Consider the following 72,089-nt stretch of genomic DNA (forward strand, 5'->3'; position numbering starts at 1 on the left):
TTTTGTAAGTTCGTTTACTAGGTTCTGTTAGTTACGAAACATTTCATGACTTTTCGATGAAATAAATGTCGTGAGAGAACCGGACATATCCCAATATTCCCAATAAGGCCTACTTATGCTGTTTTTATATCCCAGATACTAAAATTACAGTTCGTTTGCCCAATTTCTACCAGATCTACCCGGTTTTGTATTATAATAATTGTTGAACTGGACAGATTAGGTATTAAATCAGACTCTATTTAGCTTGGTACTAAAATTAGTTGAATACAACTAATTTTAGTACCAAGCTAAATAGGGCAGATTCTTAACTTGTTTTAGTAGTGTTGTCAATCGAACTGTCACTTTAGTATCTGAGGCATAAAAACGAGTTTGTTTTAAACTTTGGGTAGAAGAAAACTAGTGCCTGCGCTAATCCAGAGGATTGGGTTGCCGAGCCGACACCAGGTTCCTTTTAGTAAGCCATGGCGAAAATCCGGATCAAAGAAAGGGATTCAAGTATCATGAATTTTAGCATCGTACTATAGTTACGTGACAGTGTTGTCAGCATAGCAAAAAACATGAAATAGCACTGGCACGCCCTCAAATCCTACGACTCTTCTCTTTCCACACAGACTACCGAATGCAATAATTTACATAATTATACGCTGGTAAATACAATCAATGTGCTCATGCAGTGTCTATGTAGACACTTATTAAATAATTTCGTACTATGACGATGACATATCCACTCTGTGATCAATCCTCAATCTATCTATCAAAAATCGGTGCTTGAGACTTACCTAAGGAAAGCAATGTGAGTATGGATGGTATAGAAAGGATCGCAATCTCTTATGGCAGAATTGTTGTAAAAGTGACCGCTTTCAGCTTTAAATAATAGTTCCTAATCTCTCCGGTGGCGCTAGTTAGGCTCTGGGACATGAGTATAACATGAACCATATAAGGCAACAAATAACCCGACCAAATTACGTAGGTTGTTTTTGGTAGTATTTCGGTGTATGGTGGCGCCGCCTAATTACTGTTTTTTGATGGACACTTTTCATACATAGAGATTTGGCTCCTTTATACAGTCTCCATGAATGTGAGCTTTCCGTAAGCTACAAATGTACGAGTTGTACGCGTACAAGATACGAGTATCATTATAAACCGTCATACATAGTACCTACGCCAGATAAATGTTAACGATAGCTATTATAAAGATCATGCGTCAGAGCGCATCAGAGCGCGTCATGCCTCACACAAATATAAATCCAGGTTGACTCGCACTTGACCGATTTTTGATATACAAAATGTATACTTACTGTGTGTTGTGTAATAATTTCTGAAAATTATTTATTTAGTTTAAGCTGCTGGTAACAGCTACAAAAACAGTCTTAGGTAATAATACAAAGCCAATTACAGATAAATACTCACAGATAGAAAAAAATAATTTAACAAACTTTCCGCGCAATTTTATACAATGGTATCACGATTTATACAAAAATTCTAATTTTATACATCTCAAAGCTATTTGGGCTATAAGTATAACTGCTAACATTACTAACAGTAAAAAATAAATAAGTAAAAATAAACTAAAGTTAAAAATAAAATAAGTTAAAAATAGACTAGACAAACTATGCTAACTGTGCTAAGTGAACTATGATTTAGACGTACCAGCATCAGCTGCCTGTCTAAAATGAAATAATAATAATAATAATAAGTACGTAAATATTTAAGTACTCAGAAAAATTGCAAACTAATCTAATCTAGGATTAAAGTGGGTTGAAAAATAGATTCGCTAATTTGATCAGATAAAGCCAGTATTACGTAACTACCTAGACGTAATAAGTTATTTATAGACACGCGGATTTCTCAGTGTTCTGTTTACCCTTGTTGAAACATCAAAGAAATCTAATACAAAAGCATTTGTTCTGTTAGCGACAGAGCAAATTACCTGAGGGCATAGGAAAATAATGCGAGCGTAATTTTTATTTTTGATTGAAATAAAAACAATAACATTATTTCAATTACCAATTTGTTTATTTGTTACGATATAGTTTTTTACTTTAAGTTTTTTTTTGCATAACTTTAAATTTCATTAAAATTTGGCTTATTATTAACCGGGCAACTAAAATATTGAACAGGAACTTTCATTGGGCATATAATAATATAATTTGGCCGTGCATTAATATTTTAGAGCCTAAAAATTTTTATTAGCTCCAAATACAAGCATCATATTATTTAAAAAACTGGCATCAAATTCAAGCCACAAAAAATAATAATTGGGATCTTGAAATCAACGTTTGGTGACTAAATAATAAATGGGCATCTATTATTGTAAAGCGTATGATTTTTAATATTTATTGTCATATAGTTGTTTACACGTAAGTAATCATATTGAGCACATCGTTTCAGGTAGTATTTAAATTGCGGAAGCAGCTAAATTTAATGAAGACTGGTTTATTTTTTGTAATAATACATCGTTTGTTTCACACGATACTATAATTATAACGCCTTTGTATTAACAGCCAGTGTGGACTGCCATAAGGTCATAGTGGAGAACACCAGTATACTTTATTTTGGCACTTGGTTCGGGTCATAAGTACTAATTCAAGTTTAAGTTAAATCTAAACACGTTTCTCCTCAGCACACTCGTCGTCGCACATAAATTTTTCAAGGTACTCTAAATTTAATATATTCATATTTCTGAGTAATATGAAATTTTAAAAATTTCAAGTCCTGGGTTAGGTTAGGTTATCGTGATCGTTAGGTGTGATTGTGAGTGAGGCCAAGAGGAACATGTAAGAATTAACTGGGACTTAAATACTCAAGTAAGTACCGCGAGAGCGAAGCGAGAGTACAAATATAAAATGACATATTAAATTCAGGTAATTCGTTCATTAGGTCAATTTCAGGCATAACGACCATTACACTTTTCAAAATTGGGTATTTAGACCATAGTTTATTAAGATTAGGTACTTACATTTTATTAAGATTACCTTAGACCTAAGAATTTCTCTTAGGAAGGTAGGTAATTCGTTTATTGGGTGTTATATAGTTTGAATGATCATAAGATTCATAAGGTTTTTTTTAAATTTGATATTTCGAGCATAGGTATTTCAATAAGTAGGTAAATCGATTTTTAATACAATTACTTACTCAAAAAGTGCTACTTTACGTACAGCTGTTTACATTTATGACATTTGAAAAATATTATTAAGTTTTTTTGTAGAAATATTGGTGCCGATTTTTTAAATTCCTACACCTACCAAAAACAAGAAAACTAAAATATACAGTATCTTGCGCATGAGTTACACTATCCTTCCTGCTTTAATTGATACAGTAAGAAAAAGACGGAATCAATCGTCATTTTTGTAAAAAAAGTATAGGTACCTACATATTTATGAACTCGACTCTACCTAAAGGGGCCCACTGACTATCAGTCCGCCGGACGATATTGGCCTGTCAGTTGTATGGAACTGTCAAATTTTTGTTCTAACTGACAGGCCGATATCGTCTTAATAGTCCCCTTAATAGTCTACGTGTCTCACGCGCTTGGAACTGTCTTGGCGCACTAGTAGTAGCCTAAAGGTGACTGTCCGTTTCCAACCGCAGCTGCACTGCTGCTCCGACACTACTGCGGCGGCCCAAACGCGTCGGTGTTATTGTCAATTTCCATAGTAAAATGAATGACGATATCGACTGCACGTAATATGGTGATTTTAACGTTTTCCCGACCGCAGCTGCACTACTGCTCCGACACGTCGGTGTTATTGTCAATTTCCATAGTAAAATGAATGACAAGACCGACTGCACGTAGCATGGCCATTTTTGCGTATTTGGTGTATTATTGCAACTGCGGCTGCAGACCGCACGTCAAATCTGTCACCTGCACTGAATTGTCTTTGATCACAGATATTAGTAGTTTTAAGCAAAGAGGATATAACCACTACGTTCTAAGGAGTTATAACACCCACGGATAAACAACCCCGATGGTACCGTCGCCATATATCGCAGATATATCGGGGCGGCCAAGGAGCTCACAAATATCTGAACACGCCTTTATTGTCAAGGCGCTAGAGTGCATGTTCAGATATATTTAGCACCTCGGTCGCTCCGACATATCTGATGGCGACTGTAGTACTACTGTAAACTTTTTTGCTAATCTATATTGAGCCATACGAGTATCACAGAGCCAGTTAGGAAACTAGAATGATAGGTCCGAAAAAGAGAGTGTCAAATTCGGAAGTTAACTATAGTCTGGCAAACCCTTCGAGCAACACCGGCTTCCGACACGTCGGAAGGGAGGAGCCCAAGCGATATCTTACCGTACAAATCGTTCTGCCATTTTTTGCGGGGGAAAACGTGCACACAGTCGCACTTCTCACTCACTACTTGCAAAATCCAATATCTAATTAGGATTGTTCATTTTTTTTTAATGTTCTATTTCGAAAACCATTTCGAGATATTAGGTTTTTAAACAGTTTCCGACATTTGCTGCGATATAATAATCGAGGATTGAAGATATTTCAACAAATATACTGATGACCTTAGTTTGACCTTCTCGCGAGGCTGAATATAATAATGTCATCGTATAGTAAAAGTTATCGAACCATAGTAAATAAATCCGTCACTCACGTAATTGTCAAAGATGTCATTGTCATCAATTGTCATAATAAAAAAATTCAGTTAAACCGCTAGTTTCTTACGATTTGATTTATAATTTTTAATACCTAAACAGTAGATTTTGATTGCTTAATATATCAAAAACCTTGTTTCCACTTGTGGGAATGATTTACAAAAATTATAGTCCGCGAAGACCTACGTGAAAGACGGTGTTGTCGTGAAGTAAATGTGGAATGGAATACTTCAAGTGTTACACACAATATTGCTGTGAGGATCACGTCGATGTAAGTATAAAATTAATATTATTTTACTACGAATATTTAAAAGACCATTTTGGTGGTCGGGTCACTATTACCTATTTATTTTCTGTGATGATGTGGCCAGAATATCTAAAGACAAACCGTTTAACACAGCTTGTCCGCTACTAGCTCCGTGTTACTGATTTGAAGTTAAATTCAACAAACAGACATACATATATGTAACTTGCAAGCAATAAATCATATACATACAAAAATACATAGTTATATTCAAAATACAACATGAAACTGAAAAGATAATTTCTAATTTCCAGGTACCTACAAGTTGCAGTTCAAGGCTCAAGCTGCTGATATCACGATCATGGCGGACAAAACTAAAGTTAATAAAGAGTTGTGAAAAATAAAACATCTTATTTTTTACTTTTTTATTAATTTACGAAAAACCTGTTTCCCAAAAAAGTGTATACATTATATTTATGTTCAACATGTTCTGCACGTAAGGTTGACATTGAGGGCTTTGTTTAGTAGAATTCAGTTGAAGTTGATTTAGGTTCTACTCTTGTTCAGCTCCTAACGGGGCACGGCTGCTTCGGCTGGTACCTGTGTGAGAGGGTGGGAAGAGAGCCGACGACAGCGTGCCACCACTGTGATGGAGAAGCCGTGGACACGGCTCAGCACACGCGCGAGGTATGCCCTGCATGGGCAGAGCCTCGCGCTGCGTTGTCCGCGGCTGTGGGAGGAGACCTCTCACTGCCGGCGCTAATACGCCGTATGATCAGCAGTGAGGAGGCATGGGCGGCAGTGGCTTCCTTTAGCGTCACTGTTCTAACGCAAAAGGAAGCGGCAGAGCGATCGCGCGAGGACGACGCGAACTCGCTCCCTCAGCGCCGAAGGAGACCAGGTAGGCGGCGAAGAGCCTTCGCATCAAGGATAATGCCGCCTTAACGGGACCCAGCGGGTGATGGGTCGGGAGTTCCATCACCCGCATGAACAGGTTCGAGCTGGAAGGCCCTCGAGTGTTCCGAGGAGCCTTCAACGAAGAAGCTGCTAGAGCGGCCGTAAAGAATGGGTTCGCAAGAACAACGCCGACGGGGTATCGGAGGTCTACAACCGAGTTCCCGAAACCCCGTCTACAAAGCACGCGGCGGGACACCCCAGGGGGTTTAGTCCGTGGGAGTCGGACATACCCACTAGGCTTCTCCCGGGCCAGTGGGATCCATAAAGGATTCCCCCTGGGTCATCAAAAAAAAAAAAAAAGGTTCTACTCTTGTTGATCCAGAAAATAATTGTATAGTTTATTATTAAATCTATGCCCACGCCCAGGCACTATTCTTGCTATAACTTTACATTCTCCGCCTTCTCTAGAAATTTGTACATTATATACATCCAATAAAACTAAGGTATATAACTTAAGGCAGATTTGTGGAATCAGCTTTCACAAATTTAGCGTATTTTGAGATTATTGATTTAGGGATTCAAATAATACGACGATATTATTTATAGATTCATTAAATAAACTGTTCTTTTATTTTTTCGTAGTTTTGCGAGGATAGCTATAAGCTCGACAGGGCACGAGCGATAGAGAGGCAAATAGAATACCGAATATCCGGCAAAGTGGCCAAATACCGAATAGTTGCCGAATATTCCTGGCAACTGTAATTGTATTGTAATATATCATATTATATAATGTCGTTTATGGTGACAATTTCTCATTTTGTCATTGCAAAGCCATTCCTGAGCTAAATAAAAGAAGCAATCATTTATTTTTATTACAAGGGGCAAAGATGTTATTTAATACCTCATGGTAACATATTGATATCCAAACATACGAAACGATACAAAATTGAACCACGAGAGAAGCGAATGGTTTAAAATTTAGAATATTGACAGTTGCGGAGGTCTCAAGGCATGAGGGTTAAACAAACTGTGTTACAGTGCAACACGTAATTCTTCACACCAACACGAGGAAACCATTTATTATTCAAATTAATTTATTTAAAAGTTCTTTCTATCGGCCAAGGCGAGGGAAATATCTTTCTTCATAAAGGATTTCTTGTCTCGTCCGTCAAGTTTTATATGGATGGTGCGGTCATATCATAGAGTGCCGTCGCCCATTCACACCTGCAACTGGACAATATGAAGTGTAAATTACAAATTATTTTATTCATCATACTTCACTGTTTGGTACCTAAGGAAAGTAAAATTGGCTTAATATGGATACTTAGAAAGATAAATCTGTAATATTTTGCTAACACCGAACGACTGCCTGCCCACCATTGGATAATTTTATTCTTACGTGTCGCATCGTCATCTCCAGAACCCACGAATCACTTTGCAGAAATCAATAAAAGGCCTGCTAAAAGAGCCTACCTGGCATGGTTTTGAGGGGACGTTTATTACAGACTTCTAAATCCAGCCGCACGTTTCTGACGGCCGAGTACCTATACGTGATGCAGGTGGATCAAGTGCGCACTCCCCCCGTATATATCACGAACTCCATGAGTTCCGTTTCCGTCGGAATGCTGTGTGCGGTGGTCACGCATTTAGGCAAGAGGATGGGGAAGAAAATTTCACATTGTGAACTTACCTTAATGTTAAGAATAATTTTTCCTCTGCATTAATTTTATTTGAGTAATTTGATTGTATTTCGTCAATTATTAAGTCTCATTCAATGTTGAATTGCTTTTCATTTAATCGGCAATATTATCTGAATAAAGGATCACCATTAAATATCAGATTTTTTATTAATATTGCGTAGCTGCCTTCGTCGGACTCTGACTATTGTAGAAAGGCAAACTGGTCTTCTTTTTCATGTAGCATGTAGCATTATCGTCACTCGCTTCTTCACGTAAAAAATACAAAAGTAAATTAGTATTTTATTTGTACGTCTGACATTATATGACTTGACATTGACAAGCCATCAACGAACGCTGTCGCGACTGCACGCCGCAACAGCCGCAGTCGTGCTGCTACAGTAGTGCGGCACCGTGTAACGTCGCAACTGCAGTGTCGCGGCAGTTACAAATGGACAGTCACCTTAATACTAAAATTATGAGATGTTTGTACACACTTCCATTATTATTCCATAAACATTATCTTAACCACGACATAATCAAACACCTTAAGTTTTCTACCGATAGGTTCAATGTTAATACGACCACAATAACTTTTTAGGATACTTTTTTATATTAAAGTGACAGCTCAAGTAATGATGGTCCAAATACAAATTTAAAGTGTGCATTTACCTTAACTTGCTATCTAAATATTTTAAAAGGACTTTATTTTTAATTTAATAGATAGTCGTTTTCTTGTTAAAATGTGCTTCACAAATAGTCTCCAATATACTAATTCAGTTGCCAAATAAATAATTGGTACTTGCCTTTAAATAAACAAAAGCTGTAATGGCATTAAAATACTACTCATATTGGAATAATTTGATGCTCCGCTTTAGTTGCCAAAGTATTAATTTTAAGGGGTCCACTGACTATCAGTCCGCCGGACGATATCGGCCTGTCAGTTAGAACAAAAATTTGACAGTTCCGAACAACTGACAGGCCGATATCGTCCGGCGGACTGATAGTCAGTGGGCCCCTTTAGTACCTATTTCTATTTTTTAACCTACCGAAATCTGATTAATTAGTTGACCGTTAAATACGTGCCAAATAATTAATGCAAATAAAAAAAATCATTATCAATATATAAATAAATTTTATGGTATTTTTATACGTTTTCATTTTTAGTTTTAATCGTGTGTCGATAGATGGCAGTGAATTTACTGTGGCTAGAAAATTTACTATGACAGTACCGCTCTATCCTATTACATCCTCTTTACTATCGGCGAAGCCACATATTTTGACTAAGGTGTAGAGTTTGTAAAGTTAGGGCTTGTATATAGAGTTAGAAGCTGGGCTTTACAAGAGATCTGATAACTTTTTCATAGTGCGAGCCTTATGGTTTCGTCTTGGCAACATTTTATACAAAAATGTTTTTGGTGGGATTATTTTTTCCCAACCTAATTAGGCACTTACCTAATATAACTAAAATGATTGTAAAGTATTTATACTGAAATGATGATTATAATTTTATACTAGAACTAGGTTAGTTGTTTTAAAGATTCTTACCGATCAATGACAAAAATTTTAATAGAAATTTTAATTTGTCCACAAAGAATATCTCGGTAAAGCACTAAACAACTTTATGCCGAGAATAATATTACCAATCTCAATATAGCCCGCAGTGTTTTAGAAAGAATGGAGATATTTTATGCAAAAATCTATTACCGACGTAGTTTTATAGACCGTTTTCGATTTAGGTAATAGCAATGTTAAAGGAACTAGAAGACGAATAGCTTTTCATATTAAATTGAATTCCGTGGTTCATTGATTTTCAATTTGTATGGGGCGTGCAGTGTTCTCAGCGGCAGGCGGGACACCCCGGCCCCAAATAGACAAATAAATCTATGTAGACACCCAAGAAGAATGTTGGAAACAAACTCGTCATTGAATTGAACTTTTGACTTGCAATCATGTTACTTTAGTTACTTACTCAAATATTTTTTGTTTTTATCTAACATAGGTATTTTTATAGTCTTTTTAAGTGGCAGTCTAATTGCGATGAAGTTTTCGGTCATTCATTCCGAGCCCCGTGGTCCCACTTGAGTATTTTTTTTTTACCACACCAGCTCGTAAAGGCTATCTTTATTCTTCAAATCCTGACCAGAGTTGCATTTTACCTATAAGAGTGACCTGTTTCCTCATGTTGACTGATAGCTAATTAGCTGATAGGTAATTGACTTTTAAGTTATGATTTTCAATAATAAATTTTTAATAACGTTCATTTGTACTTATTTAACTTGATTTGTTGTTGATTAGTTAGTGTTTTCCTCACGTTGGTCTGGTGAAAATATTTGTGTTTCACTCGGTTGCAAAGTTTCTTTAACCCTTGTGCCTTGAAACCCTCGCACGCTCAAGATTCTACATTTCGTCCCGCCTTTCTCGCTCGTCCCGCCATACCCGCCGAACCGCCGAACCTGCACACCTTGCCCTGCCCGCTCGTCCTCAAGGACACAACACAGCGTTTTGTTCGCGAATCCTCGCCCCACAAACGAACATCCTCTCTCCACGCGTACACCCACACGCTACTGCGACCAGACAACCCATACAGCCTGCCCGTCCGACCAGCAACCGCACAACAGAACTGGCACTTGCTACAGCTCGGTTCAACAGTCTGGTCTGCAGCATGATCACAATATTAGTTAAGGAGCAATCAAATAATTTAGTTATTAACTAATCATTCTATGCATTAAGGTCATCATCAAAGTTAAGCGAAACATAATTTATTTTGCTTTTGGCAAGAAAAACAGTAGACTCTGACCACGCTAACTTTGCACAAACGTGCCAGTAAGAATGCATACGTATCCCTATAGGCTCCATAGTCCATATTTGAAGTACCATTTTGACATGAAAACTTTGCTTGGTCCGACTATGGGGCATGGCACACTGCGTCCGATTCGCACGTCGCTCCGAAGTTTGAGCGAGACAACGCTATGCGCGTATCATAGCGACATCCCGCTCGCACGTCGAAGCGACGTGCGAATCGTACGCAGTGTGCCATGCCCCTATGAGGATTCCCTACAAGTGTTTATCTTGCTCGGTATTTCTCTTACCCCACATAACCTTATTTAAATTTATCGTAAATTTTATAAACATACAGGCAATCCCAAAATATAGGTAGAGTCTAGCTTTAAAAAACTTACACAATCACGACCAATAGTGTAATCAGCAGAATCTTAGGACAAGAGGGTTATGAAAATTAAATAATTTTTAAGAAAAAAAAAACCGACTTCAATGGGGGATGCCGCTGAAAGTTCACTTATTGTTGATGGTGCACTCTTAGATTCCAGACAATGAAATGAAAAAGACAGCATCTTTTGCCTAATTATGTAGAAAAGGAGGTAAAACCACCCATTTTTCTAGTAGCATTTCGTTTTTGTAAGGGTCGCAGTTCTAACCTAACCTACTTTTCAGATAGCATTTCGTTTCTGTAAGGGTCACAGCTCTAACCTAACCTAACCTACTTTTCTGATAGCAGTTCTGTTCTGTGAGAATCGCAGTTCAAAAGCCACCCACCCACCTAACCCACTTTTCTAGTAGCATTTCCGGGTCCGGGTCTGGGTCCGGATACAAGTCCGGGTCCGTGTCCGGCTGTCCGGGTCCAAGTTTGGGTCAGAGTTCGGTCCGGGTCCGGGTCCGAGTTGGGGTCCATGTCCAGACCCGGGTCCGGGTTCGAGTCCGGGTCAGATTTAAGGAGTTCCCTCGGTTCCTCGTGGGTCTCATCATCAGAACTCGAGCTTGACAAAAATATGTCTTAAAAACTTCAGTTGCTTAAAAAACATAATGAAGAGGACAACTCGCCAAACGTGAACTATGCGTCATTGAAGAGTTCCGTTCTGATCATCATCAGCAGTTCCACTTCATAAAATGTCACTTTTTTAAATGTAAGTGCTTGATTTGTTGATGAAAATACTAAAATCACTATATGTATGCCTTTAACATTTGAGGAGTTCCTTCGATTCCTCATGGATCCCATCATCAGAACTGCTTTTTGACAAAAACGGGACCAATCTGTATATATATATACTTACAATCAAAAAAAGAATTTTCAAAATCGGTCCAGAAATGAGTTATGGAGTAACAAACAGTATAAAAAAAAAAAAAAAAACAAAAAAAAATATACAACCGAATTGAGAAGCTCCTCCTTTGAAATCTTGAAGTCGGTTAAAAAATGCATTTTATTGAAAGGCTTGGTCAAACGCATCGTCAATTATTCATTTACCTACTTCTTTCGAAATCTTAATTGGACATGATCATATATTTGACTGCATTATAGACGGAAATTTCGTTATACATAATCCATTTCATAACACTAGACTTGATTAATCCTACCTAACCGGATATCCGTGGCAGCTTCAAAATAAGGCCTATACCTAAAAAGCTGAAAGAAACACGACTTCGCTGGTATGGTTATGTCATGAGGAGGCCTGCCGACCACATCTCTAGAACCACATGGATATTCGTCATAAAAAAGACCTCAAAAACTCCAACACGGATTCAGAGACGACCCAGAAAAGACCTCTCTGGATCTGGAGACTATTAGGAGAGCCGACACAAAATAAAGACGGGAATAAGGCCCGAAGAAGAAGAGAAGACTTGATTAATCCTTATTTACCAAAAAATCTTCTCATTCGTGTGTGGTGTAGGTGTGTTTTACCTGTTTTTAGTAGTACCATTATGGTATTATAATAATAGTCAATCGTCAGCGCTCCTGCATGCACTTGTTAGTGCTTGAAAATAGAGACCTAGGCTCTTCGAAACATGTCGCGCGAGTGACTAAAAATACGTGAGTGAAACCGCAAATTTAGCTTAATGTTAGGTATAGGGATGATGACACATGTTGAATTTTATAACAAAATCTAGTAACATAGATAGCAAATGAGCAATTTATCACAAAAATGTTGATATTAAAATAATATATTCATATAAGTAATACAATATTACAGGCCTTGAAAGTTTTAAAATTTAAGTAATTTTTAAATTCCAAAAAGGAAAAAAGTAAGGGTACCATTCGATTCCTTACATTTTATCCAAAAACGATTGTATAACAACTATATATACAGAGTGGCCAAAAAAGATGTGCATTCCCGTTGCCAGGGAGGTTTTGGGATTATACTGAGCAACTTTTACTATGGGACCATCCACGAAATCGCGAGATTTTTTTTTACCCTCCCATAGAAAATAGACCAGCCAAAATGTATGAAACAGTCAAAAAAAATTTCGCGATTTCGGGGTTGGTCCCATAGTAAAAGTTGCTCAGTATAATCCCAAAATCTCCCTGGCAACAGGAATGCACATATTTTTTGGCCAACCTGTATAAACGCAATATTTCACCGACAAAAAACGCAATTTTCTTGTTTTGTCCATACATTCAAAATAGGCTATCAGTGACCTTGACGTCACGTTCACTTATCGTTTTTTTGAGAGCGTTTCGCGGGTGAAGTACGACTGTCGACTTTGACTATCATTTCTGACTTTTATAATGCTTTAACCCAATGGGTCCCAAATAGACATTTGATCCTAAAAACAAACCATCGATTGACACCATTAATGAAAATTTGTCATCTAGCGTATTGTTATGATTCACGAGTGTTTAAAATCGATTACATAATACTACTTAAATATGATTAATGCCAAATAACCGAATTGTTCAATATAAGTAGTATAATCTATCCTACCAGCTATTGATGGTCGTGCTTGTAAAAGCACACAGGCAATAATGCCTGCTATTGCGGTCGTCACGTTCTAACAAGTCTTTTAGTGTGAAAGTAACGCATGTCAAAATAGGATGACGTCCTATATTTGATTAATAGGTACCAACTTAGTTATATTTTCACTTAAATTAAAGATAAACATGTACGTAACGTACGAAAGACCCTAATCTTCCCCCCGTATTAAATGGAAAAAAGCTTCATTAACACTAACACGAGGTTTGCTGCACTTGGCAATGCAAGTCACGTACAAAGTCGTCGGTTCGCTGCACAGGCCAGATGTATTGGAAACCTAACAGGATGTCTCGCAAATACTGTGTGTGTTGCATACCAACTACCACGACAACTGAAACTAGCCTTATTTTTTTTAATGATAGTTAAAGCTGCTATTTGTTGTTGTTATTTATATTTTCTCGCTTAGTGTCCGAGAAATACTCGCATTTCTTCCAATCTAGCAGTTTTTAAAAACCCTTACCCTTAAGTTTCGCGGTCTGAAATGGTCCATAAGAATAAACCTTGAGCACCCAATACTGGGACCCGTCTCGCCCCAAGGCGACCATTCGGCTCCAGCATCCGAAAATTGTCACCCCGCAGTCGTCTTCATTTGCAACAAATATAGGGCCCGAGCCTAAGCAATAAATTGCTGAATTTACTTTCCTCCCTTCTCTCAGACGTGCTATTTTTCAGGCTCTTTGTTACATTGCAAAAGGGACGTTTAGCATCAATTCTCTTTCATTGAATTAAATGTGGAAGAATGCAGCTACGTGGCACGTGAATTTGTTAGATAGAGAGAAACTTTTTCAAATATAAAATATTTTTAGTAAAGGCAACTTATTTATTAGGAACATATAAACGTCAATTCCTTAATTATTACTATCTCAATAATGAAGTTAAGACGGTCGTTAAAATTGTAAACATTCAATGTAAAATGAAAGTTTACGATTAAGGGCCAGTTGCACCAACCACAGTTAACAGACTGATCAACGTCACGCCGCAGAGATCTATTAAACTTCCCATACGATAAAAAATTGCGAACGCTTTAACGGTGACAAACGGTTTAGTGTAACCGATTCTAAAATTAAAACTTTTATAGAACTGTACGATAAGGTAAGGAAGGAATCCTCATGCTGTTTGTCTTGCCCCGAGCAAAATAAACCCCACCTTACCTTGTATACTATAATTTTGTCGACTACTGTGACACGAGTTCCTTAAGTTCACGATTTTTTTATATGTATGGTTAAGGAACTATTACCTAATTTAAAAAGTCTAATCCGAGAGAACTCGTGTAAAATAACACATTCAACGCGAATTCTGCATTAATGTGTTACTTACTCCCAAAATAACTAAGAAACCTTATAAAATATACGAAAATGAAGACGAAACAAAGTTTACGACTGCCAAATGAAAACGTTATTTATACAAAATACCTTAATTTGGTTTGTTATGAGCGCTAATGTACCTCGCTTACCTCAGAATCATTGAAGGTAGTTATGTATTTATATTGTTATTAATAATATTACAAAGAATGAATATGTGAAGATCTAGTGTAAAGGAAGGGTTATGGTAATTGGTCATATCTTCAGAGCCATAGTACCACTTGACTTCCCTGTTTCACCATGCTGACATTGTTGACAGATGTCACAAATGCTAACATCACTGTTACGGGCGTTGTGGGTATCCATATCCATAGGCTACTGTGATTGCTTGCTATCGGGCGGGTTACATGCATGTTTACCACTAACGTAAACAAAATTTATTAGATTTAATCTAAACTTGTGACACATATCGTCACTTACCTACCTAGGTACACCTTTCGTAAAAAACTCATGTCTAACGAGCTGTATTTTAATACGAAATCGACATGGGCAATGTTAGCAGAAACTTAAGATAACCCGTCATGAAAATTGACAAATAAGTGGGTTTAATGATGATTTACAAAATATTTCTATAAACAAAATCATATGTATATAGAAGGTCACAACGAATGATGATGATGAATGTGTGGACCAGCATAAGACACGTACATATTTAACTCGAAAAATGCTGAAAGTCGACTAGATTTGCAAATTAATATTAGAAACGTTATCAATCAATCAATAACTTTATTTTGCATAAAAAGAGGTACATACCAGAAGTAATTAAAAGATATTTACAGGTTCACACAATTTACCAACATCTGGCATTCAAAATATGGTGGAAACAAATACTATTGCGAAATTTAAAAAACTACCATGTAAATCATCATACCTATCATACCTATGTCAATACATTTCTTAGCTATACACACACTACACAGTCGCATTTTTGCAAATTGGAATGTCAGTTAATATAAAAGTAGTTAATAAGAATAATAAATAAATAAAAAATGAAGTATGTCACCTATTAAAATAATCAAAATATTCATGTATGTATGTATAAACTCTTTATTGTACAAAACACAGAACACAAATATGGCAGAACACAAATATATTCATTTACGGAGTAAAAACTATTTTCCACCACCCAGTTAATGAGTTTCCTCTTGAAAACACTTATTGGCACATTCTTAACTAATGTCGTCATGTAAGGCATTGTATATAGAAACACACATACAATAGGTGCGGTGCTCCTACTATACAGTGTTGTTTTCCTTGCTGGCATGACAAATCGATCAGGATACCTTGTACGATAGCTACATGTGTCTTTACAAGTTTTAAAAAGCTGGGGGTGAGATTTTTTACTAACTAATGTACACTGTGATGCACAGTACGAATTTAAGGGTTAACAAAACAGCAAATTTCGTAAATGTATAGGCATGGTACAGTCAATCGTTTTAATTGTTTATATAACGGTCTGCATGACGTTAAGATACCCACGTTACATTTCGATCTGACACATTGTTTTTGTGCTAATAATGCCGTTTGCTTATTTATTTTGTTACGGTTCAAAATCGTAACTTGGAACCAATCTCGTTTCGACACTCCTGGCGACATCTAGCGGCGAGATTAGGAATAGTGTTGAGTAGATTAAAACGATAGTCGGGTCGAAGGCGTTTAACGCCATCTGTCGGGGTCTGATAACACCTTTGCATAAACCTGGCAACATTTACTGCAAGGCGTGTTCTCAGATGCTTCGATACATTATTTAAGGTCTTGTTCTGGGAGTATGATTGAAAATAGCGCACACGGATTATTTTCCCATATATTCCATCGTCTTTCTCAAATTATTTTAGACTTATAGTTTGTCAATTGTTTGTTGTTGGATTTAGTCTGTCTCATTTCAAACATAGACAGAGAGAATCATGCCGTCTTTGTCTTGCACTAGTACTGGCGTCCGAAGGAAAGGGATGAATGATTTTTCCAGTTGTCACTGACTGACAGATTGGTTTGACCGACTATAAAGATAATTTCGATGGCCGAGTGTGAATTTTTTTGTCCTCTCTTGATATGGCAACTTAAATACGTGGGGACGTGGAAGGTGTACGATGCTCCAGCACTTTCCAATTCGGCATGAGGTGAAGCGCGAGACATCGACGATTGAGAGTCAATTCTGGTCGGGCGGCAGCCCTAAAATGCAAATACACTTTGCAGCTTATAACCCGTAGCGAGGTAAGTTTCTTGATGTTTGTTATCGTGAAAGCGCAATTTCTAGTGCTGATTTGTATTAATTTTGGTTTCTTTGTTAAAGCATACAACGTGGCAATGGCGTCCTTTCTTTTGAATTCCTTGTGAATGATTTTAACTTGGCTTCGGGTCAACATGTTAGAGGTTGATACCAACAATTTCATCAAGAGTCCGGGTAAGGAACAGTGATTTAATATGGAAAAGTGTAGTTTTTTTTTTGTCTTTGTGCATACGTGGCAATAATGACCATGGGTACCAAATTTAATAGTTTTCTCATGAGTGGTAGAGTAATGTAGGAGTTTTAATTATTGTCTGGTCTGTTTTCGTGGGAGATAAAAATCAAGGTGCACATGGGCATGCACTTTTGCCAACATGTGTTTCAATGTGTAATTTTGTTTGTAGCTTGAAAGCCGGTCCTTTCCCCGGGTCCTTCCTTTCGCCCCTGCACACCTGGCTTTGTCTTCTGGAACGTGCTGGCGCAGCCTGCCCTTGCAGTATTGTTCTTGTGACTCCGTGCTGTTCATCGCGGCTGTGGCGTACCGGTTAGAACGGCTGGCTGGATACGCAACGACGGTTTCGCTGCGTGTCATCGCGACTCCTGCCGTCTGCTGCGCGCCACTGGAGCGGCATGTAGCCGCAGTTCTGCTGCCTCTGTAGCAACACGTGTCTCAGGTGTGGTCAACTCTAATTTCTTTTAGTGATCTCTTAAGACTTAAATTAACCTAGCAAGGAACATACAATAGTGGCCTCTTAGATTTGATTTCAAGTGCAAAGCGCTAAGCGTGAAAACAGGACTTCATAGACTTTCTAACGCTTAACGTCTCATTATAGCATAGTTCACCCTAGCATAATTACCATAAGTATGTAAATTCTGTATCAGGCCTACTGCCCGTCATCTATTTATTTAAGGATTGTAATTAAATGTGTAACTGAGCTCAAACAATAGTTTATTTTATCTCATATTAATCTTTTGCACGCTTTATGCGTGCTGGCGCCCAATCTTTCTTTAGCTTCATATATTTTATCCACTAGGAGATATCTTGGAAACTGCCAGACGTGTATTGTGATAGCAGCGTCGAGACCCACAACCCTGAGAGAACCTAAATAGAGTCTATAGCTTAATATACTGGTTACAATTTTGCTGATAAATCCCTATTTACGTGTATCCGTATAAACGTTTCTAATTAGCATGCCACACACAGTTTTGTGTAATTAACATTACAAGTGAACTGTTACTAATTGCCTTTTTAGTTATTTGCCTTTCTCGTGTTCGTAATAAAAAGTACTGTTAAACTGGGATGAAAAGCACCGTATACTTATTAATGACTCTTAAATAAATGTTCTGCTATAACAGACATTAATTAGATTATCAAAGGATTAGCCATCTACTATGGCGTGTATCGTGACAAGTATGTTTTTGCATAATTGAATCGTTTTCCGGCTATCTAAAATGTTCAAATATTTCACCATAATTGAACACTTTGATCATTCCTGAAGACTAGGTAACAGCGTGGCGAGGTAGCGCTGTATATTTATTTAACTTCAAGGCGTAAAATTGGACTAATATAAAATGCAAAAATAGTCAACGGTGATAAGGAGCGCGTCGTATACGGATTAATATTCTTGATTAATTTCGTAGGTTAATTATTAATTAATTAATTACTCTCTATTTTAACACCATTTTTTAGGGATAAATAATGTAATTTAAGCTATTTTTCATTGAGTGATCGGTACTTATATAGAGTGAATAATTAAGTGAATAGTTCAGTGTAGTGAGTAATTAATTAAGTGGCTCTTGAAAATATTAACAACCAGTTAAGAAGACTGGTGGATCGAAGACAAAATTAATTAAATTTTATTGTTGAAGTACGGTATAAATATTTATTTACAGCAGATTGATTCATATTAAAATACGCTACGGAATGCCTATAAATAAAATTAAATCAAATTTATGAAGCAAATTTATCAAGCAATCTTGAAGTTTTATATTCTGCCTAATATTTAATTTTAAATTACAGTCATGAAAGGAAACATTTTGCCGTATTTTGGCGTCTGGAGTTAAAAACTACATGTTGATGTCAAAACGATGTAATTTTGTTATGTTTGTTTGTGTGGTGCCTGTAGGTACCGCTCGCTCGCGCTAATAAATATACGACAAATGATAACAAAATGACATCAATATAATTATAAGTTGGAATTGGTCTCCGGGGTTATCCCCGTTATAGCAACGAATAATTTGAAATTTTACACATAAAAAATAAATCAATAATAAAGAATTAATATTTGTTAACAATATTTCATTCGTTTACCTAACAAATTGGCTAACCCGAACGAGTAGACACAAAGTAAACAAGAATACAAATTCTTATGATGACTCGATGTTTGTTGGAGACCCTATTTAACACAAATATCGCAGTCGCGGCGGTTGTTTATAATTAGGAGAAACGGAAACGTTTCGATTTTACTTCTGACAGAGCCAATTTATTTGGGAGTCAGGTTGGTGTTTGCTGTTTATACTTAAATAATGGTAGGACCGGTGAAAGGACTTTTATCAAACCAAGGGTCGGTACTAAATCGAAGTGTCAGCTACAGTGCCCTTGCGCTTGACAATCCGGAGAACTATGGTCCTTTGTTTCGCCTCGTTAGGTCCATCTCAAGGAAAACCGCAATTTAAACAGCATTTAGGTTTCGCCTATGACAAGTAGATATATTGGTATTCAAGGGATATAGGGTGTATATCCCTTGAATTTAAAATGATTTCTCTTTTTAGGTTTTCGTGCCATAAAAGTAATAAAAAAATAAAATTGTTTATTCAGTATTAAGTGTTTAGGTTACATTGTACATGGTCAGTACCTGATACTTGTATTAAGAGGAACCGCTCTTCCTTAGTTGCTAATAAGTGAACAACAATAAAAGCAGTTGGGGGTAATTTAAATTTAAACTTAAAGAGAGAATGAGTGTGTGTGTGTTAGTGCGTGTGTGTATGTGTGTGTGTGTGTTAAGATATCAAAAACAGTATGGATTAAGTAACTGTTGCGGATTATTTACATTATTTGTAAAGTAGATGACGAAGCCTGCGTTGCTGATCACGAACGCGTACCTGAATAAAAGAACATTTAATTTCAAAATATTTAATGCCGAAAACGACTTAAAATACCTACTAGTGAGTGAAACCGTAGTGATCTAAATATTTTGAAATATGTCTCACGATAGTTTAATTTCGAACATTTAATTTATATTAAAATAGTTTCTATAAGTGTTTTTGGAATGAAATGGCCTTTCATTTTTATTTATTTATTTTATTAGGTATATATCGGATATTCTGTCGAAGCCGCAGTGGCCCGAACTCATTTTTGATTAAGAGGAAAAGAGCAATGTTCGTAAGTTTGTATTGTTTAAAACTATTGTCTTTGTTACTGCCGTAATTCAATAATTTTAAAAAATCCACGCATATAAAAAATAATGAAGACAACTGGAAAATAATTCTCTGACAGTTTTGAATGATTCACGGTTAGTTTCACTATACTTATATTGACCGGGATATGGACCGTGATTACAATACAAAACAATACAAAAGGTAGTCACGGTCCATATCCAGGTCAATATAAGTCTAATAATTATTCTCTGGCTGGGTTCCACCTCGGTGATCGATGCGATAGGCGTTTTTGATTAATTTACTATAGGATTATCTTTTTTGTATGATATAGGAGGCAAACGAGCATACGAATCTTATGATGGTCAGCCACTATATACCATCGCCCATGGACACCCGCAACACCAGAGGGGTTATAAGTGCGTTGACGGCCGTTAAGATGGGAGTACGCTCTTTTATTGAAGGTCTGAAACTAGAATTATTTGCTATTTTAAGCTATAAATTGATCCCGTCGAACTACTAAATTAATATCTACTATTAACTTTACTATACCCATAGAGTAACTTATACTAGAGCGGTACTGTCATAGTAAATTTTGTAACCCCAGTAAATTCACTGCCATCTGTCGACACACTTTAAAACTAAAAATGAAGATTTATAAAAATACGATAGAATGTATTTAAATATAGATAAATGATTTTTTTATTTGCATTAATTATTTTTATGATTTTGACCCATGTTCTTTCACTGATATGCGTTAAAATTGTTAAATAACAAACGAAACCGTCAACGCCATCTATACGACTGTAGGCCAAAACTAGTAGCGCCCTCTGAACGAGAATCAAATTTTCTTGATTTTCGAGGCACGTTTTTTCCTTAGACTGTATCCATCTATTACGGAGTTATATCTATCTTTGCTATACCTAAATATTAGTTAAAGCCCAAGTTTGTTTCAAATAAAATACATGTAGGTATTTGTTATTATTAACTTAGCGATCATCGCTTACCTGTCATTTGATCTGCAATATTCTCTCGAATCGATTTGTATTAAAATTTCCTTCGTTAGCATGCAAATTATACCTACTACTCTCTAACTAACCGTTCATATTATAATACGCCAATCTGGCGTCTATGCCGAGAGAGTACGGCCATCCCAGCAAGGTGCGAACACCGTTACCCCTACCAACGGAAGTCTAAAAACTGTAATAGTCGTATAATACTATAACGGGAATCGAGTTGGCAGTGTTCCAGTTGTTAAACTACCTATAATTATGTATGTTAATACGTGCGAGGTGGTTCAGATACCGTCTAACGACTTCCTTTGATAAAAATAAAGTTGCGTTGAAATTTTAGTTCCGTAGTTGCAAGTTTATTGCCGAATTGCGTGCGAAGTCGTGCAATCAACGGTCGCCATCGCCCTTTATATAGACATTGATTTAATTTACATACAAACGTGATGGAGATGATAGTGATAATCAAGACGTTGCAATGGCGCCGCTGGGGTCAAACGCACTATCGTGTACCGATATTGACTCTATAAATAACTTGTGAACTAGAGCTTTGGGTACTCCTATACCTATATGTCTTATTGGTAGAGGAATTCGTTTAAATATATTAGGTACTACTAATGATGTTATAAGTCAAATACGATTTATTAATTTATTCACGCGACATCATAGATACAAATTAGGTATATTTATTGTAGTTACATAGAAGTAAAAGAAGATTTTTTTCTTACAAAGCCTCTCCTTTATGAAATTTTAAATTAAAATGTAGCCTTTTTCGTCCGGGTTATTAATGCGAATCAATTGACACCTTTGAACTATTTATCCAATTTCACTTGGTAGCTCCGACGCTACGGTGAAACACGCGACACATACTGTTGCAGTGTTGGCCGAACGTTAATTGCAATTAACCATTATCCAGTACAAATTGAACCGTAAACCGTAACGGACGGTTACAGTTTACGGTTCAATTTGTACTGGTTAATGGTTAATTGCATTAACGTTTCGGCCAACACTGCTCTGTTGGACGTCTGACGAATCGGCTTCGTAAGTTGACGTTGAGTTGTAACATTAACTATGAGGGTTATGTGACAAAATGTTAGTTTTTATCATTACCGTGGTAGTCATTACCATGGAATACGGTGGACTATTTCGACCACGGTAATGACTTATTGACTATTCTGCCACGGTAAGGACATTGGAACGCTTTTTTATTGTTTATATTCTCTTTTAACAGAATCTGCCGAAGGAGTTACTTTTATTTGGATTTTATCCATTTTATTCATATACTATTTCACTTAAAGTGAGAAAAAATACAGTAACCAAACGTAAGGTAATGAAATGTACCACACAATTGTTAGATCATAAATAAGATAATTAACGGTACCTGATTTATTGATATCCAGCAACTTTTACCGTCGGTGAAAAAAAACCACAATTTAATTATTTTGTATAACCTCCTGTATTATTTGTTTACCATCTTATCATTATCAATGACAAGAACGATACAAATAGAAATGAAAGTTTAGTTTTAAGTTTGTGTTTGTATAGTTTTTTTTTTTGTAATAATATGTAGTAATTTGTAAGAGGTTGTTTGAGATGATTTTTGTTATTATTAATGATAATTATAGAATAGTATGTTTAGAAAAAAAAGGAAAAAAAAAACAATAGAAATGTCATAATGTATCTTCTATCACCGCACCGATTGCCATCGGCAGGGTGTTCATCCTCACACCCTAGCACCTAAATGGTCGCGTACTGTGCGGTTTAAGAGGAATTTCCTCCCGCCGACGCTTCGACTATGGAATGAGCTCCCTGCCGAGGTTTTCCCGAGGGGCTACAGTATGGGGTTCTTCAAAAAAGGAGAGTACAGGTTTTTAAAGGGTCGGCAACGCGCATGTAATATCTCTGGGGTTGCAGGCGTCCATAGGCTACGGTGACTGCTTACCATCAGGCGGGCCGTATGCTTGTTTGCCACCGTCGTAGTATTAAAAATTTTTTTTTAAGTGTAAATGGTTTTGCCGAATCATACGATTGATTTTATTAAATTTGCTCATGAGTTCTTGGCTCTTTTAAATGCTTTACCCACCACCAATAGAAAAAATCAAGTAATGTGAGATCGGGTAATTGGGGGGGCACAAGTTCACTGCAAATCTGCCAATCCACTGATTTTCAAACATTTCACGTAATCGATTCGCAATTGAACAGCGAATGGCGGTGCACCATCATGCTGTGATACCAGGTCTAGACGTGGTGAGCCAGAAGCAAATACATTTACAGTAAAAATTAAAGCCGTTGTTGTAGTTAGTAGTAGTAAAAATCTGTTAATTTATTTAACGTGACCAAGGTGACACTCAACTTCAAATTTAGGTTTAAGTTTGAGGTTTGAACAAGAAAAGTAATTTATGGGCATAACTAAACCTCTTTACAATCATACAAGAAGGTTTTTTATTACAGTGACAAATTCTAAATGTCATAGATGTTTATTATTAATAAATATCTAAGTAAAATGTATGATTTACAAATGGGTAGATGCGTAGAATTAAACGCGGTTATGATTTCAAATAGATAAGTACAGAAATTAACGCCATCATAGTTGAAATGTGATACTTAATCTGTGCATTGTGGTGATTTGTTTATTATGCTTACGATAAGAAAATGACGTTTGAACATTCACCTTCACTGGATGTTACAAAATAATTTCAACCGACTAGAAATTGCATGTACTAAACTAAAATTTAAATTAATTAAATTTTAAAAACTGCTGCAAAGATAATAAAATCCATGCCATTACTCTACTCCATTAGACGTTAGCCAGTGTACAGCTTTTTTCACGATGAGATGTATACTGTATATTATGATTTATATGGTAAAAATGATAATTTGTCATTACCATGTATGAACGTCATACTATAAGCACATAAAATGTTATCACTATGACACTTTAAAATTGCGAGGTCTATAACTTCGCAGATAAGTTTCACAGAAAGGGACCAAAACGTTTTTCAAAACCCTTGCATTATAAACGGGTCTCTATTCTTTGACATAATTATTGAAAGTCATAATGTAATGATTGTCATATTATCATTAGTCATACTTTGGTTTTTCTCAGAAACGCGTAACTTTTCAGGATTGTCATAAAATCCTCGAACTCGAGGAAAATCCTGAAAAGTCAACGGTTTCAGAATTATGACTAATGATAATATGACAATCATAACATTATGACTTTCAATAATTATGTCAAACAACCCTGGACCCCATTATGAACATTTGATTATGGTCAAACGAATACTTACCTAAAGTAAAAAAAATTTTTTTTCATTTTTGCCAATTTACACCAAATCAAATAATGATTCCACGCCAGTCACGGTAAGACATGCTAGACGTGCTGAGTAATCATATCAATGATATCTAAGTTATCTAACCTACCGAAACAACTTTTCAACACCTATCATGTTTATCATATTAAATAACTTTTAAATGTTATTACAATTATAATATTCAAAGCCACAAATGCTGCAACAATGTTTCACGCATTAAAATATGGCTGCATCACTCATCAATATATACGATGGGCAATTTGTTTGTCGTCCGCTCGTGCCGTCGCCGGTTGAGCCTGACAGATGCTTCAGCAACAAAATATGTGTACGCATCACGCTCTCATAAACGAGCTCAAACATTAATCCCTTAACAAATTATGCTAACAGTACAAACGTATACAACAAATATAATCACTAAAAGCATTAAAATATTACACATTTTTAAGGTTCCGTACCCAAAATCACAAAAACGAAACATTCGAACAATTTAAACAAAATAAGACATTTGACTCGTTCATCGAATACAAACTTTCAATTATCTTGTGCAAAGCTTTTTGGCCTGCAACTTCTAAGCATACCTGCCCCGACCGCATTAAATCAGGTAAAATATAACAGCGCAAAGTAGAAAATGATCATCAGAATGTACAGCGCCATCTTTTGATAAATTGACTCACTAATTTGTATGTATGTATGTATGTATGTTGGTTTTTCATTTATAATTAATGATTTATGACGTGAACCGATTTTTTTTTTTATTTGATGAAGGAGCATTCAGCATGGTTTCATAGAATAAAAAAAAATCATTTATGTTAATGTAATGTAATAATTGCATTTTTTGTCTGTGGTAGACTTTGGAGACAAGAGCCTCGTTATTTTTTTAATTTTCCTTCTTAAACCCTTTTTAAGCACTGTAAATAAAATTGTATTAAATTGAACGCTCGCTCATGCCAGCTCTTTCATATGGTATGGTTGATCTAGTAATTAGACTTTGAAGTTTTGCTAAAACGATACCCCCTTCATATTGGTTGTTTTCCATAAATAATGATATAAAAAAACATTTAATGCTTGTCTGGTTTAGCCTTGTTATGACTATTCCAAATCGATCGCGTAGTAAATTCTCGATATAGGTATGTAGCGATTCCTTTTTATCTTTTTTTGGTGAGGAACCCTGAAGTGATATTTAATCTAGGATTATGGCAGTCTGTATTCCGTTTCGATCCAATCTGACTTTAATATTGTAAATTTTAATTTTCCGATAAAAATCAGTTAACGTCTTTATTCGATTGTCATATTTCTCGAAACAAAAAACAGAGCTAAGAATAAATTAATCGTCAGACCTTTATTAACGAAGCAATTTCTGCTGGGTCTTAATTTTGAATACCAACAATGGAAAATAAAAATGGAGTAGCGTCGCGCCCCGACTCCCCGTCCTAATGAATGAGGAGTAATTTCAGTTTAAATAAAGGAGAGAACAATAAAATACCCATTTTAAAAACAGCACGATGAGCAAATTGCCGTGGCATCCCATTTAGAGACAATGAGAGAAAACTGTTAACATTGCTATTCCCATTACTGCGATAACGGATTGCGCAGTACTAAGGGTAATAAATAAAACAACCAATACTGTGGACAAAATGAATACGGTCGGGATTTGTAGAACTATGAGACGTATCGGCCCTCGTTAGGTTATACGCGCTAAATATCATGATTGTCATGTTGCACGAACGTGCTTCTCGACCAAAATGCTAGAGAATAGCAGCATGAAACGTTTGACGCCATTGTACAGTTTGAATTTTACTTAATTTCTAGTAATATTTTTTAATATCTGCAAGTTGAGTAACGTGGAAGGTAATTATTGGCACAATCCCAACCAAGCTATCTGCGAGCGTGCGCTATCAGATGCCGGACGAGTACTTATTTCGCAATACCTTGTCTATTTATCTCCACAAGAATACAAATGTCTTGCCAAATTGTCTACCATCGAACTAGTCCGATCCGGAAAGCAATTTCGCAACCAATCGTTTCGTAAGCGGATCAAGAGGCCGCCCTTAAAATATGGCTATTAAATCGATTCCGCGGAGCCCAACATTCGTCTCTATAATGCGAACTCCCAAAGTTTACAAATTAGAAACTCTTATCCATTGAATTGCTAACTTGCCTATCTATTTCGGAAGAACATGCTCTCTTCGACCTTACCTAAATTGAAGAGACGAGCTCGACTCAGGGGTTATTCAGGCAAATTTAATTTTGCAAATAGGCAATAATGATATGCGACTGGTACAGCGATATGAGAAAATGTTGAAATACAATTTGTGTAGATAGAATAATGACCGAAACGCGTTCCTTTTTAGGGTTGACGGCTGACAAACAAAATTTCGTCACGACATGAAGTTTGATAATTTGCTGTTTTGAGATAATTCATAAAAAAGCAACCAATTTTTTTTCCTTAAAACTAAGTTCAATCAAAGTAATTAATTGCGGACAGACGGACAGTCGGACATAGTGAAATTACATATAAGTTCTTGACTAGGAAACCCGAGAAATATAAACTATGAAAACAGTAAACACCAATCTGCTGCTAATCATTCGTCTTGATGGGATTATTTTTGTTTCATAATGTTAGTAGCTTGGCGGAACAGGCTTTAGCTTACTTTTCGCTCATGTCGTCGCAGACATGGATATATTTGGTATCAGTACATTCAGTATGATGTCCTGAACACAAATATATATGAGATGACAAGCGCGAAAGTGGTGGGGGTAGTTGCTGTGACGTCATAAAGTCGGCAGTACAAAGTTTTTTACTTTTTTTTATCATACTATGGGGAGTACCAAATCAAAAGGCTTTGTGAGTATTTTCACTACTTGGTATAACAAATTACGAAAAACGAATTATTAGAAAACGTTCGAAAATTTCACAATCCACAGTTGATTTTGAACTGCTCTAAATTGAAAGTGACTGAATGAATCATTCCAAAATACATACCAAGTGACTGGGAATATCCTCTTTATAATGTTAAAAATTAATTAACCATATACACGGTGTTTCATGACCCACTGAAAACCTAAAAACAGTGTTCAGAATCGATAGGAGAATCGATTGCGCTATATTTTAATGTGGGTTATTTTTTATTATTATTTTAACATGCTCAGTCTACAACCAGTCAGTCAGTTTGTAATGCAACAATATCAATAACTAGCATTTGACACGTTATTTGTCAATGAGCCACACTCTTAACTGGCCATTGGTAAACCTTATCTCGTTGCAGTAAGGTATGCAAATGGTCAGTTAACAGTGTTTACGATGGTAACTAGCAATTGTTTGACGTCACTAAAACGACGAAGTATCTTGTGTAGAATTACCAGTCGAATAGAACTGTTAAGAAAACTAAACAACGAATATTTTTTTTAAATATTTATCGGATTAAAGAATAAATACTCAAGATGAGTTTAAAATAAAAAAAATCTGTTGGGGTGTATCAGGTTTTCAGTAGCTCAAGTAACACCGTGTATATCTAAAAATAAAAAAGTACATCAAGTTGTATGTTTAAAACAAAAAAGTAAAAAACTTTGTTCTGCCGACTACCCCCACCACTTTCGCGCTTATCATCTCATATATTTGTTTTCAGGACATCACACTGAATGCACTGATACCAAATATGCTCATATCCGAGACGACATGAGCGAAAATCGATTTCTAGAAGAGTTCTAGACAAAAACAGCCGCACTATGTAACTGTATGAAACGTTACGTTACCAATCATTATTTCTCATATTTGACAGTTTCCTTTATAGATTATATGATGAACTAGCGTTACGGAACAGCGCCATCGTTAGGAAATTTGGACATGAAACTAAATATACTTCATATTCGGTTCGAACATATATCTTGAGGCATATTCTGATTTAACATTTTGCTAAGGTTTTGATCTCCCGCACTTATTGGTGCGCGTAAGATGCCTTAATAACACCACTCTAATTGGAATTCGTGCGCACAAATCAGTATGAGCGATCGTGAAATGCGTATGAAAACAAGATTAAAACTAAGGCCCACTTGCACCATTCCACTAACCCGAGTTACCAGCGACCGTAGCACGGTCGCATTTTTATCACCTGTCACCATGCCTGTCACGTTCTAACAAGTATGTAAGTGCGAAAGTGACAGGCATAGTGGCAGGCGATGAAAATGGAACCATGCTACCACCGCAGTACAATTTGACACTGAGTTAACGGTTTAACCGCTTAACCCCCGGTTAGTGGGATGGTGCAAGTGGGCCTAAGAGGGAAGAATAGCTACTAACAATAGGCACTTTTTTCATACAAAATTCCATTTCGGCAGAAAACGGTTTCCACTAACTAAATATTAACAAATCACCTTGATTTTGATGTCGATCGCTTCAGCATAATAATTATATCCTAGGTTTATAGGTTTCACTTAAAAAAATATTAGTATTGCAAATTTAGAAAAAAGAAAAAACCTATAAACCTAGTTTTTCATTGTGACATAACATACTAAAAATCATGGAGAATGGAAAATATTTATAGTAGTGGAAAAACATTTTCTCTTTTTGTATGGACGAGCTTTGATGTCTACCGTTCTCTAATTCTCCCTCAACTGCTCAAAGGTTAACTGGAAGAGATCCCTGAAAGGGATAAGTTCGCCTTTGTACAAATGATGCGTTTTTCTCTTGTTTTATGTTTCTTTTTGTACAATAAATAGTTTTACTACTACTACTACGAGTACGAGCTATCCCTCTTAGTCTTAACAATTTGTTAAATCAGCATCGGCGTCCATGAGATTGCTCACCACGCGTTGATGGCCTCCAGTACTAAGTTACTTGCTCAGCCTTCCTTGGGCTGGACACGTTTACATCAGTTTTGACTGCACATTACCAAATTTACCAGCCAGATTACTTTTATTCACCGAAGCGTTAGATTTTCGTGAAAAGTATTACTTAGTGCCCCTCCCAAAAATATATTTTCATCAATTCTAACTTTTATAGTAAGTAGCGGCTCACTAAATAGCTAGCCATACACGCACGGATTTGCCCGTCGGATCTGCCTGAAATAGACACTGATTTGTCCGACGGGCAAATCTGTGCGTGTATGGCTAGCTATTATTACAACACAATTTTTGTTAAAATCTAACTTGAAATACTTTCCGAGCAAAATGGTTGTGAAATACGAACAGACAGACGGACAAACGGGAATGATGAAAGTGAGAGTTTTGTTTTTGCCATTTAGGCTACGAAACCCTAAAGTTAATTAGGTAAACAGAGCGTTAGTGTCAAAAGTGACATCTCTTCAACCAGTAACGTCACTTTTGACACTGACGGATCATATCCGTAACATACCCAAATTAAATAAATAAATAAATCTTTATTGATCAAAACATACATGGTACATATGCAGTTGGAGCCCTGGAGACTGCGTTAGTTTACACTGTGTTGCAGCCCCAGTGTTTGCCCTTATTAAATTCATAAGCTATTATTACAATTACCAATGTTTATTACAAGGCCCACTCCCATCTTAAAGGCGCACTTACAACCCCTCTAGTATTGCGGGTGTCCATGGGTGGTGGTAATCGCTTATGACCAAGCAATCCGTCTGCTCGTTAACGTAAAACTTCATCTAAAGTCAGGTATCTTATTTTGACCGTTCATCTCACTCTTAATGTTTTATAGATATATAAAGCCTGACCATGTTGCCTCCTATACCATTAATAACTAATTGAAATACTGCAATACCCTCATAGTTAACTACTGTGTAGTCTAAAATTAAACCACCAATACTGCTGATAACCATGGCAGAGACAACCGGCACCCACCCTTCATCTAAAGCTTGTTTAGTGAACTTATTATCCCAGGCAATGTAACCGCAGACCGGCACAAGAATTGCGCCAGCAGTGATAATAATAGATGGCAGTACAACACTTGTGCCAATATTTGAGTACAGCTGCGTTAATATATGATCACGCGCCATATTGCGGAATTTCACTGGAACTAATTTTTTCATACTATACTGAACTGTCACCCTATACATGCACAACAACAGCGCCCTCTTGACAATGATCATAATATTACTGGTCAGGCTTTAAATATATATAATAATAAAGCACATTAAATATACAATGTGTAAATCCAATCAATAAATCAAATTTGATATAGAATTTATTCGTGTAACCATTAATTAAGAAGTTTTTGTATGGTTCCGTACCCAAAGGGTAAAAACGGGACCCTATTACTAAGACTCCGCTGTCCGTCTGTCTGTCAGCAGGCTGTATCTTATGAACCGTGACAGTTGAAATTTTCACAGATGATGTATTTCTGTTGCCGCTATAAGAACAAATACTAAAAAGTACGGAACGCTCGGTGGGCGAGTCCGACCCGCACTTGTTTTTTTAAGTTACACTTAATTATGCCCCCTTGATTATTTTTTGAAAATTTACCGCGCAGCAATATTTATACTGCATCAATCATTACATAACACGACATGACATTTTCATACTTTAACTGCCGACGAGCGTTGACAGTTAGGTACTTTAAAAAGCTTGTATCTCATAACTTGTGTGTTGCTTTACATTGCGGGCCAAATTATTATGTATGGTTAATATTGTATATTTTCATTTCATTGTAATTCTAAGAAAAAAAATTCTCAATATACTTCTTAACACATTCAGTGCCAACGCGAGGTACGCGCTACGAGCGTAGCCGTTAACATGGGACAAACCGTTTCTAGTGAAAAGCCCCTACGAACAGAGAACCCACCTAGCAGGTCGCTGGCCGTGAATGTGTTAAGTCCATTGCTAACCACCGTTTAAATATTCGCCCGTAAAACACTGTATATATCGTTATACTACCCACAATACAAGACTTATTACTGAGGGACTAGGTCGATGTGTGTAAAATTGTCGTATAATATTTATTTATTTATAATAATTGGGAGACGTATTTTGTGTGATAAAACCCCTTCTTAAATTTAGAAAGATATTTCCAAAGTGGCATCTCTCATATCATTATGTAATCTGGCCTAAAACCAGTCGGTGTCAATAGAGCAGTTGCTAGCCAGCAATTAATTGGCTAATATAGAGTTATCTATGTGACACTGCCAACTCCGGATGTCGCCGGACGCCGCCCGCGATTGACGCATGCCCAGAAGCTCGTTAGTTACCTCCATGTCGTCCTAATTACTTTCATCGCGATTTTTACGTTTAACGTTACTAGTGGGTTTTGAACATCTCATACGGAGGAAATGAGACCCAGAAAATCTTCTAAATATTGTAATAAGCATCGAACAACAGGTTTTTTACCAAGAGAACCTTTTGAACTTTTTTGTAATAAGTACCTAAGTAGCCCGAGAAACTATCCTCTAATTATTACTTTAATAGAGTAATTTTTGTTCTTCATCTGTACATAATCATGTGTTGCTTATCAAATTTTGATAGCATGGCTATCTGCCAATTCTAAAATGAGTTAAAATTTAGTTCAACCACTAGCTTTCTTATAAATTAGGGGTTCAGTGACCTCGACAATTTACCGTGTTAATTAGTCAATACGGAGTTATCGGCGAGTGTGTGCTACGTTGGCAGGAGCCACCGGATATCTGCCGGCGCTACCCGCCCGAACGACATCGATATTGGCATGTCCAGAAAATTAATTACATCAGCTCTATACTTTACGGGTAAACATGGTTTTGATCAAAAGATAAATTAATTAAGAGAAAGTAAAACAACATACCTGGTAATACTAGTTTCCTTATCATACCAGTGTAAAACTAACAAATATTAATGCAAACAGACACGTTAGCTACTACTGTGACAGGCAGAAATGAATGTTTTCTGTTTACAACCACCCTTGAAATGCTGCATAATACATATATATTGTTTACGAATACTTTTATGTTTAATATATATGTTGCCTGGTATGCGCAATTAATTTCTACTCTTTCTCGACCAACTTCATCAAAACTGTTTATTAATAATATTTCTCTTTATCTTTGTTCTTCCGAGAGGATTGTATAGGTATACATTTCACTGGTATACATACGTAAAAAACGTAAAGAGATACGCAAAGACCTTAAAGGGCGGGGGCAAAACCCGACGAGAAAAAGAAGCATTTTTGTGTTAATATGTGTGACACGGCAAGATAATAAAGCAATATTTTTTACCTTAGGTAGCAGTCAACTTGTCCATTAAAAGTTTAACATTCCTCCCACTACTCACGCTGTGCCGCGTCGCTGTGTTGCAGTTGTTTACTCAAACCCCTAAAAGCTTGGAAATAAAGGTGTACCAAACCAATCCACTTCTAAAAATAATAGGTATTATACCATGTAATAGGCACGGTAGCTACCTACATTACGTTCGTCAGAACGTAAAATAAAAGGCGAAGAATTTATTTGGAAAAATTACCATGTCATAGGTGCTTTGGTAAATAGAAGCTAACTTAATTTGTGCAGTATTTAATTTAATTGAATATTTCCCACAAAGAAAGTTCTTAGAAAATATAAAGTATTTTTATGATAAATATTTCGCTGGAGCACAAAAGATGACACAATAAGGAATATTACGCGAAACTCTACGTAGGTGGCGCCACTACCGCAATCTGAGGGTCTATCGCGAAACAAGAAAGTCGAAATTTTGTTAACATCTCTGTCTGGCCTTCAAAGCCTTCCAGCCGCCCGGTTGACATGGATTTTGACCTTAATGATTGCGCTGGTTCAATTACACTGATTCAGGTCAGCGCCTCGGATAAATCCACACCCGTTTCTTATGCCAGGATGGTAAACTCAAAGGATAAAATATATATAAATAAAGGCCCTACACTCACCCCCGTGGCGCTTGTGCAGGTCTTCGGTTGCTCCTTGTGCTACGTTTGATGAATATGTTGTTATAATCCGCTTTACGTATGTGTAACTTCTTTTCACACCAAATTAGCCACAAGTCTCACTTTCTTTACATATTTAAATAACAAAATTCTTCCGCTTTTCATAAAAGTCACCGCACCAAATCAAAAGTCAACGCACAGCTCTGACATTTTCTTTCTTCTGTCTTTTCCCATCAAATTCAAATTTCGTTCTTTTCTTCTGCGTTTTGTGCGCATCCCCCGAACGAAATATATATATACTTATAAATGTTATAATAAAAATTAAATGCGAACATAATGGTCTTAAAACTAAACACTGTCACTCTTGCATATTCGAGCAATAAAGAGGCAAATAGCGTAATTTCGGATTTGCGTTTCCCGGTAGGTCCTCTGTAAACAAACCGCCTTGATGCATCAATGTCATATTTTATTATCTCTGAAAACTTGTCAAAAACCTGTTAAAGGTACAGTATGTACAAATTACTCTATGGTTTACTAAAAAGGCTAGTGCTGCACTCTGGTGGCAGAACATTGCAGTAATATCCCCTAATGGTAACACATTTTAGCAGTCCCAATTCAATCGACCACAGCCGGGTTAGCACATGATTGGCGCGACAGTATCTCGCCGCGAGATAGACTACCCTTCCCTCTTTAATTAATGCAGTTAGAAAAAGACGGGCAGTCTTTCTCGCGGCGAGATACTGTCGCGCCAAGCATGTGCTTAAATAAATAAATAAAAATAAAATAAAGGAAATAAATGCCCAAAAAGGTATAGAGGGAAATGCAAGGAACACAATTTTTAACTTTGTAGCTTTGTTTGGACTAGTTAGAAGATGAACATATCAAAAGTCCCCGGCCATAACCCTGGTGCTGGGGGGAGAGGGGGGTTTGAAGGTTCCATTTTTCGGGTTTTTTATTATATCTCGGAAACTATGCATCTGTGTGACTTGGCCACTTATACAAAATGAAAAGAAATTTAATTTGTTACAAGTTTTATTCAGTCAAGTTTTTCGATATCTTGTATAGTTTTTGAGATATCCGCTCTTCAAGGTTTATTTGGGGCTCTCATTTTTATCTTGATTATCTACATCGGTGAAGCTGCTAGGCCGGGTTTCGGGTCGTTTTCGTATAAATCGGGGGTGCTGAATTCATTTATGGTATCAACATTGACACCATTCCTGAGTAAAAACAAAATTTAAAAAAATGATTTTTTATAAAACTCCTCTTTACGCTTAAACCGCCGAACCGATTTGGTTGAAATTGTTTATTGTTGATACCATACATGAATTCAGCACCCCCGATTTATACGCAAACGTTACCAAACCCGGCCTAGCAGCTTTACTGATGTAAATAATCAAGATAAAAATGAGAGCCCTAAATAAACCTTCAAGAGCGGATATCTCAAAAACTATACAAGATATCGAAAAACTTGACTGAATAAAACTTGTAACAAATTAAACTACGTCCCCTCTACGTCTACTATTACGTCCCCTTGCCCTTAGTATAACTTCGCCGCAACTAATAAAAAAAAAAAAATGTTTTTATTCGGTAGCTTAAAAAATACAAATTACAATATCTGCGCTGGTGCCACTTTTTAAGTGAGAAAACACTTGTGCTAAGAGAGCACCGCTCTTCCACGCGGTTAGATGATTTCAATGTAATTATACTACTATAGGGTACTTAATATAGAAAAGATGTGTGTGTGTGTGTGTGTGTGTGTGTGTGTTTGTTTGGGTCTGTACTAATGTTCGCTATACTTATTTTGAATTAAGTTTTCTATGTCGTTGTAGCTTTTAGTTTGTAACCATTTAGTTAACCTACTTTTACACTCGTATGTACAGTGCAGGAATAAATGTCAATGTGTTTGTTTATTTGTTTATATAGACTGCAAGATTGTGCCTGTTGCTGTCTTCTGGCAAATGCAGTTTTCACTGTATGGGTTTTAATTACATTAGTCTTTTTCCTACGTGTGCATGTATTGTCTTTTTTGTATGTGGTTCGCTTGTGTGTTTTTAGAATAAGATTTAGAATATACAATTTTCTTACAGATAATAGCATTAACAATAACATTACTTATTCCGTTGGCTCAGCGACCCAAAATGAGACTTGGCCTACGACACAAGACAGCGCCACTTTTTTCGATCCTGTGCGACCTCTCGCCAATTGGTGACTCGAAGCTCGCGCAGATCCGCCTCCACCCTGTCGCACCAGCGATACCTGGGGCGTCCAATAGGACGTCTTCTTGCTGGGCGGCCCAGGTATACTCTTTTCACGTTCCGATCCTCATCCATTCACAACATTACATCATAATTTCAGTATACCTAACTTGTATCATGGCCGTTTAGTACTTAATTCAACATATAAGATTTAGTCAAAAAAATTACCAGCGAAGTTGGGGACGGGTGGAGAAGTCAAATTATTTTACAATTTTTTTTTATTTTCTAAAGCTTATTTTGAATCCAATGGATATATTTTTCTTGGTAAAAATATTAATTTAATATTTTACTTGAACGAAGTTGGGCTCTTCACAAGTTGGTGAAGTTAGTGTTCCCTACGGCATCTCTGTCAAAACTATCTAGTTTTGCCAACCTCATAATTTATTTTCACAAAATTTGCATTTTTGTAAACTGTACACAACTACATTCAAGAGTTGCTTCAGCTCTTTTTTACCTTATACCTACCTGTGTTGTGGTCACATAAGGAACTAAAACAACGCATCCACATTGAACTTATATCTATAGAATAGTCTTCTCTGTATATGTAAAAAAAGTAATAATAGTTTTTCATTTTTCCTGTGTGACTCATCTGATACCAACAACATTGAGCACTATGAAATTAATGTCATTAACGGGTCTAACGCATTCAAGTGTTATACTGAGCACTATGATTTAAATGTTTATCTAACCATAAAAACTACCTACATTAATTCACAATTTCACACTCACATTCAAACATAAGGTAAACTTTCTCATAAGAGAAAATTGTTAAAACGTTGAATTGAGAGTGAGTAGCCTTCAAGTTTAGGGATTTAATTTAATTAATGTTCGCACGCGATATGTAACAGAACTCTGACGATTGCTTATCGGGCGCGATGATGTGACATGAAAATAAGGAATTTAATCAATTAAACGTTTTGAAAGGACGACCGTTGAGGCGCGGTATGTAACGAGCGAAGTTGTGGCACGATTGAAACTGTTGCTCTCCCGATAGTCATCGTGTCCTTTCAGTGACCCTCGGCGTTTTCAGTCCCTCGACACACGCATTAGTCTTGTCCTGGCCATATGATAAAAGCTTAATTAAAACTTCGTGTAGTTTGACCAAAAGCGACGAATAGAGTTGTGTAGTCCGCTTAGTTTGACGTCGTTTATCACCGGGAGCCTGACTGTGGTCTTAGAAAGTTTATATGTCTAGAGATTTAGTCTAAAAGTTTGATAGACGGTCGGTGGTTTCAGTAGAAAAGATCATGTATTTATACATAAGAGTATGTTTTCTTATTTAACATGTGTAATCTCAAAGACATTAAAACGCATGTAAAATGCTCTAAATTAACCAAAAATCCTTTTTTGTAGATAAATATACCTACTCTGTGCGTGTGCAAGAATTCAAATATTTCTTCATAAAGCGATTGAGAAATATTAAAACAGTCTTTTTTAAAACACTCAAAACATCTATAAAACTAAAGTCATAAGCATTTCGGTAAAGTTTACAATATACCTTAGCACTGAATGGTTCCATATTTAGATACAATTAGTACCAATGAGTGTGGTGTATGTAGTATGAGTGTGTTGGTATTTAAGTACTCGTAAATACATTATATATTTTTATGCATAAGAGTATGTTTTCTTATTTAACATGTGTAATCTCAAAGACATTAAAACGCATGTAAAATGCTCTAAATTAACCAAAAATCCTTTTTTGTAGATAAATATACCTACTCTGTGCGTGTGCAAGAATTCAAATATTTCTTCATAAAGCGATTGAGAAATATTAAAACAGTCTTTTTTAAAACACTCAAAACATCTATAAAACTAAAGTCATAAGCATTTCGGTAAAGTTTACAATATACCTTAGCACTGAATGGTTCCATATTTAGATACAATTAGTACCAATGAGTGTGGTGTATGTAGTATGAGTGTGTTGGTATTTAAGTACTCGTAAATACATTATATATTTTTATGCATTTACCAATTTGTTCATTAGCGAAATACTTACGGTGGAACACAAACATTTACTTAAACAGGAACATCTGACATTAATATCGGTTTTACCGGCCGACGTATGATTCGATATCGGGGCGAGTCGCGAACCTGATAAAGCGAACCTACTGCAGTGAGCCACCGTCCGTTGGCAAAGCAAACTCGCGCTACGTGAGTCACATAAACTTACAGATCCACGTTGTCGAAGACTGGCCCGCCCAGGGACATATTGGTCACGTCCTACAGACTACATTTACTCTCTCTCCGTCGCTTTTAATTTTCTGGCAAAGTTAATCGCGGTGAAGAGTCCCCGGCAAGCTCGGTTCTCCATACAAACGTAGTTACGCTCTCATTTTAAAACGACTAGCTAGATTGCTCTGAATCTTTGTACTTACAATAGGATAAGGTATATCTAGTATAGTCTAGTCTGTAATTAGTTTATGTAGCTTCAGATACAATAGTAAAAACATACAGCGAACTTAAGTTTTTCATACAAAACTTGTATTTGCTCTATTTCGTTTGTTTTATATACTAGAGCTATATAAACTAATAACAGACCATTGTATGTGCAAAGTTACATTACAATCAACACGTAGTTTCAAAATGAGAACGAAGCTCCGTTTGTATGGGAAGGTGAAATTCGGCCGAGCTTGCCGGGGACTCTTATGCCGCCTAGCTGCCGTTTTTCTTCGTTATTGGTTCGCTGAGTTGGATAGTATATTTTGCTATTAAAATAAACATTACAGTGCGCATCTTTATTTTCGAACTGGTAAAACTGGTAAATTTCGCGGACAAAGAATACTGGTCAGTAACGAAAAACTCAAATGTCTCCTAAATTAATAGAGCTAGGGGCATGAATGAAACTGTATATTGTAGATCATTTTATATGTAATAATAAAACAACACCCAAGGTTTAAAACGTTATTCAACTGTTTATTAAAATTATATAGGAAACAAAATATCAACAAAATTTACGTAGAAAAATTAACAGTTGGTTTCTCACATACAACACAAAAAAAAACTTTAATCCAAATTAGTACTTGGTATTAACTTCACAGGCTCTTTTTACAGCTTCCAGACGATTGAACATGCTGTTTTTTAAGTTTCTTATGCGATGTTGCGGAATATTGGTCAATTCTTCCACTAGCGCATGTTTCAGGTCTCTAAGTGTAGCTGGGGTGGGGTTTCGATTTGTTACACGCCTCCCAAGCTCGTCCCATACATGTTCAATCGGATTTAAGTCCGCGCTTCCCAAGGGCCAGTTCATACAATTGATGCCATGTTCCTCAAAATAATCATTTACAATTTGAGCTGTGTGTGGCCTGGCGTTGTCATGCATGAACATGGAATTTTTACCCATATTAATTATGGGACGACATGCTCATGAAGAATCTCTTCCACATTATCTTGCACTAGTTAACTTACCATTTTCTATCAACACTAACTCCGTGTGACTCTCTGAAGAGATTCCAGCCCAAACGATAATAGACCCACCGCTGAACGACACTTTTTCCTCAAAACAAGCTGGAATACAAAATACAACGGCGTCTGCAAGCTCTTCGCCGCCCGTCATGTGTATAGAGCATAAATCTAGATTCGTCAGAAAACATAAATTTTGCCCATTCTTCGTCTCCCCATCGTCTGTGTTCGCGGGCGTAAAGTCTTCTTGCTGTTAGATGTACACTTTCAAGTTTTGGGCCATTTGCCGGTCTATGTGAGGTCAAATTAGCGTCTTGGAGCCGCCGCCTTACAGGCCGCTTGCTTACATCATCTCTTCGGGTCTCTCGAAGTTGATTTTTGACTTAAACTGCCGTGAGGTGTCGATTTCGGAGCATGGTTGTAACAATAAATCGATCTTTTCGAGCCGTAGTATATCTCGGTCTTCTAATGTTCTGCCCAGTTCCTCAGAAACGTTGGACGACTCTCTGCACCGTAGAAAGTACAGCGATAACATCGCTGTACTTCTCTGACTTTTTCCTTCTTCTCGTGTTAGCGACATGTCAGTAATTCAATAATGACCATGAATGACAACAATGACTGCTTTTTATCATTTATCGGGTTACAACACAAGTCTTATTGAGCTTAGGTACTGTGGGATTAAGTCGATCTGTGTAAAATATAATAATAATAAATACTCGTACTATAGGAAATTATCACACAAATGACTAAGTCCCACGATAAGGCTTGTGTTGTGGGTACTTAGACAAGTATATAATTATGTAATATACAAATACTTAAATACTTATGCAAATACTTAAATACATAGAAAACACCCATAACTCAGGAACAAATATCTGTGCTAATTACACAAATATTATGCCCTTACCAGGATTTGAGCCCGGGACCATCGGCTTCATAGGCAGGGTCACTATCTACTAGGCCAGACTGGTCGTCAAAATTTATAACATTTATTTATTTGATTATATATTTATTTAAGCTAAATGTTACCTATATCAGCTTCGAGTAGTGATATTTACTAGGCAATATGCAAATGGACATTTGAAATCAAATGACCGGTTTACCGTATTGCGAATACCTCTTTATATTATCTACGTTGAGATCAGAGATTCTATGTCAGCACAATGGCACGTAATAACGTGTTATGCTGTTTCACAATGGAACCTTTTCATTATTATTGTACAACCCATTGTATGAGAGTAATCAAGTGGAAAAAGCAAGAAGTTGTACTGCTCCTGACAGGTTGGCACTGTCGCAATTAACACCTCAACTGAAATATGTTGTGGCCAACCAGTTTTATTTTATTTACATCGCTAAAGCAAATTAAACTAAACCGATACGATAACGATATTTTGTTGGATTATATTTCGTAGTAATTATACTTATAATACTATACATGATATACAATGTGGAAAGAATGAATGGGCCCTGAAGGTAAAGTACCTCAAAACCTTAAGTTAGCTCATTTTGCTTAAAGGAAACATTCTTTTATTTTTGAAAATAAACAAAACTGCATTTAAAGATTTTTCATTTTCAGGGTCCCGTACCCAAAGGATAAAAACGGCTATTACTAAGACTCCGCTGTCTGTCTGTCCGGCTGTCACCAGGCTGTATCTCATGAACCGTGATAGCTAGACAGTTGAAAGTTTCACAGATGATGTATTTCTGTTGCCGCTATACATCATCTAATACTATTTTATTATTGTATAATGATATTGATGTATTTTAGTTATTTCTTTTTAAATATTATTGTACGTTCTGTAAGTTTGTCTATCTATCTAATTCGAATTTTCCACTCATTTACTCTAAGGTTAGCTGGAAGAGATCCCTTATAGGGATAAGCTCGCCTTTGTACCTAAATTTATATGAATTTCATGTTAACAATTTTTTTGTACAATAAAGTGATTTACTACTCATCATCATCATTGGCCACAGCATCTTGACAGATGATTTTTGCAGCGACAGTTTATTATGAAGAAGAGGTCTGTGCGCCGCCGGAGATCGGAGGTACGGCACATCTCTTCCTGTGGCTGTAAAGTCCAATCGCAGCACGACACTTTCTGCCACAAAGATCGCAGGTGAAACGCGAGTCTGTTGGTGGTTCTTGTGAAGCCCGGAGCCTTTTCTGCTTCAAATCATCGAGCCAGACTTCTTCATGCTTCGCTACGCCATCACGTAGAAGGTTACGCCATCCCGCTCTTTCAAGGGCTTCCGTTTCCCAGGTGTTCGGGTCGATGCCAAAGGACAACACGATTCACTACTACTACTACAGAACTACTAATATACAAATACTAAAAACAGAATAAAATAAATATTTAAATGGGGCTCCCATACAACAAACGTGATTTTTTTGCCGTTTTTTGCGAAATGGAACGGAACCCTTCGTGCGCGAGTGCGACTCGCACTTGGCCGGTTTTTTTATTTTATTTTGCTTGTCTAAAAATTTTCTTGAATACTAAATATTTGATTTTATGGATATTTTGTACGACAGACGAGTGTAAGGCCTAATGTTTGTTGGAGAAATGTTATCATTAACATTAACTGTATCGAATAGTAGAATAAAATAGCGAGCGTTTATTTTTTAAATTTTTTGTCGATTCGATTCCCGGGTGAAACAAGCTAATTAAAAAAAATCTTTAAATGCAGTTTTTTTGTTTTTTAAAATAAAATAATGTTTCCTTTGAACAAAATAAGCTAACTTAAGGTTTTAAGGCACTTTCCCTCCAGGGCCCATTAATTCTTTCCACACTGTGTATTTTACACTAAAGAAATCTGCTATTATAAATTATTTCCAATTATGGCGACATATTTGCACTGCACTCCGTGAGATTAGAGGAAAACTGTTATTTAAAAAAATATAATACGTAAAACTAATAATTTCCAAAAATAAAAGATAAAATACTTTTCACCTCAGCAGCTCGAACAAGAGTACTTTGCTACTTAAAAACAGAGAGCAAAATCGCATTTTGCTTTCGCTTGCACAGGACTCAAAATAAGCACTCGAAGAAATATCAAACTTTGCTTTCTTGTTGTACAAATAACTATTTATAACCGTAGAATAATTATAATGTAAACGTTCACTGAGTATAAAGGAGGAAATATTTAATACATATTAATGAACATCTAACGATAAAATACGGCGTATTTAACGTCGCCTGTTTCGGACAGCTCCAATTATCTCCGTGACACGTGTTAGTGTCGTAAAATGTGCCTGAAATAAATTTAATATAAATCTAGAGGAGGAGCGACATAAAAATTGGAGTAAATCACCGAAAGTCAGGCGCTGAAGACGTTTACAGCCTGCCAGGGAGGCAGTTAGTTCCGGGCGCCGCGATCGCGGATACCACTCCAACGCCCGGTTACGACCTATTTATGTAGCTGTGGAGTGCACTAGAGGCCTGCTCGCCGACACCTGCACCAACTGGGTTAACAATCGCGTTTACTACGAGTGGGTATTATTACTTAAATGACATAAACGGGTAAATTTAAGAGAAATAAAACAACTTCATGTTAGAAAATCTCACTATCGTAAAACGTACCTAACAATAGTTTACACTGAAATCTGTCGAGCCGCCAATAATAAACACACACATTATTCGTTATTTTTAGCATTGAAAGGGACAAGTTCGGAAAACTTTATCTACGCGACTTTGTCTATATTCGTACATATAGTTAGTTTTAAGCAAAAATGTATCATTTTTACACAGTGTGTTATTTCTGTCGCTATAACAACAAATAATTAAAATGTACTAAAAATATTAAAGGGAGTCCCAAAAACTTGATTTACCGGTTGTTATAAGACTTGTCAAATACCAGCGAGCTGTAGTATCTGTACCCTTACCATGAGTCACTGACAGTGTCAACACTGACATATACGCCAACGTCTACGTAATTTACTTTTTATACATCTCGCTCGCACTAATATGTCAGCCAGTACGAGCGAGATGCATAGAAAGTAAGGTACGTTCACGCTAGCGTTTATGTCAGTCAGTGCCAAACTGGTGGTAGCCACACTTATGACACGTAAGATAGGTACCTACACAGAGTTTGTGTTTTTATAGCCGTTAAACGTAAAAATTACATAATATATTGAATTATGAAGGGTGGTCCCCAACTCCCTACATGATAAAGTTTTTTCCCCTCACTAGCTCGGAAAGCCGTTTTTTATCCTTTAAAACAAGCGGGGAAAAACGCATTTTATCCACTAGTGGGGAAAGTAATTTGACCTTGGATGGAGCGTGTTTAAGTCACAGTCCTAAAATTTATGCTTATGTCATCCTAGTTCTGTGGTTTAAGTAGCTTTTGACAGATAACAAAACGTAAAACGCTCATAATAATGGTTCGTTCGATATTAATTATCATTAAATAAATGGTTTGAGAATTTAATAAAAAAATACCAAATTTGGCTTTATTTAATGATAAACCACCTGACCTGACCTGATTTAGTCATAAACCTTAAATTCCATAAGAAACATTTGTTTTTTTAAATGATGTTGAATGTAATTCTGAACGCAAGAATCATTTCGCTTGCTCGTGTATCAATTCCACACTCGCGGGTAAAATACAACTTTGCACCCTTGTATAACAAATAACTATTTCTTTGTATTGTAGTTTTTGTCTGTCCTTTTGATCTGTTGTTTATATTTGTGTCCAACGGTCTTTCATATTTGTTTATGAAATAATAAAAAAATGAAAAAATATAATTTATTAGGGGATATCTCTGCTTTTGAAATAATGCCAAATCAGAGTGTGAGGCTATTTTGGCATAAGTTAGGTACAGTAAATAATTCAGGTGCGCACGCACTGTACCGCAGTCGCCATGAGCAAAATTGTCATATTAGTATTTGGAACGTTTACACCACTAAGCCAGACGTATGGGCCATTTGCCGGTGGAATCGTGCGAAGTGGGACATTAATGTTATTCATGGCCTGAACATTAATATTGCCTCATGTGCTTGCAGTTGTGCTTAAAAAATAATGCACTAACAATTACCACCTAGCTTTCCAATGGCGGTTTTTAGTTACATTTTCTCTATGTAATGGGATTTGTTGTTTGTTTGTACACACATGAAGCATACGTTACGTAGCCATGCGGCAACCATTTGTTTGTTTTACTTTTAGCCTAAGTTAAATTCCAAACGATTATCGTTATAAAAAGCATATCATTAGTTAGAAGAGGACAGTAAGGAGTTCAGCATCCTTCTTCTCGTATCACTTAGTTTCTGGACACTCTTCCTGGAGAAAATCTGTTAACTTGTAAGTAAATATCTGTACATTTATTCAAGGTGTTATGAAGTACGCAAGGCGTATTAAACTAGCGTGTAGACAATACCACACCCCTTTTGAACAATGAGTTTTCAGTTCCATTTCAATTTAAGTGCTTCGCGCACTCCGAATGTGAACATAAAATGAAGCAGCAATAAAAAAAAGAATAAAAATGTAATTGTTGTCAGATCTATACGTTTACTTTTATTGATAACTTAAACGTCCATTAAAATAACCCTACTCGCCACTAAACAACAAACTTAACTAATGTTAGCTGTAAAATCCATGCAGACATTTACTAGGTATATTTCCTTTGCCACAGCACATTCACATTAAACAAAATTACCTAACAGCGCAAGCACAAAGGACTACACGAAGCTGCGAAAAAGTACACAATTTACCAACAGAAAATATAAATAAGTTTTTAAATTGAATTAAAAATAATGAAGATATTAAGGAAATCAATAGCAGGAATTCCTGTTTGCAGGCATACATTTTAACGACTTTAATTAAGCAACACAAAGTTGTGTTGCTTAATTAACTTTTAACTGATATTAAGTAAAAGCTAGAACGGCATTAAACACTAATATAAAGTTAAACGAGTCAGGCACAAAAGACTATACTTAGATAGGTAGGTACATGAAAATCTAGGTTGCGTTATACGAACTGGGGAAATATTAAGCCGGCCTGAATCAGCATTGTTGTTCATTTTCATTCAAGCCCCTCCCAGAGGACCTGGCATGACGTGATTCATTTCCAGACTGCATTATAAATTTGTATCCCATTGTTTCTTTTTCAACAGCCACCGGGTTCAGTTTACCTTTTGTTGAAACTAACAAAAGGCTGAGATATGCGATTTTTAAGTGCAACGTCTGATTTTTTATTTTTCTTTCCGTTGTATGAAGTGTAAATAGTGTTTCATTTGGACTAGTTTTTTTTTTTTTTTTTTTTCATTTTTATTCATCATATGGCAGGCTGCAGCTGCATGTTTACTTATAATTAGTAGAATACTACCAATTATAGGTAAACATGTGCAATTCGTAGTATGCTATAGGTACAGTCAAGGGCATAAATATACCTATATATACATTCCCAGTTTCAAAAATATGTGTACGCTCTTACACCTTAGACAATAAAGTCGTGTTCACATATTTTTGAGCCTTTCTCGGGTTCGATATTTTTTTCTCCGACTGTACTAATGTAATCTTTGTACATGATTATATAAAAAATAACGATTTCATCAAAGTTGCTTGATAAGGATGTTATAACACGCAAACTTACAGGGATGTATGGATTACTTTTTTCATTACGTTACGAAGAACGAATTACTCTCAGGTGTCGGTAATACATCACGAATAAACCTAATAGGGAGTTGGAAGGTCAAATTGCAGTTGGTTACGTAAAACCCTGCCCTGGCCCTGGCTAGGTGCTAGGTCTTGGTACCTATTAGATTTACCAAAAGCAGATATCGGAATCCTTTACGATGCAACCGTGAAAGCACCAATAAGATGCGGAATCCCTGTCTGTGTGCTGAATGCTCCTAAATGTTAGTGTTTAATGTGTTAGTTATGTAATTAAATACCTATAATCCCATAAATACATTTTTAAACAAATTCGTTTATGTAGCCAAACGTAAAATAGTTATATAATTATAATAACACTACTATTTTTAGTAGAGAATAGGTTATATCTGTGCTTACGCTATACAGCACACATGTGTTTAACGTAACTCGAGTTCAGCGAGTCTTCACTTCAAATTTAGGTTGCATTTTTGCGGGAAAAATCTAGTTGAAAAATGAATGCAAGTAAAAAAATGTGGAGAATCCTTTACTGAATATTTCAGGGTTTATTTACAAAACATGAAGCGTAGAACATTTCTATTATGGTTATAACTAGAAAGTCCCAATATCACCAAAGTTGTGACGGTAGGCAATGTGACCTAGCAATTTCCAGACCTATATAACATTGCCCATCGCCAATAACGGCTTAGGGCTGTCACTTTCGTATGTTTTACCCAACTGTGTAAGTAAAAGAAGGTAATGTTTGTACACCATAATAGCTTTATAAATACAATGTGTGGCCTATAATAGGAGCAAAAACTTAAAATGTAGGCTATACTCCTCAAACTGACCAAAATTTGTTCAGCGACTTTTAAAAAATAATGAAGACTTTAGACTTCGTATTTTTCATACAAAATAAATATTATCTTCAATGTACGCCATTATCATTGTGATTGACGTTGCCTGTCACACCTTAAACATAACAAAATTCGCAATACATTGCGTCTTTGAATAGTACATTTCGATGCTAGTGAGGAAAGTATGTCATTACTTCACGAGTACCGAGATATCTTGCCACGAGCCGTAGGCGAGTGGCAAGACTCGGGACGAGTGAAGAATAACATTTTCGCACGTGTATCGAACGACGTTTTTTAATACAGTTGCGAAAAAATAAGAAAAGCAACAAGTAAGGAATGGAATTCGAAACTTTTATATTATTAATCCTGTGACATCATTGACATTGACATTATGAAGAGGTGGTTTTCTAGCTTTTATTCGACTAGAATACATTTTGTTATTATTATTGAACCCACTTCAATAAGTTTTTTTTTTCAAATGCATGTTCTATAAGACAGAAACAATTGTAAATATTAAAACATTATTACCTAAATATCGTTATTTACGATTATTTGTGTATCGTATATTTATAAAAACAATATCGAATGTTGCCTTTGGAAATTTAAAACATTCTTGCAGTAAGAAAATACGCCTCTTCTTTACAGGCGTCCCGTTCCATTCAGACAACTTATTAAGAACGGTTTTTCAACATTAAAAAATAAACGTGCTATAATACTTATAATGATGAAGAGAGGTAAGTACTAAAATATGAAATATGCATATTTTTCGTATCCTTACATTAACAGTAGGTTTTTATGTTGATTACGACGTTTAAAGGAAACTAATATTAACACTCATCAATAAGTAGTCATGAATTGGAACAAGTAAAAATTTAAAAAAATTGGAAAAGTAAAAAGCACTAGTTCGCGAAAACCAACTTTCCGCACTCTAAACAGCCACGAAAAGTAGCACTTTTTGAGCAACTGTATTTAAAAAAACTTTAAAGTGTATTAAAAATCAAAACACAAGTTATTTTTAAAAGTCTCTGAACAAATGTTGGTCGGTATGAGGAGTACAGCCTACACTTAAATTTTTTGCTCCTATTACAGGCCACACATTGTATATGCTCTATTTCATTTGTCTCGTCATTCATTTTTTTCATTGCATTGTTAACCCTAAGATTTTTGAAGTGAACGCTAGGATTCCTAAAACACTGGACGGCCGTGCACCTGGACGAAAATGGAAAATAATATGTACTTATTTAAGGTATAATTTAACAAAGGATCTATTTATAGCTTCTGCATCATATTATTTTTTTTGATTTTATGTTATTACCTTTTATCGACTTCGTTGCAACTTCTTACGAGCTGTATTTTAGAATTAAATCGACGTGATCAATGTTGGCAAAAACTTCAAATAACTTTACCCGACATCAACATTGCCAAACAATAGGATTAGATGATAATTTTCAAATTCATTCTGCAAATAAAATAATGCGTATGATTACAATTGATGTTGTTGGCACGAAAAATTATGCCTCGTATCTTGTATGTAAATAAAAACCTTTTTATTGTAAGTTACTTATATGGCGTGTTTTTGTACAAAAAAGAGTTTACTACTACTGCTACTATTAATAAAGCTGTACTCCCTTTTTGGCGAAAATTGTATTGCCGAATTTCACTTGGCAACCAACTTTTCGCCAAAGTTTCATTTGACAAACCAATCGTTACCAAATAATTATTTCGCAACCATTTCATTTCCCAACCCCATAGTTGGGAAATGAAAATGACGTACTAGGTTGGGTTAGGTTAGGTTGGATTCCCCCCCGCGGGTTGCTCACCTTGTCGTGGTGGAGCGGCTTAGTAACCGTGGCTTGGTCACCCACGGTGAAGCGAAGAGGCAACCAGGGCCGGCTTGTTTGAGGCGCGGGCTGGCCCGAGGAGGACGCTCCAAGTGGGCTGGTTTAGCCCGCTTGTGATGCGCCGAAGGTGGACCGTCAAGGAAGAGGAGTGTCGGTATTGCGGTAAGCCGTTCTCCCTATCCTCGGCGGCCGAGGTGGGATCGCAAGGGAAGAGGAGTGATGGTATTTCGATGCGCCACTCTCCCTATCTCCTGCGAACTTGGCGGGGCCGTTCCGCTGTAGCGACGTTGGTGGGGCTGCAGAGGAAGAGGAGTGTCGGTGTTACGATGTGCCGTTCTCCCTGTCCTCTGCAGCCGAGTTGTGGTTTTGCGGCAGAACCATAGACCTGATCTGTCGCCGGGCGCCGGGGAAATTCCTGGCGCCCGTGGCTTCCTTGTATCGGCCTCGGGGGGGGGGGGTCCGCTACAATGCAGCATGGAAGCCGAGGAAGAAGGCGCGTCGTACCATCAGGCGCGCCTAGCGTGAAGGGCCTTCGGGCATTCGCGAAGGAGCCGCTCGTGGGCGGTGGCCGCCGGTGAGGTCGCAGATGAGTACGTCAGCGTTCCCGTAATCCCACCAATAGGGCGGCGAGGCGGCATATGGGGTTTTTTTTTGTGGGTACACCGTGGGCCTCATTAGCCCAGACGGGAGTCCCACATAACCACTCGGGTCTCCCCCCGCACGCGGGTGGTATGCGGAATGCATTTTTCCCTCCTACAGAAGAAAAAAAGGTTAGGTTGGATTATGTAAAGTTGGGAAATGAAATTCGGCCAAATGAAACTTTGGCGAAAAGTTGGTTGCCAAGTGAAATTCTGCAATACAATTTTCGGCGAAAAGGCAGAGAACCATTAATACATAATGGGCGTTTTCGGAAAAAAATATTTTGTCAAATATCACTGTCCCATGACTGGTGTACTTTTTTACCGTCAAATACTGTACTAAAGTGTACTGTATTAATGGAACAAAAAAACCTGACGTATGGAACAAAAATGCACGATTTACATGCCGTCATTTTAGTATTTGTGTTGTTATACCTGTAGCGGAATAAACATGTTTAACTACATTTTGCTCGCTAGACTTATATTGACCGGGATATGGACCGTGATTACGTTTTGTATTGTTTGCGTTAGTTCAAAGTTCAAATATACTTCATTCATGTAGGCCTAGCAACAAGCACTTATGAATGGTGAATAATATGTACATATATATATATATATATATATATTATCTTAAGCTAATTATCAGAGCAATTTATTGATGTTAATATTATTCCATAATAATATTGAATTATTATACAGATCCAATTTAATACTAAGAATTTCACAAAAAGATCGTCAAACATAATTTCTTTTTATAAAAAATACTAGTCTAGAATATTAGGTAATCACGGTCCATATTCCGGTCGATATAAGTCTAGTGAAACTAACCGTGAATCATTCAAAACACCGCATGTACCCACTTGTAGCAACAAGTAGGTACATGCGGTCCACACCAATTTTGGTGTCTAGCAGTGGTTGCCGCGTACGATAATTTTTGATACAGTTTTTAATATATATTTAGCCAAATTTGATAGATTTTGTATTAGATAAATGACCTATAAATTTGACATTTCCTGCAGTAATGCAGTAGACTGCAGCAGTATTGAAGCACGACAATACTACCTGCTGCGACTGCATTACTGCCTCAAATGTCAAAATCGATATTGCTGTCAGGATTTTTGACATTACTGCCGACTGCATTAACAGTGATATCAATTATGACATTTGCAACAGTACGGCAGTACTAGTACGTTAACCATAACATAATAATAAGTAACGATACTGGCTTCGAACGATGCCAACCCTAGAGGTAGTCACGCCCATACCACGCCTTTCGAAAGAGCTCGATCCAATCGGCAACGGTTAGGCACGCTCGGTAACACCTAAACATGGGTTTTGTTATACAGTGAACCTTCTGTACGTAGTACTATTATTTATGCTGTGGTAGTGATAGTGATCTATAGAATATAAGTTCGGTTCTCATGTTAATACACCATGAAGTATGATTTATTTTATTTTACTACGGCATCTGTGTAATTTGATTTAATTTGATCCTTAAATAAGTTTTTTTTTGTACCATTTTTTTCTACCATTTTTTTCTAATGATTGCTTGAAATATTTGGAAAATTGGTAGGTTTCACCTATATTACAATATCTATGTTTATATTATTAGTATGTCTCAATTAAGTTATAAGTTATAATAATAAGATTTTCGAAGAGTTGTAAACATTACATTCAGTACTTAATTAAGTAGCTATTTTCCGCACATGTAAACCTTTCATGTAGTTCCTAAATGTGATAATATGGTCCATAACGTCACTTTGTCCTGCAGTGGCTGTGATTGATTTTATAAGAATTTATACTAATTATAAGGATAATTGAAACTGATTTCGATCTCATTTGCAAGAATAATAAGTGATAATTAATAAAAACAACTTTTTATAGTACTTTTACCTTACGTATTTTAAGCTTAAATTATTGTACCTAAAGCAAAGATTAAAACCAAAAATGTAGCGTATTGAAAATACTTTATTAAATAACTTTATTGTAATACTTTGTATTGCAGATGTTACTCGTTTTTAGAAGATTATTTTTATTTGTAATTCAATAAATAAAGACTAGTTCACCTAAAACACTCCGATCTTCACTTAAAACCGACCTAAAAACTATAACGTAATTGATCGTTACATTGGGAGTCATAATTAATAATATAAATATTGTATATCGAAAGAAAACAACATTTTCATGAAATATGGAAATAGAAGATTTAATAAAACCCACTTTTAGTTAAAAATAATTCTTTTTTATGGATGGAATTCCATTACGTTACGGACTCTAATTCTGAAAACACCCTAATAATAATAATTCACGTTTCATGAAAATGAGAAGCAGAGTTGAGTTGAGTATCACTACTTTTGTGATATTTCACGTAGGTTTGTAGTAAGAAAACTTACGTCACCTTTGGGATGAGATTGTGTCACTAGTGTTGCGGCTAAATCGATGTTGTATCACATACCTACCTACTCGGTGTCGAAGAGAATGCTCATTACACGGCATATTTCCCTGAGGCATTACCTACTTTAACACACTATTAATCTCATGATTTACTGATATACAATATTACATTATTGTCGGGGTAAATAAGAAAACAGTTGCTAATAGCTATGTAGATCTTAATTTTAAATGGATGACCTTCGGAGTCAGTTTAATTTAATATGAAGCCAGCAATTTCCATCTTAGTCCATTCACATAAAGTGTGAGTTGTCTCAAAAGTGGCAAGTGACAATATAAAAATATGTAAATGCACATTAACGAATACAAATAACTTATAAGTCTCTTATACTCGGTATTACCTGGTAATTTCCCTGGAAAATATCATACATTCGTCTTAATAGACGAGGAACTAATGTTGTGTCAGCATTAATTTCTATACCGTGCACGACGACGTATTTTGTCAGCGAGAAGTAAGTAAATCGTAATACTTAATTACTAATATTTTGATATGAATAGAGTGATTCTTGAGGAAGGTTAAGGAGTATAATTTGTTAAGGTTTTGTGTAAATTGGTTGAAATATGACGATATTCGCTAATGAAGTCAGAAAAAAATCACGCTGGCTGAGCTTTAATCGAAAACGCTGCCCAATACGTTTGAGATATAACAACACAATGTATGGTGGAATTGTCTCTCTTTCATTGGTCTACCAAAAAGTACGCGATGGTGTATGTCTATCTTTTAAGGATAACTTGCTATACCCGTTCTTATCTTCTACAAAAAGATTTCATAATATGTGGTATTTGCAAAGCTATTTACACGGATACAGTATTAATAATTATCAAATTAAATATGTTACTTATACAGGGTGTTTCTGACTATGGGGCTTTAAATTCAGGGCTCGATTCTACTCGCTAAACTGAGCTACTTTTATTCTGGGACCAACCCCGAAATCGTGAAAATAAACTTGGCTTTTTCATACATTTTGGCATGTTACCAGATGTTGTCAGATGTTACCGTTTTTTATGGAAAAGCCAAAAAAAAATTCGCGATTTTAGGGATGGTCCCATAATGAAAGTAGCTCAGTTTAGCGAGTAGAATCGAGCCCTGAATTTAAAACCCCATGGTCATAGACACACTATATTAAGCATTTCATACCGATTACAAATCCCTTACACAATACAATTATAATGAATATCTCAGGAGTAATCGAAAATTAAAGTTCCATTTCGAAGACGCTAACTTCCGTAGTTGCCTATTAGAGCGTCGGTTTTTTGTCTAGAAGTCTTATAGAAATCGATTTTCGCTCATTTATGTCATCTCGAACATGGGTATATTTAGTATCAGTGCATTGAGTATGATGCCATGAACACAAATATATGAGATGACAAGCGCGAAAGTGGTGGGGTGGTAGCCAGGTTTTTATTTGTTTTAATAATAGTTGCAGTTTAATCTGCCAGAAAATTATACTGTTATTCAACTTAATGTACTTTTTTATTTTTGGATATATCTGGTTAATTATTGTTTAACATTATATAGATGATATTCACAGTCACTTGGTATGTATTTTGGAATAATCCATTCAGTAATTTTCAATTTAGAGCAGTTCAAAGTCAACTGGGGATTGTGAAATTTTTGAACATTTTCTAATAATTTGTTAGACCAAGTAGAGAAAATGTTAAAGCTCTGTTATTTAGTATCCCACATGGTATGTTTAAAAGAAAAAATAAAAAACTTTGTACTGCCGACTTTATGACGTCACATCAACTACCCCCACCACTTTCGCGCTTGTCGTCTCATAAATTTGTATTCAGGACATCATACTGAATGTACTGATACTAAATATACCCTTGTCCGAGACGACATGAGCGACAAGTAACTTGTTGTAAAGCCTGTTCGGCCACCCTACTATATTTTTACTACCTTATAAAGTACTTGCCCCCATCATGCACTTCGCACGGTGCCAATTGAATAACGTCTTTAAAATAGAGAAAGTTGGTACAATTTGCTACTTATATTGCTTCATGAAACAGTTATCAGTTAGTTTTCATCCTAAAGCCCTTAAGGAATTTCCAACGCATAGTTATACATATTAAAGTACAAGCCGTTAAGAGGTATAGGAGGCCTAGTTTTTAAATCAATTTTTTTAAATCATTAAAACATTATGCAGGAAAAGATATCAGTAGGGATGGTTAATCATTTGTTAATAAATTATACAACGCATGAAATTTGTCTTTCACAAACTGCGAAGTTTCAAGCCCCTAACTGAAAAAAATTGTTCTCGATATAATCCCTCTCAGCCCTGTTAAAAGATGTTCGAGTCCATTTAAAAAAAAATGTTCGCTTCCGATGCAAACTTTATTAATACAAACTTTTCAAAAACGGGGAAATCAGTTTTGTCTATTTTAATATAGGTAATGCGCTTTTACATTTTTTTTAATTCTCATTTTTAAATTCCTAGCATAAAAATGTTTGATCTCCATACTGACTTTCAACCCCTTTTGTACCACCCGGGGGATGAATTTTCAAAAATGCTGAAATTAGTTTTATTCTCTTTCAATTAAATATCTTTTTAAGAAGTTTCAAGTACCTAGCTTAAAATGAAATTAGGACCCCTACAAACTTTCAGCCCCTCTTTAACCACTTTAGGGGATGAATTTTTAAAAACGCTGAAATTACTTTTCTACTATTCTAATAATATGCCCTTATATTTATTTATTTAAGCGTATGGCGTAATATTGTAGGCAGTATGCTAATATTATAACTTATTATAAGTCGACATCCAACGCAGCCAACAGATCGCGTCAGGTGTCAGATTGGTAGGTATATAGAGGTCCTCCGGGCTGCCTTGGAAACGTCTCTTTTGGCATCGTTCAACAATGTGCTGGGTAGTTTGGTCTTCAAGACCGCAGTCACAAAGGGCTCTCTTTCCATCCCCATTTGTGTCGCATATAACTTGCACCTGCCATGACCTGTGCGGATTCTGTTGAGGCGGCCCCAGTATTTCCTCTGCAGCGAGAAGCCCTTCGGCTTCTGAGTAGGGTATTGGGTACTTTTGTGGTGACCAGTCATCGTTGTGCCTTTATATAAAGATTCAAGTTCCGCACTCAAAAAAATGTTTGACCTCCATACAAACTTTCAACCCCTTTTTTGACCACCTTAATGGATGAATTTTCAAAAGCGCTGAAATTAGTTTTTTTTTCTTTTTTAATGAAATACCTTTTTACGAAGTTTTAAATTCCTAGCATAAAAAAATAAGATTAGAACCATATACAAACTTTCAACCCCTTTTTTACCCTTTTAAGCGATGAATTTTTAAAAACGCTGAAATGAATTTGTATTCTAATAATATACAAAGATTCAAGTCGTGCACTCACAAAAAAAATTAGATCTCCATACAACCTTTTAACCCCTTTTTCACCACCTTGGGGGACGAATTTTTAAAAACGCTGAAAGCAATTTTCTTGCTTTTTAATATGATACCTTTTTGCAAAGTTTCAAGTTCCTAGCTTAAAATAAAATTTGCACCCCAAGACAAACTTTCATCCCCTTTTCAACCCCCTAAGGGGTTAAATTTCCAAAAACGTCGTAATTACTTTTTTTTGTAATCATCTATTATGCCTTTCTAAGAAGTTTCAAAGCATTTGTTATGGATTCAAACTTTTCACCCCCTTTTACCCTGTTATGGGACGAATTTTTGAAAACGCTGAAATTACTTTTCCTGTATTATAATAATATGACCATATACAAAGTTTCAAGTAACGCACTCGAAAAAAAATTTGATCTCCGTACAAACTTTCAATCTCTTTTTCACCACCTTTGGGGATACATTTTCCAAAGCGCTGAAATTAGTTTTCTTGTATTAGTCAGGTCATATTTTTGACAAAATCGATTTCGACTGGCAAATCATGTTACTTTTTTGGCTACTGGGTTTTTTAACCTAATTTGACCTTGCCGGTTTCTGAATTTGAATTTGAAAATCCGAATTTGCCGGTTGCTTGATCGAAATCTTGACCGGAAGTGAGATATTCAAGATGGTGGCCATTATTACTGACCCTAATGAGTTCCTTGTATAGAGACCCATATTTTTAAGTATATTTTTTTTATAATAATTATTGCAGAAATAGCAGTAATAATAACACGTATTTTCTGAAAGTTTAGAGTACCCATCTGCTAAGGTTCCAAATATACAGCCCTTTAAAGATTAAACAAAAGCTTTTTTTTGGTTTTCGTAAATAACTCGTAAATGGGGGCGCACAGCAAAAATTTTTCTGCTACATAAGTAATCTGCATTAAATTGCCTAAAAGAAAGTTTCCGTACAATTTTTTGCTAGAATCAATATAGAGATATTAACGCGAGAAAGTTAATTATAATCAATTCTTAGGTCACTTTTTCTTAGGTTTTCGTAAATAATTCGTAAACTGTGGCTCATAGCAAAAAATATTCTTCTACACAGTCATGTAATCTGCATAAAATTGCCTACAAGAAAGATATTAACTATCCAGAGAGATATTAACGCGGGAAAGTTAATTATAATCAATTCTAAGGTTCCTTTTTAGGTTTTCGTAAATAACTCGTAAACGGCGGCCAATAGCAAAAAATGTTGTGGTACTTAAATAATCTACATAAAATTTTCTACAAAAAAGATTTATACACACTACATACACTTTTCGCAGGGATCAATATTTATATAGATATTAAAGAGAGAAAGTTAATTATAATCAATTCTGGGTCCTTTTTTTTAGTTTTTCGTAAATAATTTGTAAAATATGACGTATAGCAAAAAAAATCTGTTACATAAATAATTAACATAAGCAACAGCGGGGTCAAATTAGGTTAAAAAGTCCGGTTGCCAAAAAGTAACATGATTTGCCAGTCGCATCAAGAAGGAGAGCGATTTTGAATTGTTTTGTCTAGACTATATTTCAATGATATTTATATCTTTTTACGAAGTTTCAAATTGCTAACTTAAAATAAATCTTGAACCCCATACAAATTTTCATCCCCTTTTTAACCTCCTTAGGGGTGAAGTTTCTCAATTTTTTATAGCCTATTACCTGGCCGTGGATTTTTTCGACAGATTAGTAAAGTTTGTATCAAAATCCGGTTAGCCGTTTTCATTTGATGCGCGGTCAAATAAACAGACAAACAGATAAACAGACAAAAATTCTAAAAACTGTTGAAACGTGTTCTGTTATCGATTCTAAGTATCCCCAGCCAATTTTTTTTTCGAATATCTTTCATGTACAGCCTTTCGACCCTTTTCCGCTTTATTATATGTATAGATAGAGTAATATAGAGTCCATGTTTTATTAAAATGAAAGGTACTTTTATCCCGGACATTATCAGTGGGGGAAATTGGTAATAAAGTTAGTCCAGCCTTGCGACTACGACGCGGACAAAGACGCAGGCAGAGGCTAGTATCTTATAATCTTGGCACTGATCATAATCAAATTACATACAGTGTGTAAATCCAATACGGGCAATAAATTTTACTAGATATAGAATTTACGCATGTAATCATTAATTGAGAAGTTTTTTAAATTACACTTAATTATGACTCCGTAATTATTTTTTTGAGATCTCACCGAGCAGCAATGTACTGCAAACATTACGAGACATAACATGTCATGACAATATTAACAAGCGTTGACAGTTACTTTAAAAAACTCGTATCTCCTAACGTGTGTTATTGTGCGGGCTGAATTATTATGTATGGTTCATTTTTCATTGTATTTCTAAGCAAAATTTATCTCAACATAATTCTTAGGTCCTATGCTAACCACCGTTTTAATATTCGCTCGTATTGGATTTACACACTGTATGTGGTTATGTGTGGATTAGACATTTTATCGAACTTATTGTAATAACTAATCCCCTTATAAGTGTTTCTTATTTTCACATTATTATCCCGCTAAAATTAACATGTAGCCTTAATCATTTTTATGTATGTATGTTTACTTATTAACTCGTACCTACTTTTTTTTAAACAAAGTAACAGAAAATTAGGTACGTGTATATAATAAATAATACACATTATTCTGACTGCAAACGATTTTAATTTATACTACTTACTTCATTTCATGGAAAGGTTTTCATGTAAATAGAGAGCGTTAAACCCACGCCATCGAATACACTATGTACTCGATTGTAGTAGGTATTAAACCGGTATAATATTTTTAAGAAACCCTCTCGGCCTCGCACAACTGGTACGTTTTACTATAAAATTTTGCTAACTTAATGCGCAATATAAAATAATGGTAGGACGAATATTCACAGAAATGGAAACAATTCAAAGAATAAATATTTACTGGAAGGAAAAATGTTATTAGATTTTTTTTAAGTAAGCGTGTCGTTTTGGAAAAATAGAGGAACCTAACAAAGTTACAATCACCTCAGGAAATAAATTTAAGTAAGTTTGTGACCCATATTTTTTGTAGTAGCAGTATTTCTGCCATTAACACTATAATGCACTTTGATTCCGAATAATTTCAAACTTATATCAAATCAAGTTGATATCTTGATATTTCTAATGCAACTTATGAGAACAAATATTTAGGTATGCTTTTAATCCTTGATGTTTAAAATTTAAAGATAGTATGTAATTTTATTTTTCCAAAAATATGGAGTCGCGTGTCTCATCTAGCAGCAATGATGCGCTAAATCCGCCCAGCGAGGTCCGACGGCCGTGCAATCACCCTGTTTACTGCCGTCCACCCCCCACCATATAACACAAAACTATTCCGAAACGGCTCCATACACAATTCTCCATTGTTCACACAATTTACGATGGAAATGTATCATTTTACCACATTGCCTGCCATCCATTTCTGTGTTCGCAAATTGACGATCCTCAAAAAATAAATAACGTGACAAAAAGAGTTTTATATCATGTTTGATAATACTTTTTTGTTGAGTAAAAATAGTAGCTACCTATTTTAGTCCAATGTTTGTCGATATCAATTTAAAAACACAACTCAGAATCCACTTACAATAATTAAAGCTGCAAAACCAACTCGATCTAAACCGAGAACTAAACCGATCAAGATGGTAAATCCAAAACAGTATTACGTTCAAGTTGTTCAATTTTATTTAATCCTAAGAAAGTATCCGCGACCTACGGGGTTCGAGTAATTTCCTGAGGACGGAGGCGACGGGAGACGGTTGAAAAACGAGAATTACACCATTCACTAATTGCGGCAATCAGTATAATGTAGTCGACGAGACCGGCCGGGGCGCATCGACCCAGACCTACCGACCGCGCCAGTTTGCTGCGCTCACGCTGGCTCCGAATCGCATCACTATAGACAAGAAAAAATTATTGAAGGCTAACGTCAATTTTAATTTCAAAACGATTAATTGGCCGAAGCGGAAGCGAAGATCTAGGTTTTGACTCTGGCAATCTGCTTTCGTAAGTCCGGATGTTCTCCTCTACACGTCGCAATTCCAAACGGATTCGCGTGAAATTTTGTGACCATCTATGATTTTTTTTTGTTCCAGTTTTTGGAAAATTTTCAAAATGGTGGAGTCGTGGTACGTCGCGCCTAAACAAATGGGCATAGCGATATCGTTAGAAGTTTATCTTTTTGAGACATGTTTACAGAATGCTTGGTAAAGAAATCAGAAATTTTGGAAAGCAGATTTAAATTCAAATAATTTATTTCGGAAACATAATGTCCATAGTTGTTAGTAACAAAAGTTTACTTAGAGCTAGTATTAGTAGGTTCCTTAAATTAATATATACATAATAACACACTCAAGAACAATCATACATAACCTAGCGAGCAATGTAAAAGGTTCCAGTGCTTCTGGAAGCGCCCCTCACATCGCTCTGCAATGGTGTTTACTATGCTGTTTGGGCTGCCCCGCAACCTCTTCACTAAGGATGCCACTCTTTTGCGCAAAATAGCTGCAAAGCTGTCCGTGTGTGCATCGGTAAACATCTGCGATGCACTAGAAAAACGCGGCAGCCCCAACAGCATCCTGAAACCATTGTTATACTGGACTCTAAGGGCCCTGAGAGCCTTTTGCGTGTAGTTAACCCACAGGCTGCAGGTGTAAAAGGTCTGACAACATGCTTTAAAAAGCGTAATTTTAACATTATCAGAACACCTTGCAAACCTGCGAGCTACCATATTGCATCTGACTACGCTCCCGTTCTATGTCTAGGTCATCACGCATGGTCTCGGAGACCCAGTGTCCGAGGTATTTAAAACGCGTGACTTGCTTTAAAGGATCGCCATTCAGCTTCACCTGTGGAACTGAGTATGTCTTGCTACCCGCCTTGAACAGGAGCAGTTCGCTTTTTGTGACGTTGTACCTGAGACCATGGGCCTCCGCGTACCTCTCACATATGCGCAGAAGTTTGTTGAGGGCGCTGACAGATGGGGCCAGCAGTACCATATCATTTGCGAAGCTGATGTTGTTGACCATTTTTCCGTCAATTAAGCATCCGACCATGGCACTGCTGAGCTCATCCATCAGGCTGTAAATATACAAGTTAAAAAGACTGGGCGAGCTAAGCCCGCCCTTTCTTACACCACACTCAAGCTTATACATGTTTGAGAACGAACCGGCCCATTTAACATAATTGCTTTGGTTTTCATACCAGTACCTAAGCACACTAATAAGCTCTCTAGGAACACTCGTTTCGGTCTCCAGTTTTACCCACAACCTGTCATATGACACAAGGTCAAAAGCCTTGGACAGGTCCAAGAAGCATGCGTATACCGGTGTACCCCTTACAGTGTAGTATTGAACAGTATGCTTGAGACTCAATATTGCGGTTTCAGTGGATAAGCCTGCTCTAATACCAAATTGTGCATCGTGCAATTTAAGGTGCATCTTCAGTTGTTTTTCAACGGTAATTTTTAAGCGGTATTTAGAGATATTAAATTCATACTCGAGATATGTAGCCTAGATTCACCAACGTACGTATATGTCGCAGGTAAATTGCAAGATTCGGCATTTTACAAACGGCGTCATCATTTTATTTACAAAAATTTTCCCGTTTGCAAATTGCCGAAGAAAACATTTTTTGTGCGCTCAATAGTGTCAACGTAAACGTGATGGTTATCTGAGGGTGACCATGGTTTGCTGTTTTATAAATTTATAGTAACTTTTATACCACACCGCCATCCTCACGGCCACCAAAATCTCAAGGTGACTAAAAACCGAATCAGAGCACCCCACTATCCACCTAGTCTTGTCTGTCCTACCCTTTTAAAGTATATTGTACGCATAAGCTTCAAGTATTTTCAAAGTAGGTACATTGTCAATAAATGCAATTTGATCAAAATTGTTACAAGATTCCAAGAGAGAGAATTTTATATTATGACATTTTTTATAGGTCCGCGTCTTTTAATATCGAGCCTGTTACATACTTAGAATATTTTTTTTATTTCACTTGTGTGGAAACAAATAGATTTAATCACATTTTCCTTACAGTGTGTGTACATAGACAGAATTAGAACAGTCTCGCTTGGGGTTAGATAATACCTATGCTCATTATTTAATGGAGCTCAAAAGTTTAACTACCAAATACTTAAAGCCACCGCCGCCACACAATATTTTGATTTGCGGTTTTTGCATATATACCTACATAATCTATTTAAATATTCATTTTCGAACTTGTGTTACAATTGGTTTTTATTAAGAATTTATAAAACCGTTGTGTTTAAGTATTTGAAGTTCTACGCTAATATAACCTGTATCAGGTTTAAATATTTTTAGGGTTCCGTACCCAAAGGGTAAAAACGGGACCCTATTACTAAGACTCCGCTGTCCGTCTGTCTGTCACCAGGCAGGTGTATCTCATGAACCGTGATAGCTAGACAGTTGAAATTCTCACAGATGATGTATTTCTGTTGTGCCTGTAAAATAAAATAAAATAATCTTTATTGCAACTTTAAATTATTACTTAACATTGGTTCCTGGCTCTCAAAATAGGTTTCCCTGTGTCTCAAATCTGTGTTTCTCTGTGTTCCGTTTAATGTAAATAAGACAACGCTTCCTGGATAAAACTATTTACATATAAGGTCTAAATAACATAATATGTACAAGTTATAACTTTCGTACTTATCTACCTAATTAAAAAATAAATATCTATTTAAAAACAGAATAGATTTAGTAGTAGGTTTGAGTAGACCACGTTTTATGGTGCAATGAATGTTAATGTGTTTTATAACGTCATACAACACTTTATAATAAATAACAATGAGGGAACACCATTAGCACTAGGAAAAAATCTTTTATTTTGATTTTATTAAATATTGATTTATCCAAATTTTAGTTTATTTTACGGGTTTTAGGTTATTATTAAATGGGGATATTTAAAACTTCAGTTATAAAAACCAACCCTATAACTATGACATAAACCATTATATTAATGACATTAGCCGTATTACGAAAGTACTACGTTATTAACTTAATGGTTAAAGCAATCAGCAGCAAGTAGGTTAGTACACTTAAGTAAATGAATCAACGCAGATACCCGCCGCGCCATAGCGCCGCGTTCTACGTAGGAGAACAACACGCAAACGCGAAGCGAAGCGATGCTGGGCGATCTCGTTGCGAACGCAATGCCGTGGGCCCGCCGTGCCGCACCGCGCCGCTTCGCTTCGCGTTCGCGAGTTGTTCGCTTACGTAATACGCTGCGTAATGAGTGATTTCTGTTGCCACTATGTTAAGTAAATGAATCAACGCAGGTATGTTGAAAATAGGGGTCTGACAAAAAGTCCTCCGTAGTTCCGAATTACGTGTAATATTTTTAGTGCTGGTAACATTGTTCCAGCTGCCATTTAGTTGTACCCCGTTGCTCATCGGTCAATCAATCCCCACTTGAAGTGCAAAGTAGTGTGCTACAAGACGATACATAAGTACGTGTACTACATTTTCAACTATGTATTTCACGAAACTTATACTAAACTATATCGTCCTGGAATTGTGGACATTTAAATGTAATACGCTAAGGAGAGCAAAAACAAAAAGCCGGCTTTCAGAAAAAAAATACTGACAACTGACATCTAAACCAAAATATAAAACAATAATAATAAAGTGACAAATAGATAAAGGTATAAATAATTTTTAAGAAAAAAAAAAACAGACTTCAATGGGGGATGCCGTTGAAAGGTTACTTATTGTTGATGGTGCACTCCAGCATTTCGTTTCTGTAAGGGTCACAGTTCTAACCTAACCTAACCCAATGTTCTGATAGCATTTCGTTTCTGTAAGGGTCACAGTTCTAATCTAACCTAACCTAACCCACTTTTCTGATAGCAGTTCGGTCCTGTGAGGATTGCAGTTCAAAAAAAAGTCCAGGTCCAAGTTTGGGTCTGGGTCCATAACGAAGAGAATATATCACGAAACGTGAACTATGTGTCGTGAAGAGTTCCATTCTGATCATCATCGGCAGTTCCACTTCATCAAATGTCACTTTTTTATGTTAATGCTGGATTTGTTGATGAAAATACAAAAATCACTATATGTATGCCTTTCACCTTTGAAGAGTTCCCTCGGTTCCTTATGGATCCCATCATCAGAACTCGAGCTTGACAAAAATGTGTCTTGAAAACTTAACTTGCTTAACAAACATAAAAAAGAAGACAAATCGCCAAACGTGAACTATGTGTCATTAAAGAGTTCCATTCTGATATTTCTGATCATCATCAGCAGCTCCACTTTATCAAATGTCACTTTTTTAAATGGAAATGCTGAATTTGTTGATGAAAATACAAAAATCACTATATGTATGCCTTTTACATTTGAGGAGTTCCCTCGATTCCTCATGGATCCCATCATCAGAACTCGAGCTTGACAAAAATGTGTCTTGAAAACCTAACTTGCTTAACAAACATAACGAAGAGGACAAATCGCCAAACGTGAACTATGCGTCATTGAAGAGTTCCGTTTTGATCATCATTAGCAGTTCCAGTTCATCAAATGTCACTTTTTTAAATGTAAATGCTTGATTTGTTGATGAAAATACTAAAATCACTATATGTATGCATTTAACATTTGAGGAGTTCCCTCGATTCCTCATGGATCCCATCATCAACTGCGTTTTGACAAAAACGGGACCAATCTGTATTTATATACTTACAATCAAAAAAAAGAATTTTCAAAATCGGTCCAGAAATGACGGAGTTATGGAGTAACAAACATGAAAAAAAACATACAACCGAATTGAGAACCTCCTCCTTTTGAAATCTTGAAGTCGGTTAAAAATATAAACAATTCTATAAAACCTACATATTTACTAGTCCACATCATATATTATAAACTTGAACTAACTATACGGCTACCACCAGTTTGACTGCCATATTCACTAGCGTGTGCGTTTCTTACTTTCTATGCATCTCGCTCGTACTCGCATATTAGTACGAGCGAGATATATAGAATTCTCTAACGTCAGTTTGAGACTGCTAGGGCAGTCGTGGTAAATATACTTTAACCGGCTATAGATACCCGAACACTTAAAAGTATGCGTCAAAAATCACACGATTCCACCGGTTTACAAGAATTGAAAGTCAATGTGAGAGGAATAGAAAATGGAATGAATAGTGACAGCTGCACCTTTAGTGTCGCACGCAACGCGAGGCCCCCAACAATTTATTCTACTTTGTTAGCAAGACGCGACTGAGTCGAATTTATATCCGTTCAAAGTGTTCATCACATAGATAAATCAAGTGGCAAGCCCATTTGGGCTGCGGAATTAACGCTACTAGGTACTTCGGCCTTCGTGATAGCTAGTTACATTTAATGAGAGTTTGTATGTTGACACAACTAAAACTAACCTGTCACTATCAGTATAGGTTTACCTATACAGAACGATTTTGTTATCCTTGACCAAATTTTTTCCAGGCATTAGTGTCACCAAAGATAGATATAACTCCGTAATAGATGGATACAGTCTAAGGAAAAAACGTGCCTCGAAAATCAAGAAAATTTTATTCTCGATCAGATGGCGCTACTACCTTTGGCCTACTCTCGGATAGATGGCGTTGACGGTTTCGTTTGTTATTAACAATTTTAACGCATATCAGTGAAAGAACATGGGTCAAAATCATATACAAATAATTAATTATTAAAGATTCTATTTCCGAAAAAGTAAGCAGCATATTTGAGCAAGTGATCAATCGTAAACAAAATCACTGTTTCTTTATCTTAGCTTAGGTAGAACCAAATTTCGTATTATGTTTATGTACTCGTATGGATGTGTATGTTTAGATTTTGAATCACAGACGTAGGGGTCAAAAAAGGCTCCAAATGGATCGTACGCTGCGTCGCCAGTTCTCTTCTTATGAACTGGCCTTGACACGCTGCCGAGTGTATACCATATTATGTATACCATATCCGAATGACCTAGGTAGCGTAAATCATCAACAATTTCGTTGATTTCGTCGTGCTTCCATGCATTTTTGATCCAATTTCAATACGTCAAATGCATATTCGAAATATAGACATATATGAATGTTAGCACGCAGTAGGTATAAATATGTCCATTATGGAAACAATTATTATTTAATTATTGAAGGTAACGAGAGACCAAATCGGCGGTATTTAATTCGCTTTCATGTTCTGCAAGTCACAAAGAGGACTCAAATGAATTTACTTAGCTTGTATTTTCTAAACTGACGTATAATATATAATTTATTATTGTTTCAGTTATATGTCAAATGGTTTAAACTTAACTATTACAAAATAAAACAATTTAAACTGACTACATCGCCTATACACTTAACTAATCCGGCTAACTAGACCTCCTGATATCTTTGTATGCTTGATTTGTACCTACTCCATTTGTTATTGGTGAGCAATAAAAAAGTATTTGATTGTATTGTAACTATTATATTATTAGTAGGGAGTGCTCCCAGTACTGGTTTTCTATACAAATACAGTACCGGAACCGGGTTCTCGTCATACAAACTCAGTATCGGGAGCATTCCCTAATTATTAGATAGTATTTATTACTTAGATATGGTACTTGCTTACTTATTTAAGTAAACAATGTAAACAACATTTGAAAACATCTTGCATAAAACAATTTAATATCGTGCATGGATTGATCAAAGTATTTACGTAATTGCCCCCTCGCGTTAGATCTGAATACGTTCCGTACGTGGGTTGGCATAGCGCGGCTCGGCTGCAAACACCAACTTGTGCAATAAGCCAGTAGGTTGAATCCAAGATTCATGCTGCGCGTGAATCTTATATGGTAACGTACATCCATACTCACGTGCTCTGTACGAGTAACTTGTTCATCCGGAAAGTGCATTTGAGAATATGATTGGTAACAATATACTTGCCTACTTTAGGAAATAACAATCGGATTCAACTTTTACTTTGATTTCACAAATATTAATAACACCAGAGTCCAGTAAATACCTAAAGAAGACTGATAGGCCTCATGCAACGCCGCGAGAATCGTCAATGTTGTAGGTAAATGACATTAAACATTATTTTTACTTCTTTTTTTTGTATGAAAACTACAACTCTACTACGAGTACTATTTATAATTTTAAAACGTAAGATTACAGACAGACAGACGAACATGGCGAAACTATAAGAGTTCCTAGTTGACTACGGAACCCTAAAAGTGAAACTATGCACCATCAATGTAAGAATAAATAAATACCAATACCCGGCATACACAATTTTTTCATAACCACCATCATCATCTTCCTCGGGTTATCCCTGCTTTTTGTCACGGCTCATTGGAGCCTGGGGTCCGCTTGGCAACTAATCCCAAGAATTGGCGTAGGCACTAGTTTTTAAGAAAGCAACCATCATCTGACCTTCCAACCCAAAGGGTACCTAAACTGGACCTTATTGGGATTAGTCCGGTTTCCGCACGATGTTTTCCTTCACCGAAAAGCGACTGCATAATATCATTTCGTACATAAGCTGTTCCGAAAACGAAAACTCATTGATACGAGCCGGGGTTTGAACCCGCAACCTCCGGATTGACAGACACACATGCTTCCCGCTAGGCCACCAGCACTTCATAACCACCGATTTATCATAATGACGAAACAGAAGCAAAACTTTCCTCAACATTCCGGAAGAAAATGAAGGACCTGCTATCATATTTTACGCTCTTTGGTTTCTATAAATCCTTATCCACAATAAAACAAAGCGGAACTTTTTTGTACGGAGGACATCAATGCGGCCCTCGAAGGGGCACAGTTCAAGTAGAAATGAGAGACGGAACAATAAAATGCGGATTTTTAAGGCTGTATGGAAACAAATTGCGAGTTAGAGCGCTCGCAACCGCGCCAGAAGATGAGCAGTGGCCGTACCACGAAACGATTTTACCCGAAATCCTATTTCATACGGGCGATAGGAAGAAATACTAATATACAGTAATATACAGAGCCGAAACGGAATAATTTTAGCATACTTAATCCTTTATTAATGGACGTGACACGACCCTGGTAACCTTAACAAAGGACCTTCGATTACTAAGATCATGTCAATAAGTTGATTTGTGTAATATTCTGGACTAAGTCTAATAATAATACTCCGCTAGTACAATAGCGACGAGGATCATTTACCTATGCGTAAACCGTATCGGGAATATAAGTAATAAATAATAAAATAAAAAAGCCTTTTATTTTTCGAAGATTCCGCTGACGTAACTGTTGCAGTGTTGAGGCTATAAATATCATTACTCCACAAAAAATTGTGTCGAGGACTCCGCTGACGCAACTATCGCAGTGTTGAGGCTATGAATTCCCCACTTTGAGTGTATAGGCTATCTTTACTCAACATTTATTGTGTTGAGAGCTCCGCTTTTATAGCGTCGAGGCTAAATTTGCCCCACTTTAATAATGACGCGGCTGTCATTACTCCACAAAAATTTGTGTCGAGGACTCCGCTGACGCAACTGTCGCAGTGTTGAGGCTATAAATTCCCCACTTTGAATGTATAGGCTATCTTTACTCCACATTTATTGTGTCGAAGATTTTTATGATGATTATTGCGTGATATCGTAAACTACATAATAATGGTGGACTCGCGCTTCGATTGCTTCGGTCATTTGGTTCTTCGGTCGCTTCGCTCTTCAGTCGCTTCGCACTTCGGATGCTACGCTCTTCGGTCGCTTCGCCCTTCGATCACTTCGTTCTTCAGTCACTTCGCTCTTCGGTCCTTTCGCTCTTCGGAATGTTTGGTATACAGCCACACTGCTCATTATAAATTGAATCAAAGATATATAATGTGGGTATAATAACTACTTAAGTTTTAAAATGTTCACAGGCTATGTAAATATTCTTACTTATACTATTTCCCTTAATATTCAGTAAGAATGGCAAAAAAGTTAAGTAAATAATAATAAAATCAACTAACCTAACCATTTTTTCGTTATTATTGATGTAAATGTTTTCCGTGTTACCTCCGGCCTTGAAAGCCAACAACCGCATATCCTAATGTGTGTCATAACATCTCCGCAGAGGGGTGCTCTAAATCAATGCCGAAAATTATTTTTCCAAATGTCATTTCGCAACCAATTATTCGCATAATTTCATTTTCCCGAATGATCAAGTGACAACTCAACACAATAAATAATTCGTATCCTTTCCCAACCTAACAGTTAAATTTGTTGGTATAAACCAGCAACTGTATGTTAAAGATATAATGTTGCCTTTTAAAATGGTTTTATTATTATATACAAAAACAAAACCAATTTAATTTTATAATGGTTATTTAATTGCAAACACATTTTATGCACAGGTAGGTACTATGCACAGAAATGGCACTTGCTGTTTTAAACATGTTTAGAAAAAAATATTAATAAAACTAAAATATTTATATAAATTGAGTATGAATAGAATATTTATTAATATTAAAAGAAACTCACTTAGGTCTATTCATATCCGAAAATACCTTACTGTTGATGATAACATTCAATCGAGCTATTTCATCCAGACCGTCAAAACTTGTGCTCCGCCGCATTAGCCAGTAGTAGTGGTTTTCACGGTTCATCCCTCGCGAAGATTTGTTGGTGAGATTTAATTTGAGATACAGTCACGGGCACGAGTCGTCGCCAACTTTTTACGGCCTCCGTCCGGAATTAGCCGGCATTGTAATACTGCACCCACTTGAATGCTACTATTAGTGTAAATGGACTGGCTTGATACTTGCCAGCCATTTATTCCAAGCTTCGAGAAAAGAGATCTTAGGGGATTTAGGAAGAAAATTGGCTACGCATGTTTAGTGTAGTGATGCCATACCTAAATGTGAAAATGTAATTATTACCCATAAATCTCTTTTCTAATAATTAAAAATTGTAACAGAATGAGACTAGTGATCTCGTCGTATTGACTCGCTGAAAGACATGACTACAATACAAGAGTTACCTATTCGACATTCAAAGCAATATAATTACTTCACTGCGCTCAACGCTTCAATTTAAACATATTCACTAACAAATTCAATAGGTAAGAGCTTCGTAGGTACACACGTGCTAGCTTCCGAGTCCACTTCAGGCTTTACCCTGTGGACACACTTTGCACCGAGACTTGCTGAATATTCGATACTAAGCACGCGTTCACTTGCCTGGGTTAAAATCAAGCGATATTCGCCACAAAATGTGTTATTATGCAAGTACACAAGCTCCATAGCGCAGCGCCACCGCCGACGTAGCTAGCGTTCGCTCCCCGGCATGTATCATTCATAAGGAAATGCGGCATACATCGGCATCGCGAATATCTCACAGTCGGTTTATCGAAAGAGTGGAAGCGCGTTTAAAGCCTCATAGAGTACGGGCACAGGTGGCTGGAATATCCGCGCCAATAGTATGGAGACGTGATCGGAAACCCCAATCGAAACTGGCTACTTGCGACTTCCTCTTCAAATAATGAAATTTGAAATTTATTGTACCAATTGGGCTCTTCCTTGTTCGGCTATTCCAATAAATTAGGATTAAAATAAGGAAGCAAAATGAGCAAGTTCTTTCTGCGACTCGGTAAAGTTTTTTCTATTACTTACTTCATGAGTTAAAATATCGTATCTTTTGTAGATTGGTTCGACCACTTTTCCTACGTTGCTGGTTTGAAATTGTCAATAATTATTTGTGTTGCTTCCTTTTGTTTAATAAATTGAAATTGACATAAATGGGTCGAAATAAAAGTTGATTTATCACAATATGTTGAGCACAAATAATACATGAAAATGATAAAAAAATTAAGACCTCAAGATTCTATTCCTACTGTTTTAAAGACTTGTATTATTTTTTTATACTTTTTGCTATGTAGGTGCTGTTTATAGAAGGTTATTGCCAATAACTTTTTTAATAAGTGTCTTGGTCTTGAAGGCTCGTAACGTAGGAAATGAATGGTGAAATTAATTTTGTAAAGCCAAATTGGCCTCAAAAAAGCTCAGTGTGCTAAACAGATCGAGACAGTATTTCACACCGGCGCACTGCCTACAGCTTTTATAAGGCAGCAAGTAGGCCCTTTTGGCTGCCCGATCTACACCCATCCTTTGGAGGTGGCCAAGCCAGCGGAGACGATGCGCTTTGGTCTCACCTATTATATTTGGCTGGGCTATTAGCTGCTCTTTTTCGGCATTCTTTCGGATCCTCCCACTGCCATCGTCTCTTTTGACTTTCTGTCTCTCATCATCTCTCATCGTCTTTCTGTGACTAAAATGCTGTTCTCCTCCTTGAGTGTTAGTGTCCAAGCCTCACATCCATACATCAGAATGGGGCGGATCACGGTCTTGTAGATCCGTAGCTTAGTGCGTCTATTAAGAAACTTGGATACCCATCTTATGGAGCGCAGCACTGCAGCGTAAGGTGTTTTGAGTTCGGATGTTAATTGTTCGGGTGTTGTTGATTTCGTCCTTCCTTGTATGTGTATCAGTGACATGTAGGTATGTCAGCCATAATATTTTTCACCATTTTTTTCCATGATTTTTCCGATATTTTAATAGCTATTCTTCTAAGAGGAGCAGTGACGAATCCAACAAACCCAAAATGATTAAAATCGATCCAGCCGTTTTTGAGTTATAATTTCTTTATTTATTTTAGTCACATGCACATACTTACAGCTAAGATGCCAAAACGCTTATGCGGTAGAGATATTAGATACAATACAATCAGAATTAAAAATATTCTATAAAATAAAACAAAAACGATCAAATAAGTTCAGGTCAAATCACATAATGTTATAAATAATGAAATTTTTGATGCTCTTCCTTTGTATATGCAGTTGCAGGCAGTTTTAGTTTTGCCAGTAGCCGCTGGCGCTAGCAGCTGCAAGCTGGTTTTTGACAGATGGTATGGTCGCATTCATAATTATTAATTGTATGTATGTATAAACTCTTTATTGTACAAAGACCATCCATAGAACTGGATTGTCTATGGATTTGTTTGTTTCTTGAATGTTTTTCTTTTTTTCTTGTATACTTGTTTTTTTTATTTTTGTTTGTGCTTTTCATGTATTTCTTTTTGGTTTGGTTAATATGTTTGTAATTATTCTTTGTGTGTATCTTTGTAATGTTTTAATATGTATCTTTGTGTGTTATCTGTCGTGGCATCACCGTATGGGCCTTTCGTGGTGCACACTTGATGATCTCTTCTTTTCTTGCTGTTGTTGTCTGTACATGTTCGTACTTGCGTTGTGATCGTCACGAATAAATGTCTTTTATCTTTATCTTTATATGTAAGTAACTAAGTAGGTATTAACAGTTCTTTCCCGGTTTGAAGTTATGCATAATTTAAAAACAGCCGTTGGATTACGGTGAACGGTAGATAATTCAGTAGCCTTACCTCGACTGCCTTAGCAATATCAAACTGACATATTCACTAACGTCTGCATAACTTACTAATAATAATAGTAATATGCGAGTACGAGCAAGATTTACAGAAAGTAAGTTACGCACACGCTAGCAAATAGGTATGTCAGTGTCAAACTGGTGGTACAGATATGAAAATTGCAAAAATACAACTTTTAGTCAGTTTATCTGCATGCAATGTGAAGACTACCTAACGCAGCGTACTACGTAGGCGAACAACACGCGAACGCGAAGCGAAGCGATGCGGCGCGGGGTGAATCAATCCTTTGATACCTATAGAAGTGTCCTACGTGGGCGATTTCGTTGCGAACGCGAACGCCGTGAGCCCACCGCGCCGCTTCGCTTCGCGTTTGCGAGTTGTTCGCTTACGTACGACGCACCGACGCAGCGTAAGTGATGTGTTCAGACTGTGATGGACACTAGGTGACATTCGGATGACGACACAGCAGCATACTGTTTCCGTTACTGCAGCAGCGTTGTCGCGGGTAATGCAGTCGTCATCTGAATGTGCAAAACTGAAAAACAATTATGTTTACAAATTTAAAGTGGTCATTTATTTATACGTAAATGTGCCAGGTATCATATACATACTATATTTAGTTTTACAAAATATAAAAATCATGCATTGAAGGGTTTAATTCAAAAGATTTGTACCACTTTCATGAATAAAATTATAGAACCCGAGGAAATATACCGAATTATCAGTCGTCAGTGCTGGGTTCGCTATTGCTCTGCGGGGTGTAGTTACTTTCATTTTAACTTCCACAACGATGTGAAAATATTTCTCACAGAGTTTATTGCCAACGAGAGAGTTGCCGAGCGGACCTGAATACTGTTCAGCAAACGCATCAAAAGACCAACCTAATATAAATATTGTGAAAGTCTAAAATTGTTTATTTCATTCGTTTACGGTTTTGAATGTTGGTTTTAAAAAACAATGTTGTTGCGTAATGCATTTATAAGTTTTATAACTTATTAGATTTATAA

This window comes from Cydia strobilella, chromosome 1 (genome assembly GCF_947568885.1).
Source record: "Cydia strobilella chromosome 1, ilCydStro3.1, whole genome shotgun sequence".
Lineage (NCBI taxonomy): Eukaryota > Metazoa > Arthropoda > Insecta > Lepidoptera > Tortricidae > Cydia > Cydia strobilella.